Source organism: Terrapene carolina, unplaced genomic scaffold, assembly GCF_002925995.2.
Source record: "Terrapene carolina triunguis isolate 2854851 unplaced genomic scaffold, T_m_triunguis-2.0 Scaffold233, whole genome shotgun sequence".
In the NCBI taxonomy this organism is placed as follows: domain Eukaryota; kingdom Metazoa; phylum Chordata; order Testudines; family Emydidae; genus Terrapene; species Terrapene triunguis.
Window position 1 is genome coordinate 11921627 of NW_020664584.1, and position 68168 is coordinate 11989794.

The 68168-nt window shown below is 44.1% G+C and overlaps 2 protein-coding genes across 4 annotated transcripts; one reads left to right on the plus strand and one right to left on the minus strand.

Moving 5' to 3' along the window:
* Positions 1-4890: 4890 nt before the first annotated feature.
* On the minus strand, positions 4891-14600 carry ROMO1 (reactive oxygen species modulator 1). Its single transcript, XM_024209938.1, has 3 exons — positions 14518-14600; positions 6511-6641; positions 4891-5091 (listed from the first exon to the last, which is right to left on the minus strand). Exons 2-3 carry the CDS (start codon positions 6639-6641, stop codon positions 4983-4985), a joined length of 240 nt encoding a protein of 79 aa, XP_024065706.1. The 5' UTR covers positions 14518-14600; the 3' UTR covers positions 4891-4982.
* NFS1 (NFS1 cysteine desulfurase) lies at positions 14565-52320 on the plus strand. Of its 3 annotated transcripts, none has more exons than XM_024209936.2 (13): positions 14565-14749; positions 15476-15543; positions 17185-17301; positions 19084-19167; positions 20783-20935; positions 25270-25363; positions 27292-27426; positions 33189-33346; positions 37464-37569; positions 38956-39037; positions 45726-45809; positions 45946-46035; positions 46713-47484. In XM_024209936.2, exons 1-13 carry the CDS (start codon positions 14650-14652, stop codon positions 46774-46776), a joined length of 1335 nt encoding a protein of 444 aa, XP_024065704.1. In that variant the 5' UTR covers positions 14565-14649; the 3' UTR covers positions 46777-47484. The 3 variants fall into 3 exon arrangements, with proteins under 3 accessions (XP_024065704.1, XP_024065703.1, XP_024065702.1); XM_024209935.3 differs by lacking the exon at positions 14565-14749 and adding an exon at positions 51776-52320 and having other exon boundaries at positions 15172-15543; positions 46713-46783; XM_024209934.2 differs by lacking the exon at positions 14565-14749 and having other exon boundaries at positions 15172-15543.
* Positions 52321-68168: the final 15848 nt, after the last annotated feature.

The window sequence follows — 68168 nt, forward strand, 5'->3', positions numbered from 1 at the left end:
GAAAGCTTATGCTCTAATAAATTTGTTAGTCTCTAAGGTGCCACAAGTACTCCTGTTCTTTTTGTTTACAATGTCACCTGAAAGAGAGAACAGGTGTTTGCACTTTTGTAGCTGGCCTTGCAAGATATGCCAAACATTCATATACCCCCCTTCATCTGGCATGCAATGCTGGCCACAAAAGTGTGAACACCTGTTCTCACTTTCAGGTGATGTAAATAATCAAGCAGCATTATGTCCCTGTGATACAGGAGGGCCAGGGAGCAGTGGGAGAGTAGTAAAGGGGAAATATATAAGCCCTAGGCTAACTAAGGCATGTCTCCCTGTAGACTAGGGAGAGTGGCTATGGCTAATTGGAGCATGTGCAGTCAATTAAGGCCCTGTCAGGAACCTAATAAAACCCCCCTGCTTCAGGCAGTCAGGGAGGAGGACTGCAGGTGTGCTGAGAGATTTGAAAGACCAGAGAACTGAAGTAAGAGAGACCCTGCCCCAGCAGGGGAGGGAGACTCCCCCAGTGTCTAAGGACCGAAGATATCCCATCCAAGGGGGAAGAAGATAAGAAACTGCAGGGGTTGAGAGGGGCTGGGGCTCAGAGGGAGGAGCAGACCCCTCCCCTCCCCTCCCCTACTTCCCTCCTTTACCACCTTCCTAGGCTACTAGCGGGGCCCTCGGGGCCCCAAGAGCAGGGGCAAGGGGTGGTATCTTAGCCCCCACCAAGAAAAGCGCAGGATCCACCATACTATCATCGGCCATCTTGTTACAGTCCCATAAATGTAAACAAACTTGTTTGTCTTAGCAATTGGCTGAACAAGAAGTAGGACTGAGTAGACTTGTAGGTGCTAAAGTTTTACATTGGTTTGAGTGCAGGTATGTAACAAAACAAATCTACATTTGTAAGCTGCACTTTCATAATAATGAGATTGCACTACAGTACTTGTATGAGGTGAATTGAAAGACTATCTTTTATCATTTTGAGTGCAAATATTAGTAATAAAAAAATATAAAGTGAGCACTGTACACTCTATTGTGTTGTAATTGAAATAAATATATTTGAAAATGTAGAAAAACATCCAAAAATATTTAATACATTTCACTTAGTGTTCTATTGCTTAATAGTGTGATTAAAAGTGCAATTAATCATGATTAAATTTTTTAATTTTGATTTTTTTAGTTAATCGTGTGCGATAACTGCCATTAATTGACAGCCCCATTCTATATAAATCCATGGTACACTCACATCGTGTATACTGCGTGAAGATCTGGTCACCACATCTCAAAAAAGATATATTGGAAAAGGTACACAGAAGAGCAACAAAAATGAGGGTATGGAACAGCTTCTGTTGGAGGAGAGATTAAAAAGACTGGGACTATTCAGCTTGGAAAAGAGATGACTGGGGAGGGGATGTGATAGAGGTCTATTAAAATCTTGACTGGTGTGGAGAAAGTGAATAAGGAAATGTTATTTACTCTCATGTAACACAAGAACTAGGGGTCCCCCAATGAAATTAACAGGCAGAAAGTTTAAAACAAAAGAAGTACTACTTCACACCTGTGGAACTTTTTGCCAGGGGCTGTTGTGAAGGCCAAATTTATAACAGGTTCCAAAAAAGAATTAAATAAGTTCCTGGAGGATAGGTCTATTAGCCAGGATAGGCAGGGATGCAACACCATGATCTGAGTATCCCTAGACTCTGACAGAAGCTGGGACCAGATGACAGGGGATGGATCATTTGATGACTGACTGTTCTGTTCATTCCTTCTGAAGAACCTGTCATTGGCCACTGTCGAAAGTCAGGATACTGGGCTGGATGGACCATTAGTCTGACCCAGTATGGCCGTTCTTATGTAAGACTTTGATACTGTATTCCCCATGAGCCTGGGGAGAACCTATGTCATACATCATCATCTGGAGAGTACACCAGGACAACAGGTTAGAGAAAATTCTCAGCCCTTGCCCAACAGGATGTGTGACATGGTCTAAGCAGAGGTGCAGGCAATACTGAGAATGGGGGTCATCGAGGAGTCCAAGAGTGACTGGAGGAGCCCTATAGTCCTGGTCCCCAAAGCAGATGGCACATTCCAATTCTCTATCAACTTTCTTAAGGTCAGTTGACCACAGAGCTTGATGCTTACGTAATGCCACAAGTGGTTGAGCTGTTAAGAGAGGCTGGGCCTGGCTTGATAGATCTTACAAAAGGCTATTGGCAGATCCCTGTCTTCATCCCCCTCTACCTCCTTTGGCTATTTCCAACTTTAAAATCATTTGGCCTGCAAGGGGTTGAAGCAACTTTCCAGCACCTGATTAATTGAATGCTTCGACCCTAACAGCAATACACTGCAGCTTACCTTGATTACATTGTAATTTATAACCACCCAGAACAGAATATTGGGAATCATTAAGAAAGGGATATATAATGAGAAAGAAAATATATTGTCTCTATATAAATCCATGGTATGCCAACATCTTGAATACTGCGTGCGGATGTGGTCACCCCATCTCAAAAATATATATTGGAATTAGAAAAGGTTCAGAAAAGGGCAACAAAAATGATGAGGGGTATGGAACAGCTTCCATATGAGGGGAGATTAATAAGACTGGGACTTTTCAGCTTGGAAAAGAGATGACTAAGGGGGGGATATCATCGAGGTCTATAAAATCATGAGTGGTGTGGAGAAAGTAAATAAGGAAGTTTTATTTACTCATAACACATGAACTAGGGGTCACCAAATGAAATTAATAAGCAGCAAGTTTAAAACAAAGGGAAGTATTTTTTTTCACACAACACAGTCAACCTGTGGAACTCCTTGCCAGAGGATGTTGTGAAAGTCAAGACTAACAGTGTTCACAAAAGAACTAGATAAGTTCATCAATGGCTATTAGCCAGGATGGGCAGGGATGGTGGCCCTAGCCCAGGGGTCGGCAACGTTTGGCACGCGGCTCGCCAGGGTAAGCACCCTGGCGGGCCGGGCCAGTTTTATTTACCTGCTGACGCGGCAGGTTCGGCCGATCGCGGCCCCACTGGCCGCGGTTCGCCGTCCCGGGCCAATGGGGGCGGCGGAAAGCGGCGCGGGCGAGCGATGTGCTGGCCACGGCTTCCCGCCGCCCCCATTGGCCCGGGACGGCGAACCGCGGCCAGTGGGGGCCGCGATCGGCCGAACCTGCCGCGTCAGCAGGTAAATAAAACTGGCCCGGCCCGCCAGGGTGCTTACCCTGGCGAGCCGCGTGCCAAACGTTGCCGACCCCTGCCCTAGCCTCTGTTTGCCAGAAGCTGGGAATGGGCAACAGGAGATGGATCACTTGATGATTACCTGTTCTGTTCATTCTCTCTGGGGCAACTGGCATAGGCCACTGTTGGAAGACAGGATACTGGGCTAGATGGACCTTTGGTATGACCTAGTATGGCCGTTCTTACGTTCACACATGGAAAGACCACCTCAGTCACCTAAGAGTAGTATTCACTTCCCTGCCAAGGGTAAGTAGACCATGATAGAAGTGACTTATTTAGGATATTGGGTAGGAGGAAGCCTTATGAAACCACTGATAAAGTCCATATGGTAAACTCGTGCCCTACACCACAGACCAGAAGAGAGAGAGAGAGAGAGAGAGACTACTTCCTTGGCCTGGAGGGACACTATCACAGGTTCATCCCCTACTTTGCATCGACTGAACTGCTGCTAAAGGGCAAAGTCACCAAAAAGATTGGCTGGGATGACTATTGCAATGGAGCTTTAACACCCTGGAGGTGCAGCTGAGCTGGGAGCCTGTCCTTGCCAACCCAGACTTCCAAGGGGTTCATTCTCTATACAGGTGCAGCCAACGTTGGCACGGGCAGTGGTGCTCTCCCAGGACTTTGAAGGCAAAGAGCACCCCCTCCTACATTTGAGCTAAAAGTTGTGAACCCAGGGAGAAATCATATTCTATGACTGAGGAGGCGGTTCAGGCAACAAAATGTACTATGGAAGCCCTCAGGTATTATCTGTTGGGTAGTCCCTTCTCCCTAGTCACAAACCATGTACCTTACGGTGGCTACACTCTCTGAAGGACTCACACCTCCAGGTTATGTGCTGGTATCTGGCACTCCGGCCCTACAGCTTCCAGGTGCAGCACTGTGCTGGGAAGGAACATGCAAATACAGATTCTTTTCACTAGAAGACTGGGAGCTGCTTGAACAAGAAAGCTTTCTGGACTTGAGGGGGCAAGTGTGTGATGGGACGCACCCCCATTCCACTGACAGCAACCCTAAGCAGCATCCCACACTCCAGCCATGCCATTAAGCGTATGTGCAGAGCATGCTCTTTCTGGAGAAGGGAAGCTTACAAAGGTGAAGCTGGCCACGGAGCAGGGGGGAAAGCTTGCCCAAGAAGAGAGGCTACTAGAGACCGCTAGGGAGCCCAGAAGCCGGGGAACCCAGCCCTAGGCAGTGACTAGCTTTCCCTTTCCCACCCCTTGTTTAGGGCAGACACCCTGCAGCCCTGAGAAAGGCTCTAGACACCTCTCCTATCAGCGCTGGACCTGAGGAGCAGGGCCAAGGACTGGAGATAATTAGACTCAGGAAGGATCTTGGAAATAAGCCCTACTCCTGCTGGGAACAGTGAGCTTGCCCAGGAGTGGGGGTTCCAGAGGGGACCCGGAGGCAAGAGACCTAAGGATACAATGGCCAAGCCCAGGCTGAGAGCCAGCTGACTTTGGGAAAGTAACTATTCCTATAGAATTCCCTCTTCTCCACATGTGGAAAGGGGCACTGAGTTTTGTCTCTGCTGTGGGCTGTTGTTTCTTCATAAACACAGGCAGTGTGGAGTTCAGTAGAAAACACTGCAGTTCAATTTGTTGAGAGCACACTAGCAGAGTCTTATACCGCACTTTATGATCTCAGTAGGATTGAGCACTCAACATTTTAGATACCCAAAAATTTTATTATATTACATAGGTGGAATGATTGAACAGGGGCATTAGTCTTCAGGTTAAAAAAATCCCATGCTCCAGGTTAGCAGCGGATTCCCATGCCAATGGCCATGAATGTCCCAAACGTGCCACCACTTTGCATCATGGTTTTGCCAACTCCACCCATCAGTTCTCGTCCTCTCATGCCAATCCTGAAAGAGAGAAAACAGTGCAAGATTCCACACAGGCTGACCAAGGCCATTCTACTGCTGAAGAGACAATCCATCCCTGACAGATTGGAAAGCATATTGGATTTTATCATCGGACATTCTGTATCAGGTGCCTGGCAGGAGAGTTGGCTTAATTCACTTCTAGACTGTACAGACAATGTGCTTTTTAGGTTTTGGAGCAAGTGACTTCAGGGTGCATAGGATGAGTGGGAGGGGAGAATGGATGCACTCCCTTGTGTCTGTGATCCATTGGAAGGACGGGGAGGGGCAGCTTGCTTCTTTGTGTTTGTGACATGTCAGTTATACAGGCTAAGGAGGAGAATTCACCACTCTATGTATGGAGTGCCAGAGGGGAGAGACTCTGGACGCTTGCATCTGAGCCCTGTCTAGCTGCATGTGCTTGAGGCAGTGAGATTTACTACATTTAAAGGGACACTCAACTAAAAATGAAGTGGGAACTTTTGAAGCCCAACTGAATCTTTGCTACAGCTGCATTTTTTTTTTTTTCTGTTTGCAGGAGGTTGGACAATAAAAATAAGCAAAGTGATTTTCTCCCTCAGGTTCCTCCTGCTGCAATATTTGCATGGAAACACTGCATGGAAAGTTTAATTGTTTATAACCACTTGTGTGCATTTGGACTTTTAAAATGTGCTGGTTTATTTGCCATGAGTTTTATAAACATTTCGTTTTACATGAGTTAAATTTTGGGGCAAATTGAAGCAGCTAATATCCCTTTTACCAAGTCAGATAAAAAGCAATCTCTTACTGCTCCTTCAGATCATCCAGGATTGCATTTCCTGCCAATATTGTGGTGCCTATGAACAACATTCACCAGGATTTGAAGAGGATCAATGGGAGGGATATGGGGGGTTGTGTTTGTTTTTTTTTAAACACAACTTTTAGAACAACTCATGGTTCTTGTTTCTCCCATTCAGTGTAGCCATGGCCATATATCAGTGATGTTAGCTGAAGAGAATTCAAATAAGCGCATATATATTTTTGGTGTAAGATACTAAAGAGCCCATCGGTCTACCAGTTATTTATAATTTATAATATTTCATGTACAGAGAAACACTGAACACCTCAGGATAACTGCTCTCAACGAATGAGTCATTGATATGCAATGAAAACAGCACGTAAAGACAACAGAAGACCCTGCCAGATGCCACATACAACCTCCAGTGCTAAGAGAAGAGCTCTTTGTACGTTTGTACATGGCAAGCAAAGGCAGCGTGTCCAATTTCTAATTCTACACCTTGGATGCTCCAAATCTTCAGCCTGGTTTAGAGCCACAGGTAGCATTCCATCTATGTTACAAAATGGAACAAAGTCTTTAGATCCCCTCCCTCTGTCCCAGTTTCTCCTAGGACTGACATTTACAATTAACTGCGTCCAACATACCTGAGGCAGGAAAATGTGCCAAACAGTGCCCCTGCCGCCATGCCAACAGCAAAGCCCATCATGAAGCCCATTTTCACTCTGTCAAAGCAGTTGGGCTGGGACTGTCCATATGGCCCCACAGTCACAGGCATCTGGAAAAGAAGCAAGACACTTAAAACAAAAAAGAACCACCCCCCTTTTCTCCCCCCCCCCCCCCCCCCCGACCTACCACCTCCTCCTGTGGATGACAAGCTTCCTGCTGGATTGGACAGCAGCAGCTGTGAAGACACTACGTGCCTGAGGCCATGTCTACACTAGAGAGTCCACAGCGGCGCTTCTGTCGGTGTAACTTGTGTCACTCAGAGGTGGGTTTTTTTCACATCCCTGAGCGACAGAAGTTACACCGACTAAAGTGGTAGGGTAGACTTAGGCTATGTCTACACTGCACTTTCATTGAGTGACAAAAGTTTTAACGGGTGTGAAAAAAACCACACCCCTAAATGACAAAAGTTTTAATGATGAAAAGAATGGAGTGGACAGCGCTTCGTCGGTGGAGAAGCTATCGCCCCTTGTTGGGTATGGTTTTATTTTGTCATCAGGAGAGCTCTCTCCTGGCAACAAAGGGCAGCTACGCTGCGCGCCTTACAATGGCAAGGCTTTGGCGGCCTGGCTGTGCTGCTGGAAGCTGTGCAATGTAGACATAGCCATGGCCTGAGTCTCATACAATTTAGGAGAGGGCATGTGCAAACTGAGTATTTGCATGCCAATGTGACTAGCTAGTTCTCTGTGCAGTCACAGTACCTGCTCATTCAGCTACCACTTATTAGCACCTAAAAAGACTTTTCTATAGGAATTTACTAGCAAAACACTGAACAACCTGATTCCAGAGCCTCAGCTTTACTTTGTCTCTCCACCTTACAGTTCCCATTCCTAAATAGAGGACACGCTGTCAGGGAACAGAGAAGGTTTTCACACGCTTGCATCTTGGCCCAATACTGGGAACAGACAGGAGCAAAAGGAGGACTGTCCTGATGATAGACTTGTTTTGCTCCCACACAAACCTTCACACCTCCATTAACAGTCACTATGGATATGTCTACACTGGAAACTTCAAAGCGCTGCTGTGGGAACGCTCCCGTGGCAACACTTTGAAGTGCGAGTGTGGTTGCGTGCGAGTGCTGGGAGAGAGCTTTCCCAGCGCTCCTGGTAATCCACCTCCACGAGAGGATTAGCTCCGAGCGCTGGGAGCCTGTCTTCACTATCGCTTTAAAGTGCTCAGACTTGCTGCGCTCAGGTGGGTGATTTTTCAACCCCCTAGCCAGCAAGTTAGAGCGTTACAAAAAGGAAGTGTAGACAAGCCCTATATTTCTGACAAAGGACTTGAGGGGACTCCATTCAGTCTGAGAGAGAGCCTCTCCTTGATAAGCATTGCCTGGAGGGGTTGTTGAAAGCAAAAATCCTTCCCTCCCTGAACACACTGCATCCAAGGCACTCCCACACACCCTACTGGCTGATGCATGAAACAGCCGACTCCCAAATTCCTAGCCCCTAGGCTATTTGTATTATGTCGATTTCCCCCCCCCCATTCAGAGCAGGGGGAAAAAATCTGTCAGGACTTCACTTTCTGTAACAAAGATTCACATTCAAATTCCCCTGTGCTCAACGCTGTATGTGAATTTCAGTACTTGCAAAAGGTGCTGGTTGACAGCTGTGGAGATTGTGGTTCTTTTTATCCCCAGAACACACAGTTTGGGCAATTGCAGTCAGGGTGGATAAAAATCAATGCTTTTTTTTTTTAATTTAAATTGGATTTTTTTGATAAAATGCTTTTTGAGGGAAAAAACCTATCTAAAGATAATTTTAATTAAGATACATTATAGCTCAAAGATATCTCATCATAGAATAGGGATTATAAATTCTAATTTTATAGTATGAGAACATATTCATGTAATGTTTAAGAAAAGTTTTGTAAATGAGTTTCAATAGTTCATGGATTAGGGACCCAATTTTACGGGGTTCCAGGGGCTTCTGTATAGATTACTTAGGTTAATCTTTCTATCTACCCAATGAAACTCAGTGCTCAGTCTAGAAGATACCATCAGAGATGCTTAGGTTTGCAGTTCTCAAACTGGATTTGTGTCTCCAGAGATAACATGCTTCTAACAGCAAAAATGTTTTAGATAATATATAGAGGTGAGAAATAACAGACTTCAACTCTATTGTCCCTCTGCAAATTTGTATACCCAATCAATCCCTTACCTCTCTCTAAAAGTGCAAAGTTTCAAAAAGTTCAATGAATAGAAGATAGTTGGGGGCGGAATAGATCTGAAGAAGAAGAAGTCTGGAGATAAATGTGAGAAGGGAGGGACAGGCAGTAGAAACAAAAGTGAAACTGTTTGAGCAGCATATTCCATAAGTCTTGAGGACTTTCTGAGTGTAGCCTTCATTGATTTGAGATCTACCATACCATTCTCTCACTAAAAGTGAAAACCTATAATGGCAGCAGGCTGTAAGAGAGACCCAGCTTGGGAATATTTTAACGAAGTTCCTCTACCTGTGGGTAAGACAGGCATGCATGCAAAACGCAAACAGTGCAACAAAGAAATGCAAGGCCTGGTTGCCCGAACGAAACATCATCATGAGAAGTGTTCCTTCTCAGGAGGAAGGTGCCTTGAAGATGATGAAAGGAACGTCTCTGAACATGCAGGATCTTCAGGTTGGTAAACTTTTTTATTTCCTACTTCTTTCTTAAGGACTGCCTGTCTTCCTTCTGGACTATTCTTGAATTCTCATGTTTGAGCAAAAAATATAGTTGTTACTCTATGGTACTATCATTTTAGATGCAGTTGATATAAAAAAATAAATAGCTGAAATAGGCAGATCTTCCTCTTACAATTTTACCTTTAAAGTAGCACTGAGTGTCAGTGAATGCAATGAGTAATACTAAATGAGCAGTATGGTAATAATAATTAAATAACTGCATTGACTTATTTTGTTTACGAGAATCCATCCTCAACATACAGGATTCTGAAGACTATCCACCTTCAAGATCACCATCATTTTCTATAGTTTCAGAGTTATCTGTCAACGATAGTGTTTCAGTCATATCATGTATGTCACATAGCCACAGTATATCACCTGTAGCAAAAAGAAAAAAAAATCTCCATCATCCAGAAACCACCACAGATAAGTTTGTGATAAGAACCAGATTAGAAAAAGAGGTAATTGATGAAAAAATTTCCCGGTTTGTTTATGCAACAAACTCTCCTTTCCTTATGATTGAGAACCCACACATCGTTAACATGGTTCAGTCATTAAGACCAGGATACAGTCCACCCAACAGAGCAGATGTCCCAGGCAAATTGCTGGATAAAGTGTATGAAAGAAATTGAGCAGTGTGCAAAAGATCTAGAGAGTGAAGTTGTTAACCTGAGTCTTGATGGGAAGAGCAATCTCCACAATGATCATGTTGTATGTGCTTGTGTGACAACAGAAGAAGGGAATGTCTTCCTTACAGAAACAATTGATACACCAGGAAATGCACACACAGCAGAATACTTACAAGAAGTAGCAGTAAAAGCTATAACAAACGGTGAAAAAAAATTCAAATGTCTAGTATGCAGCTTGGTCACAGACAATGCTGCAAATGTATCCAAGATGAGAAGAAAGTATTTAGAAGAGAGTCCAGAGCTAATAACATACGGTTGCAGTGCTCATTTGATGCACCTCCTAGCCAAAGACTTCAGTGTACCAGAAATAAAGGCTAATGTTGAAATTGCAAAATACTTGCGTAACAACCACTTTGCAGCAGCTGCTCTGAAAAAAGTGGGAGGAACCAAGCTAACTCTCCTACAAGACGTGCGATGGAACTCAGTAGTGGACTGTTTTTAGCACTATATCAAGAACTGGCCTAATCTGATGACAGTTTGTGAACAAAATCGTGAAAAAATAGAGGGCACTGTCACAGCCAAAGTTCTCAGCATTGGGCTTAAGAGAAATGTTGAACACATGCTGAGTACCCTGAAGCCTATTTCTGTAGCCTTGAACAAAATGCAGGGCAATAGCTGTTTTATTGCTGACGCTGTTGAAATTTGGAAGGAACTGAGTAAGATCTTAAAAGAGAAATATGCAAAGTTAAATTACAAGCATTAAAAAACAAATTGGAGAAGCACTATCTGCAGCTCATTTTCTTGCAAATATTCTCAATACTCGCTACCAGGGTCAAACCTTAACTGCTGAAGAAGAGGAGTTGGCTATGACATGGAAATCCAGCAATCATCCCGCCATAATGCCAACTATAAACAAACTTCAGAGCTAAGGGTGAATCATTCAAGAAATATATGTTTGCTGATGATGTTTTAAAGAAAGTCACACCAGTGAACTGGTGGAAGTCACTTAAGCACTTGGATTCAAAGACGGTTGAAGTGATAATCTCACTTTTAACAGCAGTAGCTTCTTCTGCCAGTGTAGAAAGAATATTTTCTTCCTTTGGACTAATTCATTAGAAATTGAGAAATTCTTTGGAACCTGAAAAAGCAGGAAAGCTTGTTTTTCTGTTCCAGATTATGAACAAACAGGAAAATGAAGGTAAAGACGACTAAGTTTCTCATGTTGACCTGGCTGACATGGTCAATTTAATTTTTTTTAAATATATATTTCATTTTACTATTTTAGTTAAAACCAATTTTAACAAAAACAAACCTGATTTTAAAAAAACTTGAATGTTTAACTAAATTCAAAAAGTCTTATACTTGTTTTGTTAAATTATATGTTTGCTGTTGAAGAAAAAAATCCAGAATACATAACGTTGTTGTTTTAGTTAAATAAAGCAATTTAAATGTCTGTCTGATGATGTTCTCCTCCTAATACAGCATGGCAATAAAATCCTCCAAATACTAATGATTAACCTGTTGAATTGGAGTTCACCTCCCAAAGACTTCCTAAATATCTGCTTCAATTACCTTTGGTAAAAATGAAATAACCAAATAATCATTCATTTTCTGATATAGCTGTAAAACTAATCTGAAATGTTTTCAAAATAAATCACTTTAAAAATGTATAGTGTGTACCTTCTAAAAATGGAACCTACATCTATCTCTGAGTTGTGAAGAATATGTATTAAGGTTATAACAACCAACAAGAATGCACTTTTATGTAGAAATCCATGATTAAATCACGTCTTCCTAACTAGTGATTTAAATCATGATTTAAATCCAATTCACCGTTGCTAGATGTGTTTCCTGTTTAATTTCATTTTCTTTTCTTTTGTACTTGTTCAGTCTTGTTCACATTTAAATATGAAGTTAACATTGCTACTTTTTTTTAGCAATGATTATTTCATTTTTTAAGAACTTCATTTCATTGTTTCACATTTTCCAAGTTAAAATATTAATTAAATAACCTGTTTCTTGTAACCTGAAAAAGCAGGAAAGCTTGTTTTTCTTTTCCAGATTATGAACAAACAGGAAAATGAAGGTGAAAACGACCGAGTTAACTGCAGAAGCCAATATTTTAAGTTTCTCATGTTGACCTGGCTGACATAGTCGATTTAATTTTTTTTTTTTTTTTAATATTTCATTTAACTATTTTAGTTAAAAACAATTTTAACAGAAACAAACCTGATTTTAAAAAAATTGAATGTTTAACTAAATTCAAAAATTCAAATGCTTGTTTTGTTAAAATATTATGTTTGCTGCTGAAGAAAAAAAATCCAGTATACATAACGTTGTTGTTTTAGTTAATAAAACAATTTAAATGTCTGTCTGGTGATGTTCTCCTCCTAATACAGCATGGCAAGAAAATCCTCCAAATATTAATGATTAACCTGTTGAATTGGAGATCGTTCACCTCCCAGTGACTTCATAAATATCTGCTTCAATTACCTTTGGTAAATGAAATAACCAATCAATCATTCATTTTCTGATATAGCTGTAAAACTAATCTGAAAAGTTTTCAAAATGAATCACTTTAAAAATGTATAGTGTGTACCTTCTAAAAATGAAACCTGCATCTATCTCTGAGTTGTGAAGAATACGTATTAAGGTTATAACAACCAACAAGAACGCACTTTCATGTAGAAATCCATGATTATATAGAGTCTTCCTGACTAGGATTTAAATCAAATCCATCCTGATTGCAGTGCACCATTCTCCACACTGCCCCACTGATATGCCGCTGCCTGCTGGAGAGACCACTTTTAGGAATTAGAGCTGAGTTCAGTTGCCATGCCTGTTCAATCTGTGGTGGTGGTGCATGTCCAGTACAAACTGGACTAAGACTAATAACTCATTTCACATATGGCACTGGTCAGTCATCTGATGGTAATAACTTTCAGTTACTACCAACCTGAGGTGAAAATGAATGATGACCTTGTTATTGAAAGCCTCTGTATCCCTTTTCTAATCTGCCAGTGAGCCATACAGTCTCTCTAATACCTACATTTAATAGATACTCAATTAGACATGCATTTATTGGATTAGAGAGAATTTCTAATAGCTTGGAATTCCCCTGTCCAATACGGTGCAGACAAATGGCATTTTGAAACAATGAGCAAAGGTAAGGGAGAGATAGGAAGGATTAGATAAAAGGCAGACTTTACAATGGGTTAGGGTGTGCCAATGCACTGGAATGGTCCAACATGCCAGATGCAAAAACAAACACCTATTGCATAATTTTGGACTATTAATGATAAATAATAGTATTACTTAGTTCATATATTTAACAGGATGGTGAACAGCATAACAGATGTCTGGCATTAAAGACCTGTCCAGACAACAAATTATAGTGTTTTAAAACTCCGTTAGCTAGCATAATTTCAACCCCCCTTTTACATTTAGTAAAGATACAAATTAGCACCTTTAATTTGGCTGGTCACGTTATAACCTGGGGGGAGCCTGCACTAGATGTAAAAGGAGGTTTCAAATTATGTTAGCTAACCAGATTTGAAAAAGCATTTTCATCATCCAAATGGACACTAAGAAACTCTCCCTGCCCCCTCCAGTCCCTAGAACTCAAGCACTCACACTTTGTCAGTGAAAATCAGAATTATTATATATTCATAATCTGTTACAAACAGGGCTCAGATTGTGACAGAAGCTCATCCACACAAATGTCAGTCTAGGTTTTATACTTCTTTCTCAGTTCCTATGAAGTGTCATAAACTCTGAAGTGTCATAAACTCTGTTCTGCATTCACAGTTGGCAAATACATTTGGCCAACAGACAGAGGTTACTAGTTTTATTTTGTCCCGCCTCCCCAAAAAAAACCCCATGCTAGGTAAAACTGCCTCCTTCCAGATTATGCAGCAACCAAAACTGTTCATCTGAAGGCTGCAAAAAACTCCTTGAACTACCTGTTGCTTTTTAAACTCTGGTATTATTCTAACCAGGACAAGCATAGTCTCCTTGGCCATAAAGCATTTTGCAGCCAGACGTTTTGTGTGATGCCCAGAACACAGAGTGTCCTTCTCCAACAAGTTTCCCTCACATAAAGAAGCATATACAGAAAACGGTCAGAGACTGGACATTTCTGAGCAGCTACGTTGTGAATAGCTTAGACCAGAGCAAAGAAGAGGCTGCTTCCATTCCCCTACGTTGTCCCAAGAGGGGCATGGTCAATAATCAAGACTAGGGAAAAAAGTAATGAGCTACAGCAGCGAGGAATAACGCTTCTCTGGGGAAAGGAGACTGGCCAGTTTAGCTCAGAGAGGAAACAATCGGAACAGAACATGAGCGAGGCGCAGAGCGATGTCCCCGCCCCAGAGGGGGCCAGGTCCCTGCTCGCCCTGTCACACAGCACAGGGACTCGGAGGCTTTAGAGGAGAGGCTGCGGCGGGCAGCTGCGGAACTCACTGCCACAGGACATTAGCGAGGCCCCCACCTTGGCAGGGCTGGGGCAAGCCCTGGCGCCTGCACGGTGCGGAGCCGGGACCCTGCGGCCGCGGGAAGCTCCATGGGCCCGGCTGATTCCAGGCGCTCTGTGGCGCGCTCCCGCCCAGCCCACTCCTGGGGGCGCCCGGGGAGCCCTCACCTCGCTCCTCGCTTCGCTCCTCGCCTCCGGCCAGCACGCGCCACTCCTCCGTCACTTCCGGCGCGCTGCGATGACGACACGTGGGTCGGGGTGAAAGGGCAGGAGCTATTTCCGGGCCTGGCTGTCGCGGGGATGTTGCTGCTGCTGCGGAGGGTGGTGGCGCTGCGGGGGGCCCGTGGGCTCGGGGGTGTGCCGGCCCGGCGGCTCTCGGGGGCGGCCCGGCGCCACGAGAGTGAGTGGGGCGTGTCCGCGCGGGGGGGCTGGGCCAAGGGGCCCGAGGGCCTGGCGGGGCTCAAGGGCGGCGGTAAAGGCGCCGAGCTAGCGCGGGGAGCGGGGGGCTTGGCCCGGCCGCCGTGTGGTGCCCGGGTTGCTATGGCTGGTGGGCACGGGAGGGGGCGGGGATGGCCCATGAGAAGGGAGCCCATTGGGTATAGTGCTAACCTGGCCTCCGTTCCCCGCCCCCCACAGACACCCGGAGTGCCCTTGGGCAAGTCTCTCGGTGCCTCAGTTGTCACCTGTGACACGGGGATAATGGTCCACCCGAGTGTTGTGACTGGCTTGTCAGACACAGCAGTGATGGCGGCCCTAGAAGCACCTCAGACAGAAAAGGGTGTTAAAGGTTCAGCCCTCCTGATGTTTCTTTTCTTGTACGCCATGCTGCCTGCTCCCCTGGGCTGGCTGAAAAGGCCACTTGTCAGAATGCAGGGGGTGTCTTTGCCCCCTATCCTAGCAGTACAGGTCGTGACTGGTTCTCCTTTGGAGTGCCCAGTGTGGTGCATGTTCTCATTAGAAAGGTTCCATGCTCACTATGGGTCCCCTGATTTCTTCTCCTGCACCACTGTCTGCTCCTGTTGTTGGAAAGTTTTGCCTTTCTCCTCTCCTTCGCATTGCGTCCTTACTTGTCCCTTGTGCTTGCTGGGCAGCTATCATTGTAGTGTATATATTTTTTCCTCTCTAGAAAAAGGCCTTGGTGAAGAATCCACGCTCCGGCCGTTGTATATGGATGTCCAGGCAACTACTCCTCTGGTTGGTAAAATGATGTGAACATACACTAGTGCCCTAGAATGAACCCTATAGTTGTAACCAGATGGGGGGAGGGATAGCTCAGTGGTTTGAGCACTGGCCTGCTAAACCCAGGATTGTGAGTTCAATTCTTGAGGGGGCCACTTAGGGATCTGGGGCAAAATCAGTACTTGGTCCTGCTAGTGAAGGCAGCGGGCTGGACTCGATGAGGTCCCTTCCAGCTCTATGAGATAGGTATATTTCCATATATATATATTTTTATAAGATATCATGGATTCTGTGACTTCCAGAGATCTCCGTGACATTGTCCGCCTCAGCCCTGTGCCGAAGCTCTCGGGCAGCTCAGGGCGGGGGGCGGATGCAGACCCCTCCCACCGCAGCAGGGCTTGGGCTCTCATCTCCCACCCCTTAAGCTTCAGTCATCCCCCATCAACTCCTCACCCCTATTATTTTTAGTAAAAGTCACAGACAGGTTATGGGCCTCCATGAATTTTTTTGTTTATTGCCAGCAAACCTGTCTGTGACTTTTACTAAAAATAACTGTGACAAAATCTTAACCTTAATGATGGGGAATGCAGACTTCAATTAGCAAATCGGAGTGCTCACGAGTAACTATGGGAAGAGCTGTATTCTTGCCAGAAGAATGATCACCTTGTAATGAAGCCCAATATCTACTCTTCCTTATTTGTTCTTGATGTGTCGTTCCTTCCCACACTGAATCTCTCTATTAGCTTCCTTCTCTTACCACATCAAACTCAAGCTTCTTGTTCTCATAGTGTACATAATCTCCTATCCAATTACATCTTGGCTTTCCCCAGCACCCACTCCTTCTCACTGCACTCTTCCCAAGGAACATTGAAAACATGGAGGGATTGAGAAGAGACTGCCTTATTTGTGCTTAAAAGAAAGTCCAGTTGTTTACCCAGTTTAAGGCACTCACCATCTTTGTTGTGGTCACTGTGGTGATAAGCATCTCCATTCAGTGGTACACCAAACTAATTTTAACGATGGTCTGCAACTAAAATTCTAACCTTGTACTTTAGTAACAGTTGAGGAGCAGGTCTTTCTCCAGAAGTCTCATCTTCTCCACTCAGCATAATTTTGTTACAGCCAGAATGTCATTCATCAACACATATATTGTGAGGTTTAATAATTAGAAACCTCTTCATATTCCTGGGGGAAACTTACAATAAATGTACCTTGAGGTGGTGGCTATTATCAAGTACTGTCTTGTCATGTCATTTGAATTAAATAAATTCTGAAGTGATGAAGGGTCATCTTGGATAAAATGTAAAACTTTTCAAAATTCTCTTTTACATCATTTCCTGTGACTGTTAGGGGGTCTTGTGTTTCTTTTGCTTAGAAAGTCCTTGCTCTTCTGAGACAGATTTCTGATTTAGTTCAAGGTTTGGCTTGTAAGATTGCGTTGGATGTTGTTGCAGGATGTTATTAGCAAACGTTTGCCAGTCACCAGATAGGTTAATACAGAGTGTATGTAAAATGTTTTTGCATCCACAGTAGTTTGGAATAAGCTGGCTGCTGGTCTGGGATAAAGCAGAGCATACGTATTGCAGGGGAAAGAAAGAGGGAGGAAAAACAAAATGCTTTTTTTCTGCTTTTAAGAAAGTGTCTCTTGTCTTCTAGGACCCCAGAGTTTTGGACAGCATGCTCCCTTATCTAATGCACTACTATGGCAACCCACATTCCAGGACTCATGCCTATGGCTGGGAGAGTGAGTCTGCTATGGAACGAGCCAGGCAGGTGAGGCTTTTCAGCCCCACCACAGAACATAATTACGTTTTCCTGTTCATAAACTAGTTGCTTAAAAAAATAAAAATATCCCAACCCGCATAATTCTGGTTTAGTTCCTAGGAGGTGGGACTTGGCAACTTGATCTCTAGCAACTTAAGAATTTACTATGTTATGTATAGTTCGGCAAACTCAAAACAAAACACATACAGTAACTCCTCACTTAATGTTGTAGTTATGTTCCTGAAAAATGCGACTTTAAGTGAAATGATGTTAAGCGAATCCAATTTCCCCATAAGAATTAATGTAAATGGTGGGGGTTAGGTTCCAGGGAAATTTTTTTCCCCAGACAAAAGACTATATTTTATACACACACACACACACACACACACTATAAGTTTTAAACAAACAGTTTAATACTGTACACAGCAATGATGATTGTGCAGCTTGGTTGAGATGGTGAAGTAAGAGGGTGGGATATTTCCCAGGGAATTCCTTACTGCTAAATGGGCTGAGCCCTCAAGGGTTAACACATTGTTGTCAATGTAGCCTCACACTCTACAAGGCAGCACAAATGGAGGGAGGGGAGACAGCATGGCAGGCAGAGAGACACACCTTGTGCGTGTGTGTGTGTGAGAGAGAGAGATGCGCATTGCCTCTTTAAATACGCTGACCCCACTCTGAGTACATTGCCTTTTTAAGTAGATCAGCAAGTTGAGACAGCAGCTGCTGCCAGCATGTTCCCTCTGTCCTGAGCCCTGTCATGTGTACCCTGCTCTGTGGAGATGGGGTAAGCGGGGGGCAGGAGCAGGGGGGAGGGGGACACCCTGACATTAGTGCCCCCCCCCCCGCCTCACCCCCCGGCACAGCAAGCAGGAGGCTCCCAGGAGCAGCTCCAAGGCAGAGGGCGGGAGCAGCATATGGCAGTGGGGGGAGGGACATCTGAACTGCCAGGCAATTGATAGCCTGCTGGGCGGCTGCCGCACAGGGAACTTAGGGGAGCGGGGAGCTGATACTGGGGGGCTGCTGGTCCACCCTGGTTCCAAGCCCCCACCAGCTAGCTGCAACGGGCTGCTCTTTCTGCAAGCAGTGGACAAAGCAGGCGGCTGCCAAACAACATTATAAGGGAACATTGCGCAACTTTAAACGAGCATGTTCTCTAATTGATCAGCAACGAAATAACGTTAACCGGGACGACTTTAAGTGAGGAGTTACTGTATTTTATATTAAAACAATTTAAGTAGTGGTGACTTGGGTGTGTGTCGGGGGAGGCTTTCCAAAACTCCTCAGGGGTTTGAAAATCCATGGGAATTGTCTTGCTAAGTCCCTCTGGCACCTGTAAAAATCTCCCCCTCGGGCATGTATCTGCCCTTGCGTTAACTAGACGGTCTTCACGTTTTAATACAACAAGCTAGGTGAATGGATTTTTGCTTTGGTGAGTTTTACATAAGTTAAAGTTTGGGTGTATTTTGGTTGCATATGGGATATATTGCATATTGAATACACTGAATATTTGTTGCATATTTTGTTTTCCCATCCCTTCAGAAGGGTTTATGTTCACAACAAGTAGTAGTATTGAATGCGAATGACCTATGCAAATCCTCCTCCACATTAAAAGAGGAAGTACATGTGTGTAATGCCATTTCTAAAGATAGTATCTATAATCCTGTCCAGGTTGGGCTAGTATCGGGGTAGAGGAGATGTTCTGGGAGATGCTGTACATATTCTCCGTGTCTGATAAGCTCAATTTTCATGTTTTGAAATAGCAAATCATTTTTATTTCTTTTTAAACAGCAAGTTGCATCATTAATAGGAGCAGATCCTAGAGAGATTATTTTTACCAGTGGTGCTACAGAATCAAATAATTTAGCAATTAAGGTAAATGGCTGGTTTATAATACAACTGATATACACTAAATAACCCCAAACCATTACAGATTTCAAAGTAAAGTCCTGTTGTCAAGCTGCCAATGATCCATCTGTGACTCTGAACGGTTAATAAATTGACAGTGATTTTAGTGGAAGGCTTGGTATGCTTGTTTTGTTACAGTCCTAGTTTGACCAACTTGTTCCATGAAGGAATGGACTGCCATGCCACAGTATACCTGGAGGGAGTGGTGGGCTAGTGGGCGGGAGCAGGCTGGCCATGACCCATGGTTTGGAGCAGGTGCAGTACTTTACCTATTCCTTAAAATGAAGAAATCTTTGAACTGTATTGAAATCCCCCACAATTAACCTAGCTGTTTCAGCAAATTCCTTTGGGCCTGAAATTTTCCATCCTTGGTATTAAAGCAAAGGTGACTTTTTTTCCCTTCAGGCTTGATGAAAATTAGTTTAATTGTTTTTGATATATGCACGTGGGGATTAAAAATCCATTTGTCCCAGGTGAAGTTTTGTGCTCATGTAACTGAAATCTTGATCATAAAGAGTGGCTGAAATCCTGATTATCAATCATTTTCCAAAGTTTTTGATCCTTTAACCCACAGGTGATTATTTTCCTTGTTAATATTTAGAAGATTTTTCATTCTATGTTATCTCCCTCCAAAGAAGCAGAAAATTATAAATCCTTTCTTAATAAATACTTTCAGAATTCAAAGCTATATATTTTTGGAAGCAATTGTAAATAACCAAAAAGTCTAATTTAATGCAAGTAATATTTGTAGATTATAATTGGGAAAGGATGGTGATTGTCTCAGGAGGGACTGGGATGTTGGGTTATCTCCTCACTCCCTCTTCAGATTGAATGTTGATTTGCATATAATAAACCAGTAGGTAAATTTTACTGGAGTGTTGTGGCTAATTCTCTTCATAAGTAGAGCCCTACCAAATTCATGGTCATGAAAAATGCATCACGGACCGTGAAATCTGGTTTTTCCCATGAAATCTGGTCTTTTGTGTGCTTTTACCCCATACTATACAGATTTAATGGGGGAGACCAGTGTTTTTCAAACTGGGGGTCCTGACCCAAAAGGGGGTCTGCGCAGAAGTAAGGGTGGCAATACCATACCATGCCATCCTTCTGCGTTGCTGCTGGCAGCAGCTCTGCCTTCAGAGCTGGGTTCCCGGCCAGCAGCCACAGCTCTCCGGCCACCCAGCTCTGAAGGCAGAGCCGCTGCCACCAGCAGCGCAGAAATAAGGATAGCAGTACCGCAACCCCCCCTTCAATAACCTTGTGACGCCCCCACCCCCCAACTCCTTTTATGGTCAGGACCCCTACAATTACAACACTGACATTTCAAATTTAAATATCTGAAATCATGAAATTCATTATTTTTAAAATCCTATGACTGTGGAATTGACCAAAATGGACTGCGAATTTGGTAGGGCCCTGTTCATAAGAGACTTTCTCCCAATAGCCCTTTCAGGCTGCCATGCTGAGTGACCCTGGGAGAAACTTCCTTTTGCTTGATGTCCCGCCCCTTTGAATTTATGTAAATCGCTATCTTTTAAGCAATTTCATAGCAGTTTTATTTTTCATTTAATGTGAACGCCAGGGTGTTGCAAGATTCTATAAATCCAGAAAGAAGCATATAATTACAACTCAGACAGAACACAAGTGTGTGCTGGACTCTTGCCGTTATCTGGAGGCTGAAGGCTTTCGTGTCACATACTTGCCTGTTAAAAGAAATGGGCTCATAGATTTAAAGGTAAGTTGCTTGTTAGCAAACATGTACAAATTCTCCACATAGCACTATCACCTTAGAGGCCTCAGCATCACTTTTGCTGAAGCATTGCTGTTACGCTAAAAACAATTTTATTGATGATCTGTTCCTAATTATCAAAAGACAAAAGAATGGAAATCATACCAGCCAAGTTTTTAAGAGCAGCGTGCCACTTTGGAGAAAACTGTTTCTCTGCCTTTCTGATTTATTTCTTTAATTATGGACTTCTGGAGTAAGAGAATGAATGTCATTAAAAGACAGAGGACAGAATGATATTGTGGTGGAATGGTAGTCCCACAATAGATTTTCGTTTTAATTGGAAAGGAAACATTCTTTAAATCTTTGTTTTGATTTAAAGGATGAGTTTGAGATGCTTATTGTAGTTTATGAATTGCTTGAAATTTTTAGGGAATTTTGAAGGGAAAAAAAACCTAATGTATGAAGTTAGCTATAACTTTCAGAAAAGGACCATGTGATCAAAACATTTCCAGTGGCTAACATTTGTTTTGGATTTCTTTTAAACACATACTAGAGCAGTCTGAAATTAAATGCATGTGGCTCTTTGCTTTGAGTAGTTATGAAAATGTTAAAATAGCAACATGTTTTGTATGAATGATTATTAAGTTTTAAAATAGTAATGTTTGAGTGTTGTCATAAGAGTTCAATTGACACAAAATGTTACTAATAACATAAGCCATGGTGGCAGCATAAAAGTTATGTTGATGCAATGACAGAGGGTTTAGGATGAAGCAGGGTACAACACTGAATGCTTACTGTGGTACTAGAGGAATTCAGAAGGTGCAGTTGTAACCCATGCTAACACAATATGGCTCAGTTGCCCTCTAATGTTCTTCATGTATTGAAAGTGTGTGTGTGTGTGTGTGTGTGCTCGCGCAGTATTGGTTCCTTTTTTCTAACTGAGCATGAAGGAGTTTCTACCTTTCACATACATCATTCTTTCCTCTCAAGGTTCTGTTCTTTTGCTTTGTTTTTGCTCAAGTAACAGGGAAGCTGCCAGGAGTTTCAGAGAGAGAGAGAGCTCACCCTTTGGTGCTTGTTTTGGTCTTTTCCCTTTTGGTTTTAATTCTCTCTTTTGCTCAGGTCTTGAGCAAAACTCAGATACTCTCAGATACTTTAGACAGATATGGTTCCCTCATCTTGGAGGTTATGTGGCACCAAGGATTTTCTTGAACCTGTGTCCAAACTAATCTCTTATGTGGTATTAGAATTCCACTTGTCTCTGCTAGGAGTTGATGCATTCCCCCCAAAAACTTCTTTTCGGTAAAGTCTTGCTTCCTTGGTTTCTTCCTGAAGCTGACAAAGCATCTGGGAGTCTAGTCACAAATTGTTTTGTTTATCTCTTTTGAACAAAATACCAGGGTACAAAATATACAGGAATGACCAAGTCAGTTGTGCTGGTGGAGGAGTGGCACTACACGTGAAAGAAAGCACAGAGTCAAATATAGTAAAAATATTAAATGAATCAAACCATAACATAGACTCTCTATAGACAGAAATTCCGTGCTTGAATAATAAGAGTATAGCAGTAGGAATATACTCCTGACCAGGATGGTGACTGGCTGCGAAATGCTCGAGGAGATTAGAGAGGCTAAAAAAATTGAAAAAAATACAGAGAAGGGCAACAAAGTTATTTAGGGGTATGAGGAGCTTTATATGAGGAGAGATTAAAAAGACAGACTGTTCAGCTTAGAAAAGAGACAGCTAAGTGGGGATATGATAGAGATCTATACAATCATGAATGGTGTGGAGACAGTGAATAAGGAAGTGTTATTTACTCCTTAAAACAAACAAAAGGATTTACTTCTTTACACAGCGCAATGTCAAACTGTGGAACTCATAGCCAGGGGATGTTGTGAAGACCAAAAGTACAACTGGGTTCAAAAAAGAATGAGATGAGTTCATGGAGGATAGGTCCGTCAATGGCTATTAGCCAGGATGTTCATGGATGCAACCCCATGCTCTGGGTGTCCCTAAACCTCTGAGTGCCAGAAGCTGGGACTGGACGACAGGGAATGAATCACTCTATAAATTGCCCTGTTCTGTTCATTCCTTCTGAAGAATCGAGGCACGAGCCACTGTTGGAAGACATGATACTGGGCTAGATGGATCATTGGTCTGACCCAGTAGGGCTGTTCTTTTGTTTTTATGAACTGCCTAAAATCCTCTTGTAATGGACTCTTGGCTTGTATGGCTGCTGCTGCTTTATAACAATGGTTCCCCTCCACAGCATCAGTACAGGCAATTAAAGTTTTTGTGTTGGTTCTCCTAGGCTTCCCCCTCTGAGCCTGAATGATAAGCATCTATGCTGGGCTTTGTGTTCCACCACCCACCACCTCCCATTCAGTTGTACACACTCCAATCAGGCCATTTCCCATCTTACACAAAACCTAAGTAAATGGCATACAGTGGGGTGCAGTTGGCCTTGATGTATGAATTATTGGTGAGATTCTGTGGCCTGTGCAATGCAGGACATCAGACTAGATTATATGAATGGTTTCTTCTGGCCTTAAAAATTTATTAATCTATGAATTCATCCCTCCCAGCCTCAGGCTGCAATGCTTAGGTTTTGGGCCACCGGATACCCATTAGTCCTTGGGGTGTATTCTGCTACACAGGGTTGTCAACTTTACCTCTGGGCCAGATACCCAGCTTCGAGTGATGACTTTCATGTTCTTTTGCATGTAATGCATAATTGTTACTCCTGCTCTCAGATAATTCTGCTGACAGTGATCTTCCTTTTCCCCCCTTCTCCTTCCTTGTGTATTGCAATAATTTTCTTGAATTCAGAGGACTTGCCATTTCTTTAGACATGTTATATATGTTTTTTTTTAATTAATAAAATACACTAGAAATAAGCTGGCATGAAAGTAACCGTGACAAGCATAGCAAAGATTTCATGGCTGTGACCTAGTCATACATTGTTGTTCATGTGGATATTAAATGATATAGAAATTAAACAGTCATGCTGCTTTGATTTATGTATAACTAGTATTACTGCTAATTGTGAAAATGGGTTCTTTTTTAACTGATAGATGTGCTAGTTGGTGATTGGTGGTGTTCTGCCTGAGCCTTCTCTATCTCCTTTTAGAAAGTCTGTCAGTAAATTGAATCACGATTTATTCCAACACTTCCATAATTTTCATTTGTAGATCCAAAGAACTACAGGAACTTTTTCTTAACCGAATGTAATTTGCTATCAACACTGAAGCTAAGTGTTGGGTCTGTACAATGGGAAACGGAGTCACACATCCACCCAATTGAGGCTTTATCAGTTTTGCCTTTATTTTAATACAATTTCAGACAGAATTATTGTCAATACTTATTGTGTCTGGACATACATGGAATAGTTAAATGGGCCAAAGTTGCACATTTTTGGGGCACCAAAAAGTCCCTCCTTCCAGAATGGTCATCACCTCCCCTGATCTCTTGGTCTGGTCCTTCAGTTTCGTTCATTAGTTTCTGATATGGCGTTTCTCCAGCCTTGGGTCTATTTTTACATGTATTCTGATACATTTTCACATGCTCCATTACATAATTTTCCTCCAATCTGCATTCAACACATATCCATTGAATTGTACATAACCCATACATATTCATGTGCAAGCATTAATCACCTAATGTCTATAATTTTCTTACTGAATTTGCAGTTTTGGGATCGCGTTGCCCTCGGTCCCAGAAAAAGGGAGTTTTTGTTTATCAGTGCATGTTCGTACCTCTTACTTACGTCTTCCAGCATGATACATTACTTATCTTGCCAACAGTATCATTTTAAACAAATCAGCAAATTATATAAAAGAGAAATTAACAAAAAATACCCTTGTGCCAGGCAAAGCCTTGGCCTGTGTATTGCCTTAACTAATACTTCCTCTATATCCGTAATTACAATGTATTAAATATATAGCTAACAATTAATCTTATTTTATTATTAGCAATCCTTCATTTCAATGTTAGATCAGTATGTGTCTATCATAGTATATTATCCTCCCCCTTAATCTGTTAAAAGGGGAATTTTAGAAAGTACACTATGTGATTCTTTAGTTCAATGTCAATGTTTCTTATCTACTGTAAACACAAATTTGTCAGGGTTTTTATTTTACTCAAAGTCCAAAAACTTTGTACTTTTGGATAGCCAAATCATATCAGTGTTTTTCCTGTTAAATATTTTAGGTGTTCTGGTTTTTAGGCCTTGGGTTTTAGTCAATTTTAACAGCATCCCAACACTAAACTGTAGGCGGCTTTTGCTTGTACTTTTAATTACGTTGGGCCCTACATCTGTGTCTTTTCAATGTTTTCACCAGGAACTGGAGGATGCGCTCCAACCAGACACAAGCTTGGTGTCCATAATGACTGTGAACAATGAAATAGGTGTAAAGCAGCCAATTAGTGACATTGGTAAGTAGGCACTGGCTTCCAGCAATCTAATATAAATGACTCTGACTTGAAAAATGGTATCTTCTGCTTTGTATATACATGTGGTTCATTATGAAAAATGTTCAGGAGACCAAATAACCAAACTTACCCAGTTTTAGCAATAAAATTGGCTGACAGTACAGGAAAAAGAGTCACTACATTACCGATCATTCTGGGAAGCTGTTTCTCACAGCATGCCAAATGACCTTATATAAAAGGTATGCTCCCCAAAATATGCTCCACAAACTAGCTGTATTTATAGTTACTTGTTTACAAGTTAAAACCACTCTGTATGTCACCCAAGGCTAAAATTCACCAATCAATTAGCTTTTAGCTTCTTTTTTTGGTACCAGTGTATCCCTTATCTCTTGCTTTTGAACACAGTATTCCAAACCACTTGGGCCATGAAGGCACTCCCAACTTAGTACCAGGATAGAACACTCATGTATCTTGATTTTGTTAGGGTTTATATTCACTAATTCCAGATGCTATATTTAATTTTGCAGGGTGTTGGGGGGGGATCTCTTGATGATGTGAGTGAGCATAATACAATTTAAAGTTAAGATTATATAATGTTGATCTGATGTGTAATACATATCAATAACGTGTGCAATATATATATGAAATATACTTTGGCTAATAGTACTAAAAAGGCATATTGGTGTAATATCAGGTGTAAGGAAACTGGACCCTAAGGAAGCTACATTGTTTTGAAGGATCAGAAGCCATCCATTGGCCTGTCTTGTCTGAGACTGTTTTGATGATGGTTTTGCTGTCTCAAACTATGTTCTTAAATCGCTTAAAAATGTAAACTAAAACTGCATCTGATATTTTTAACGGGGAGTTGTTACAGTCACGTAGCCTTATAATGAGAGTGAGGTGCACTGTTTTCTGCTCCTACCTGGCTTTTGCAATTTAAAGCAAAGCTTTGCTATTGGCAGCCAAAATTACTACTTGTTCACAATAATCTGAAATAAACATATTGTGTGTTGGAGAATCCTAGGGAATAGTCGTGCAAAATGAGACCTAGAAATGAGTCAGCTGCGGATCAAATGATCTGGCAGGAAAAAAAGATCACAGTTGGTCACTCTGCCCGGAGGCCCATCATGTCATAGGGTGGTAATAGTTTCTCTCTCTGCGGATATGGTGCAGCTACAATTGGAATATTGCTCACTTCTGGGCACCAGAAAGTTACTGTCAGTCTGAAGAAAGTTCAGAGAAGAGCAACCACAGTGAGGTGGGAACTGAGAGTATTGCTTCTGTTTTTTGAGTAAATATTAAAAGCTAAATTTGCAGAAGTTGGCTAAGTGACAACACAGTGGGGAATGGATCATAAGCATACAGATACTTGATGAGTATGAACACCAATGAAGGAGAGAAATTATATTAGCCTGATAAATGGGATATTCTTAAGATAAAAGGGAATTGAGAAGTGGAAAAATCTAGGTGGACTACCAGGAGAACTTCTAAAGGCAGATCTGCCAGGTTGTGAGTAGACTTTTCCAAGGGAAGTGATAGAAGCCCCCATCGCTTAAGACAAAAGAGTAAACTCAGCCATGCACTGTAGTTCCATAGGGGACAGTCCTGCATTTGACAAGATGACATTTTTGTCTCTAACTTCTATGATAAGGAAGCAACTTGTAGCCTTTCTGTTGCCTCTAAATTTCAGCTAGTTCTAGCCTCGAGCCGTGTACAACTAAGCTTGGGTGTCCGCTGGAATAGCTGCAAAACAGTCCATAGACAACTGACTAAAAAATTAGAACAACCTAAGAGTACTCCTTTCTTCTCCCTTTTCCCCACAAAACTGCTCCTGCTCCCTGCAAGGTGACACTTTTCAGGTACGTTAATGCATTTAATGAGATAAGTAACTAACTGTCTTGTTTCTTGCTGTTGTGGTGTTCTTATCCCAGGTCAGATCTGCAGCTCTCGTAAGGTTTTCTTCCACACCGATGCTGCGCAGGCAGTTGGTAAAATCCCTATGGATGTCAATGATATGAAAATTGACCTAATGAGCATCAGTGGCCATAAAATCTATGGTCCAAAAGGTATTGATTGATTGTTTTTCTAAGGGATTGATGTTTCCAAGCTTGTCTTGGGGTCACTTTGTTTCAGCATGCATTCTGTGAATTGTTCAGATAACTTATAAACCCGTCATACTCTTCTTGAATGAATAGAGTTTTTCAGTAATCATTTAACCAATCATAGCATACTTGGATTATATATTCTAGTATTTTTTGTCTTTTTTTTTTTAATGCAAAAGAGGCAAAATTTTCCAAAGGGCCCTGTGACTAGCATGAAGTCTCTGACAGAGCACATGTGTGCTAAGGCCTGTGTGTCTCCTTTCTGCCACAGCCTTAATCCATACTCTCTTTCTGCTGTTGGGAAGCAAACAGGTTCCATCAGTGCACAGTACCTCTTCAGAGTGTTCTCTTAGCTGATAGTAGTGACTCACTCAACAGCTAGGCAGAATTAAAAGTTTGGTGCTACACCTTTCCCATAGTCTTACTGTCAGTTCTTGTGCTCTGACAATCATATTTTCCTATTTATAAAATGTTTCTCTCCCCTCACATAAATGGGAGGCTGTCTGAATATACAGGTTAAACAGTGGAACTAACTAAACACAAAGTGCCCAAAGTAAAACAAAGCAGAAACAGTTTTCTCCAACCCTACTGTTCTAGTGATCTTAGCATTACTTGGGCTGTAGAAAGTGAATTTCTCTGACAGACAGAAATGTCATGAAGGGCCCATTCAGGCTGTGCTGCCAAACCTGCAGTGGGCATCTGGATCGTGCCTGCCCACCATCAACCATGTGGACAGGCTGCAAGGCTCATGTAGTGTTAGCTGCTCATGTTCCACATGGGGCAAAAGTCCAGACAGGGCTGTGTTGAGTTGACTGAGAGCTCTAAGGTAACTGGAGCCCCCTGGAGACTCAAAATGCTTTGCTCCATCACTGTTGCCCTGGGAGGGATCTGGTTCAGGTTCTACCCCTCCTCTTGTTTCACAGGAAATATTTTGTTGCTTATTCCACAGCTTCCTCCACTAATACGTGCACTATTTCTGAACACCTTACTACTTCTCCCCCACCCCGGTGGGACTGGATTCCTGCCGCCATCATGGGGTGAATGGATTTGGGGGAGAAGGATTTTAGGGGGTGAATGGATTTGGGGGAGAAGGTCAGACACACAAATTTAGGTTTGCAGCCAGTGGCCCCACTTGAGTGGCTTAGAAGGAGACTTCAGATAGGTGTGAAGTAGCTCTGATGTTGACAGTGTTGCTGTAAAGCCACAGTGTGATAGGGCCAGTGTCAGCAATCCAAGAGAACACAAGTATGCCATTCCTTCCACTGATTTAGAAATCCTTAACTCAAATCCTTGAAATAGGGAGGGAGTGTAGAAGGTGATCATCTCTGAGAACCGTGTGTTAATTTTTCTCCTTTGGCAATTGTCCATATGGATCCCCACTCTTTGGAGTGGAACAAGCTGTATTGACCCTCCAGAAGGTGAAGCTGAGGAGCATTGGTGAAAAGTGATTACAGCATGGAACACTCAATTCAGGAGAGCAATCTAGAAGGCAAATTTAAAGGAGTAAAGCTGTGTGTAAGTGCGTGTAGAATGCTAAATACTGGCCTTGCATAGTCCAGGAATGGAGACCATGCAATTGTAGGACAGGAAGGGACCTCGAGAGGTTACTTAGTCCAGTCCCCTGCAATCATGGCAGGACTAAGTATTATCTAGACCATCCCGGACAGATGTTTGTCTAACTTGCTTTTCAAAATCCCCAATGATGGAAATTCCACAACTTCCCTAGGCAATTTATTCCAGTGCTTAACCACCCTGACAGTTAGGAAGTTTTTCCTAATGTCCAATCTTAACTACTCTTGCTGCAATTTAAGCCTATTGAGGATAGGAAAGAAGCAGAGGTTAAGAACAACAATTTTTCTCACTCCTCCTTGTAACAATCTTTTATGTACTTGAAGACTGTTATCGTGTCCCCCCAGTCTTCTCTTTCCAGACTAAACAAACCCAGTTTTTTCAATCTTCCCCCATAGATCATGTTTTCAAGACCTTTAATCATTTTTGTTGCTCTTCTCTGGACTTTCTCCAGTTTGTCCACATCTTTCCTGAAATGTGACGCCCAGAACTGACACAATACTCCCATTGAGACCTAATCAACGCAGAGTAGAGCAGAATTCCTTCTCGTGTCTTGCTTACAAGACGCCTGCTAATACATCCCAGAATGTTTGCTTTTTTTGCTACAGTGTTACACTGTTGACTCATATGTAGTTTGTGGTCCACTATGACCCCCAGTCCATTTCTGCAGTACTCCTTTCTAGGCAGTCATTTCCCATTTTGTATGTGTGCAACTGATTGTTCCTTCCTACGTGGAGTACTTTGCATTTGTCCTTATTGAACTTGATACTATTTACTTCAGACCATTTCTCCAGTTTGTCCAGATCATTTTGAATATTAATCGTATCCTCCAAAGCACTTGCAACCCCTCCCAGCTTGGTATCGTCCGCCAACTTTATAGGTGTACTCTCTATGCCATTATCTAAATCATTGATTAAGATATTGAACAGAATCGGACCCAGAACTGAGCCCTGCAGGACCCCATTCGATATGCCCTTCCAGGTAGACTGTGAACCTCTGGGAACGGTTTTTCAACAAGTTATGCACCCACCTTATAGTAGCTCCATCTATGTTGTATTTCCCTAGTTTGTTTATGAGAAGGTCATGTGAGACAGTATCAAAAGCCTTAAAGTCAAAATATACCACATCTACCGCTTCTTCCCCCCCCCCCCCCATCCACAAAGCTTGTTAACCCATCAAAGAAAGCTATTAGGTTGCTTTAACACAGTTTGTTCTTGACAAATCCATGCTGACTGTTACTTATCACCTTATTATCTTCTAGGTGTTTGCAAATTGATTGCTTAATTATTTGCTCCATAATCTTGCCGGGTACAGAAGTTAAACTGACTGGTCTGTAATTCACCGGGTTGTCCTTATTCCCCTTTTTATAGATGGGCATTTTATTTGCCCTTTTCTAGTCCTCTGGAATCTCTTTCATCTTCCATGACTTTTTGAAGAGAATCGCCAATGGCTCGGGTATCTCCTCAGTCAGCTCCTTGAGTATTCTAGGATGGATTTCATCAGGCCCTAGTGATTTGAAGACATCTAACTTGTCAGTAATTTTTAACTTGTTCTTTCCCTATTTTAGCCTCTGATCCTGCCTCTCTTTCACTGGCATTCACTACATTAGATGTCCAATCGCTACTAACCTTTTTGGGGAAAACTGAAACAAAAAAGGCATTTAGCACATCTGCCATTTCCCCCCTCATTAAGCAATGGACCTACCTTGTCCTTAGTCTTCCTCTTGCTTCTAATGTATAATTTGAGCCTCTGGATGGCTACAGGGTGGAGCCTGACCTCCCTGGGTATGAATGAAAAGTTTGAGGAAAAATTCAGATGGGCTAATAGCCTGTTTGAACAGAAACCAGAGACCATTTTAGATGGGAATTTGGGGTTAGAGTGCAGGACTATTTTATCCTTATGGAATGTGGTGTAGGGAGGATCTGCCATCAAATCTGTATCTCGATAGCTCTGGCTGGTGTTATGAGGAATGCTGTCTTCAGAGAGATGTACAAATATTTTTAAAACTGTTGTCTGTACCAACAGTCCCACAAGCTTTATGAGAACAAGATGCTGATCCCATAGCAGAGGTTGTTTGTGTGCTGGAGGAAATATATGGGGGAAGCCTTTCAGAAATTTGGGTATTGTAAGGGGAATGAAGATTGTCAATTTGTGCATTTGGAGGGGTGGGGGAAGAGAGATGAGATGTAGCCACATACACTTCAAACAGTCTGAATTTTCTTCAAGTACACTCCAAGACAAAAGCGATGGAGGACCATATCCGATCTACTCCTTCATGAGTTGCCCAGATAGAGAATGTCTTCCTCTTTATTAGTGAGTAGGTCTGTCTGGTCTAAAGGCTTCCTGCTTTCCAATAGCATCTTTTAAACACTAGCAGACCGTTATAGTGATCCCAGAAATCCAGAAGCCAAGCTGTTAGCCAGAGAGCATTTAGATTTGGGTGGAGAATATCACCAATCCTGAGACAAGAGACCTGATTGATTGGGGTCCAGGGCTTGTGATTCTGACCGCAGTCCCAGGCGGGTCAGAAAAGGAAAACTACCCAGGCTACCAGCAGCATCCTGGACCCATCCTGCCTAACTCTGTAAATGTACATAGGACTCCTGACCCCAGTCCAGAAGAAAAAGTGACTGGTGATACTGGGTCCTGTCCCTACAGCAGAACTGGAGATACCTGATGCTTTCTTGGTGGCATTGAGATCTAGGTGTGGCTTGCCCATCACCCTTGGAATGGGTGATGAAAAGTTGAATCTTTGAGGGGCCACTCATTCTGTTGATTGTAAACTCTGCTCAAGAAGTCTGCCAAGACATTGCCTTTTGATGAGCACACTTTCCTGAGGACTGAAGACACACCGTGGGGCAAATGTGGTCTATTCAGAAAAAGCTTGGGCCAGTGCATAGGGTACTAGATTAGGGGTGGGAGGCACATAAATTCTGTTCCTTGCTCGGCAATGGCCTTCCTGTGTAACCTCAAGCAACACAGAGTTGTTGTAGCTGTGTCGGTCCCAGGATATTAGCAAGACAAAGGGGATGAGGTAATATCTTTTATTGGACCAACTTCTTCAGCTCTGTGTAGCTTGAAAGCGTGTCTCTCTCACCAACAGAAGTCGGTGCAATAAAAGATAGAAACACAAGGTAGGTGAGATAATAATTGACCTTGGGCAGGGGACTTAACCTCTCTGTGCGTAGCTCCTCATCTGTAAAATGCAGATAACACTGCCCCACCTCACAGGGTGTTTGAAGGATAAATATGTTAAAGATTGTAAGGTGTTCAAACACTACAGCATTGGAGACTGGACAAGTACTTTCAATAAACAGATAGAACCAATCAGATGGCAGATGTGTATGCCACTGCCTCTGAGGAAAAATTGTCACTACCACCATGCTTTTGGTGGCAATGTTTGGTGCCATGGAAACACAATGGTGGGAAATGCACCAGTCTCCCCTGTGTGAGACTAGAAGTTAATTCAATGAGGGAAGGGTGGCTCGAGGTGCAAAAGTGTCTTTCAAAACTGTCAAATTAGCTCCTTGAAGAGCAGCTCATCTGATGAGCAGCCCCCAGAAACAGAAAGTGAGAGACCCTCTGGAAAGATTCCTGGCCTGCAATCAGAGAGTTCTGCCTCGGGACGGAAAGGATTGGATGATGGAGCTAAGGAAGTAAGAATATCTACACACAAAAATCAGCCTAGCAAGACCACTTTTGGGGAAGCAACCGAAGCAGACTGTGCCCACAACAGCATGGGCAACAAAATACTTCCAGTTAACCATATACAGGCAGTAACATCCAAAAGTGGGGAAATGATTAGAGTAGCACTGGGGATGTTGTGCTCTGAGCACACTGAACCTTTTGTTGCCAAAGCAAACTGGGGAGAGGTTGAGGCCTCTCTCTCTGACACTCAGAACCATGCAGGAGGGGACAGTTGTCCAGGGGAGGAACAGCTTCAGTGCACACTGGTTTCTGGAAGATTCTGAGTTCATGCACCTGTGGGTGCTTCTCTCTCTCTCTCTCTCTCTCCTCCCCCCGGATCCCTGACAGGGATCCAGATGAGCAGTTCTTGAAGGAGAAGGAGGTGGTCTCTTTCAGTGCTGGTATCCTTTGTGGTAAGTTCAAAAGTATATATGTCCTGAACAGGCCCAGCTTCTTTGTTTGTTTTCAAGGGGTTGGTGCCATCTATATTCGTCGTCGGCCCCGGGTGAGGTTGGAACCCTTACAGAGTGGGGGAGGCCAAGAGAGAGGAATGCGATCTGGGACTGTGCCTACACCTTTAGCAGTTGGCCTTGGGGCAGCGTGTGAAGTGTCTCAACAAGAGATGGAGGTATATGGAGATCAATTCTGTCTCATGTTCCTATATAATAGTACATGACATGTTCTTAGATTCTTTCCTGCCCATTATGCATGGGCTGTAATGAATCTTTCCATTGGCCCCTTTAATGGGACCACATTTCACTCCAAAGAAGTCCTTTTCCAGCATGTACACCTGCAATATTGGCAGGCTGGATTCTGATTCTCACTGTTGAGACTGAAGATTAAAGTGATTCTCCTGATGTAGATTTGAGTGAGCCCCTTGAAGTCTTCCCTGCAGACATTTCTGGGGGATTGGAAGGTGATCTTGAAACCACTTCTGCTTTAGACTGGTTTCAATCTATTGGTTTTCTGCAACAGTTTTGCAGACAAAAACCCCCCCACAAATCTGGAAGAGCCTTGTTTCCTTTTACATTTTTAGACAATATATATGTGAGCACAGCATCCCCAAAGGAGTGTGAATGTGTCCCATGCATGAAGTTATGTGCCTTATACTTTCACTGATAGTAAAAGGGGCTCTTTGTGCATAAACAATTCAGTATTTTATTACAGAGCAATACAAAGTAGACATAACTGTACCCTGTCATATGTGCCTAAATTCCATTACGTGTTGTAGGCACTTAAGAGTCTAAGCCTCACTGTAAGTCAATGGGACTTGTGCTCCTAAGTCACTGGGGTGCTTTTGAAAATATTACCTATCGTGTCTGCATTAAAATACGACTCCACTCTCAAATATTCACCCCACTCTGTTCATCTCGCCCCTTGGAAAAATCCTGGTTGCACTGAAGATCAACTAGTGGGAGGCCATGGGTGGCAGGGTGGGGGTTGGGGGTGTCTGTCAGCCAGTGTGGTGGTGATAGGGGGTATAAGTCTCAAAACTGTTTATACCCACTTGATATTTCACTAACTTGGGTATGTGTGTTTACTGTACTCATCTGTCTGCTCAGCCTGTCTCAGTTCTTACAATGCATGTAATATCTGAGCTTATTACAAATCAAAGTTAACACAAGAAAACCTGGTATGGGAACCAAGTCATACTGGCTTGTGTAAGCCATGCTAACAGTGTGGCCATCTGTCCCATTCTAGTGCCTAAACCATATAAAAAAGTTTGAATTGACTACAGCCTTTGAAGTAAGGATTGTGGTTCTTTAACTCAGGCAGGAAAGGCATGTTTTTAGGTTCCATGTTCAGGTCCCTGCTACTGCTGAATCATGCCAAATCATATGAGTGCCAATGCGCTCCTCATAATTGGGGAGTAAAAATCATTTTACAATTCAGAGATTATTTGTTTTATATAGACTAAGTGCATTTATATGAACATATAACATAGCCGCAGGAAACCTGTCCATGGAGCCCAAGCCCATTCCAGCCAGGCAACGATTAGTCATCTAAGCTCTGTAGTCTACGGAAGCTCTGTTGGAGGCTACGCTCCTGCAGAATTTGTATGTTCTGCAGTCTCAGCTCTGATTGCTCTTCCTACTTCTGCAGAATGTATAATCACCACACGCCCAGGGCATGCCTACCAGAACCTGCAGTCAAACCTCTCAATATTCAAGCCTGCCAATGTACAGCACAAGCCACCCAAATGTGGGACAAATGACTGAAAGTGTGGAATTACTCCCTGCTCTTGCCCTTCTCCCTGGAGGGGGTTTTCCCCAATAAGCTAAGACTGCCCCTCCTGGCACAAAGTAATGCTGTCCTCAACTAAATGAAATGAAATGTATCCTGGGCTCTACCTTTGCTGGCTCCTTTGTTGCTGCTGGTGCCATTGTGGCATCCAGAACGCTCCTAGCTGCTGCTACTTTGGTTCACCCCATTTCAAGGAGCAGAGAGAGGCCTCTGAGGGAGAGACCCAAGAGCAGCTTGAACTGATATTTTTGCAAGAGGGGAGGTGGGCATGGAGTAGCCCCCAATCCTTTGTTCTGCCTGTGAAGAGCATGGCAGCTCAGGGCCTGCTCCACTCCTTCCTCTCCCTGGGGGACATGTATAGACTCCACTCTGCTCCATCAAAAACAGTTAGCTTCTGCACCACCTGGTCCCTCCCTCTGCTCCTTTACAGGAGGGATTGGCGGGTGGTAGAGGAAGAGGGGCCAAACAAGTGCAAAGTTTGTGATTGAATTAGAACAGCAGAAGCAATCTGCCCTGAATGCAGAGGGAGCCACCTAATGTGGAGTGCTTGAGAGGTCTGCCTGTGGTGCAGATAGGCTTTGCCAGAACCAGAGTTCTCCCCCCTCCTCCCAGTGTACATCTCTGGTTCAAAATAACCAATAGGCGGCTCATGCTATCCACATCTGGTGGAAGGATCAGCTTCTTCAGAGCTTATAAACCCTATGCGAGTCATTGCCAGAGAACTTGAGAGAGTCAGTAAAATTCTCCAAGGTCTGGAAGGAAAATCCATAGTATACAACTGTCTATAATAGGGTTGTCTGATTACAGAGTTAGAGAATTTAGATTTCAGTGACAATCAGTCACATTTTCCAGAAATAATCAAAAGGCCCAGTCCTCAGTGAGGACAACAAGGTAGACTAATTTTGGAGTTTCTGTGCCAAGCCATTTTTGAGGTAGACGTTCCAAAAAAAACCTAGGAATACTTTTCAAAAATTAAACACTTAATAGTTTTCAAATTGTTTTACCTGACCAACAGCTTGTTAGATTATCCACATGCTGCTCAGAGGAAAATCTTTTCTGTCAGAGGAACACATGTAAGAAATGTTGGGTGGATTGATATCATAACAAAGCCCTGCCTAGAGCGCCCTCCTGCAGCAGGCTGCAGCATGATAGATGTGCCTGTCTCAGTTTCCCTTCTTCAGAGTCCCCAGAACTCCACGGGACATTTTCTTGACTCACTAATACCCTGCTTGGGGCAAGTTTATTATAAGCATAGTACAAAATAGCCCATAAAAAAAGTCCCCAAACGTAGTCCATTTATCACCTCCAGGCATGTAGTCCTAAGTATCTCATATCCTCTAATCCATCAACATAGCAGATACCATTCTCCAGCATCTTCTACCACACCCAGTCTCTTCTCTGGGCCTCTCCTGCCCTTTTACCAGGACAGCCACCCTAGCCCTTCCAGATGGACTGCAGCCCTGATTTTCCCAGGGGGATCCCCCAGAGCCTCTCTGTTGGGAGGTCATCCCTCACTCCTGCTGGCCCTCAGCTATCTCTCCCTCCAGTCTGGAGACTTCACAGGTAAACCCCCACTGCTCCCTGCCTTCAGCCCTCTCTGGCCCTCAGCTTCAGCTCTCTGACTTGGGGAAGATCAGCAGGCAAACCCCACTGCTGCTCTTCAGCCTTCTCCCAGGAACCACTACAGCCTCGTAGCTATGGCAGCTCCCACCTGCCTGAATTGAACCTTGGTGTGCCCCAGGTGCCAGTGCATAAACCCAATTAGGAGGCAGCCGATGAGTCAAGTGCTCTGGCCTCTTCTCTATTAAAGGGCCATTGCCATCCTGTCACAGTTAATTATGGTGAAGTTGAAAGGCAGAGGAAATCATCTTTGAGCATGTGGGATATATGCAGTTTCCTGAAATTGCAGGGGACATGCCTTGGGGGACCTTGGTCCTTCCAGTCATACTGTAGTTTCTAGACAATCAGCAATTCTCTTATTACTGAATCCAGCAGGCGTCTCTTCAGAAAGAGAACTGGGTGCACATAACTCAGTGTGGATAGCCTCCTAGTTGCCATAGTGAGGCGGACATCTCCATTATGTAATGGGCATTTCTGACCGTAGCAAAACAGGAGCGCTCTGTCATACTGCAAACTACTCTATCACTTTAACCATTATCTAAAGAGTGCTAATATTGAAACTCAAACCTTTTGTGTTTATATGAAACTTCACTTGATAGTTCTTATGGGTAAAGTTTTCTTAACTGATAATTTGGTTTGTTTTGGGCAGCAGGCTGAGCTGGCAAATACCAAACTACTAACTCAGAGTTGTTTTTAAAAGGGTACCAGAGATGAGGCTTTTTAAAAAATAAGTCTTTAATGTCTGTCTTGCCATAGTCCAACCAACTCCAAGTACTGATGTCCATGCCCAGGGTGGTAATTGTGTGTGGTTGGTAAAGGAGGGAGAGTTGAACCCATCAGCCATTTATTAGACTGATCAATCTCTCTCTTTCTTTTGTTAGTATGACTATAAGCGAATCTCTGTATTGGCGGACCGACTCGTTACAAAAATAATGACTGAAATTCCAGATGTGGTTATGAATGGAGACCCAGAGCATCACTATCCAGGTATTAGCAGAATCTCGTATTTCTCGGTTACAGAATCCACCCCTTCCTGCAAACTCTGCTTTTTCTGTTATTTTGTAAATAAAAGTTTTTAACCCTTCTGGTTGAGATGAAAACGTTCTAGAAGGTCCCTTAATGTGAACCAATACGGTGATGACTTCCTGAGATTGCAGGCAGCCTCATGCTGTATGTCTGAGAGCTACAAACTGCCCCACTCATCTCAATGATGTGTTGATGCTCAGCCCTAATAATAGCACCTTAAAAGTAAAGGTTGAAACTTTCACTGCTGCTCATTTTAACAGACATCTGGCTAGTTGTCTGGATCCGGTGGTGGCGATATGGGATGGGGTGACTGGTTGCTTTGTGAATGGTTAGTGAAGCCATGACCCTGTTCTGTCTCTCAGGTCCTTGGCTGGCTGGTTTTTGCTCACATGCTCAGGGTCTAACTCATCGCCATATGTGGGGTCAGGAAGGAATTTGTCCCTGGCCAGACTGGCCGTCACTTGGATTTTTTTCACCTTCCTCTGCAACGTGTGGGTGCGGGTCACGTGTCAAGATTATCTGAGTATATCTCACTTAATGCCCCCCTTTGGAGGGGCCTCAGGCACTGGGGCACCTCGGTCCCTCCTGTTCTCTGCCTGTGGCACATAGAAGTCTAGGCTTCTATGGGTGGGCATACTTTGGTCTCATTTTTGTTGTTGGGTTTAGTGTGGGAGTGGTGTTGGTGGCCTGTGATCTACAAGAGGTCAGACTAGCTCTGGTGATCCCTCTGGCTTTGCCAGACATCTTGTTGCCCCTGATGCTTTTATGGAAGCATTCTGTTCTCTTGTAACAGCTTCCCCTGTGCAATTACACCCTGTCAGTATAAAAGACTGAGACAGTTTGAAAATTTGGGGGCAAATAAAAAAGTTTAAATGCCACAGCTGAAGTCTGTGTTGGATTTAGTACCAGAATGAATAACCAGGGGCACAGACTTTATTTCGTTATTAATTCAGTAAAAACTCCTAGTTAATATAAACCCAGCAGCTGCTGCAGGTATGTCAGTGCACTTCAGGAATGATGGGGTTTAGTTCCAGTGAGCTGCAGAGTCCTTGGCCTGTTTCCCTTTGGTCTATAGCCTGTTCCAGGACTCAGGCCAAGTGACTGAAATAGGGATTAGGACAGTCACTATGCAGAGGCAAGGGAAGAGAAATCCTGCAGGACTCCGCAGCCTTGATGGCCAGTCCTACAGGCCCTCTGACCTCTGCCTGCCCCACCTTGAACCTGAGTCTGCATGCAGGGAGCCCAGTGGAACTTGGCTCAACCTGGTACAGTAGAATGGTGCCCCCCTCTGATGTGGGTTAGGACTTCCCCGGAGTTCAGCTGACACTCTTCTTTTAAACTATGCAGGCTGCATCAATTTATCTTTTGCGTACGTGGAAGGAGAGAGTCTGCTGATGGCTCTGAAAGACGTGGCTCTGTCTTCAGGAAGGTAAGTGTGGAAAATTGGGGCAGAAAAGGAAGCTTTTGCTAAAGCACTCTTGAGAGGGAATGCTGTCTGCTGATGGAATCGCACATCTGGGAGTAGGCACCTCTATGCCCTTTATTGGCTCTGTCAGTCTGAAATGCAGCTGTACTCTGAGATGGGACTCTCTAAAAATGGCTCCTTGGGTCACCACATCAGACCTGTTCAGTTTACAAGTAGAAAAATCCACTTTTAACTGCCAGCCTTGCAGACTCCACCTGGAATCTGAGAGTCAAGCTGGACTTTTTTTTTTTTTTTTTTTATGCGCTTCACCTCTGGTAATGATGATTCTCCAGCAAAATGCTGTCCTCAGTTGCACCTGTGTAACCTCATGGCCTTCAGTAGAATTTCACAGGAATAATGGTGATGTTACCGAAATATCGGGTCCACCTAGCTGAGAGCCAATAACAGCCAGACAGGGATAAGGAAGAGTTGCTTTATTCTGCAGAAGAAAGGAGAGCTTTGCACCTTAGTACAAAAACTCTGTCTTACACACATTTTACAGATCCTTTATACATATTCAGACCAAGGTCCTTGCAGTGTTAACACTTGATTGGTGGTGGTCAGACCCGTACTTTTGCTATCTGGTCAGTGAAAACCAGCTTGGGACCAGCTCTAACTACCTTAAGGCCTTGAAGGGAAAACAGTTGAAAAGTTCAGGCTACTGTGTCCTTAAGGTGTCTGCTTCCCCCTAATGGCCGCTGGCTGACATAACGAATGCTCGGGCTCACTAGTAACTTTCACAGTGAGCATCATTTGAAGATTGTAGGGGTGCATATGCAACCCCACTAAGGAAAGTAGTTAACAATTCCTGTGTTTGATGCACAAGCAGTAAGAGAATCCAGTGCACTTTCTCAGAGCTCTGACTCTGCAGGGCTGACAGTAGTAAAATCTTTTTATCATTATCATTAACATCAGCAGATCTGATGCACATGGAGAGCAAGTCTGCAGAATACAAAGATGCCATTTTTACTTTGCTTTTCAGAGTAATGGTCTGAGCTGCAAATTTATCAACCAGAAATGTGTTGGTTCTAATAAGCAGAGCAGTTCGAAAGGAAAAGACTTTCCGAATCCATCTGAAACTAAATACAACCCTGTCAAGAGGCCCTGCAGTTAGAGCTGTCATCTTAGTCCACATCTTTCCATTTGTGCATGTTGCAAAACTACTGAGCAGGTGATCAGCGTGGGAACTTGTTCACATGAACCCCTGCTCTACCCGTGCTGGGTGTGTTGCAGGTTAAGGGAAGAGGTGTGTTGGCTGTATCCAGGGGCTGCAGGTTAGCCAAGGAGCTGCCTGTACAGTATCTAGCTGTGGCTAACTCTAGGAGTCCTTCCCTTCCTTGAAGGACCACAAACTTCATGCGGATTTGGGTTCTCTTCCCCCCCCCCCCCCCTTTTTTTTTTTTTTAAACAGACATGGACCATTTTTACTATATTAGAATCCTTTTCATTACTTAGATTTTGCTTTGTTAGTATATAAAAAGAGCTTCCTTTTCTGTGCCTCAGGTTTCCCCTCTGTAAAATGGGGGTAATGATATTTACCCACTTTTGATGTCCTTTGTGTGATGTAAGCTGCAGCAATGCTGAGTATAGTCTCACTCAGGATTCCAGGCTGTAACGGTGTTGGGACTCACCACCCAGCGCCCCCTGCTGGTCATCCTCAGGAATTAGCTCAGTCCAATGGAGCGCCCCCTCCTGGTGGTGTCCCGTCCATTGTCTCAGCCTCAGGTTGGCGTGTGGACCCGCATTGCTCCCAACTCGTGGCGTCCTCTTCGAGCCACTGCCCTCCGGCAGTACCTGTTAGTCCAGCCTCACCCCCTTCCGGGGGGGGGGGGGGGGGATCAATCAGCTGTCCCTCTGCACCCCAGCCAATGTGGGCAACTGCATCCTCAAAGTCACCCCCCTGGCAGGGGGTTGGTGCAGCCCAAGACGGCCACTCCCATCAGCCAGGTGTAAGGCAAGGGGGGGACCCAGGGCCACCCACTACTCTAGGTCCCAACCCAGGGACCCTCTAGTGGCAGCCGTCCTGTCCTCCTTCTCTCCCTCCATCTGTCCACGTCCCTGGGCCGCTTCCCCTTCAGCCCCTCGCACCGGCTAGGCCCTTCCCCTCAGGGCCTGCAGCCTGGGAGACACCAGGTTGGAGTTCCCTTCTGCTCCCCTGGGCCTGCCCAGCACTGCGCTGTCCCAGGTGCTAGTCTTCCCACCTCTGGAGACAGACCTTCCCTTCTTAAAGGCCTGGGACAGACTGCCTGCTCCCTCAGTGAGCAGCCTTTTTATAGGGCTGAGCCTGGCCCTGATTGGCTGCCTCCAATCTGGGCTCTGATTGGCTCCCAATAAGCCCTTCTCTTATTGGCTGTGTATCTGTGCAGGCCCACTGGCCTGCTGCAGCCTAAATTCTCAGGGAGTGGGGCAGCCGCCCCACTACACAGGCCTTTACATTTGTCACTTTTCAGATTCTCTTAGTACTTGAGGGGTCAAAAGGTGGTTTTCAAAGCCATGTTTGATCTTTGGTTTATAGAAATGCGTCCCTTGGTGCATTGCCATCCTCTGTCCTGATCTGCTCTGAAGAATTCTTCTTCTGCTCTTCCTTTTCTACTCCCCCTCTGTTCTCCTAAATCTTCATTTTTCATCTGCCTCTTTCTGTGTCTCACTGCTGGCAACATCTGACCTAACACAAGGAGAGCAGGGTTATAGAATCATAGGAGTGGAAGGGACCTCAAGAGGTCATCTAGTCTAGTCCCCTGCACTGAGGCAGGGCTAAGTATTATCGAGGCCATCCCTGACAGGTGTTTATCTAACCTGATCTTAGAAACCTCCAATGACAGAAATACAGCAACCTCCTTAGTTAATTTGTTCCAGTGCTTAACTATCCTGAGGAAGTTTTTTCTAATATCTAACCTAAAATCTCCCTTTCTGCAATTTAAGCTCATTACTACTTGTCCTCTCCAAAGTGGTTAAGGAGAACAATTTAACACCCTCCTGTTTATAATACCTTTTCTTGTTCTTAAAGACTTATCATGCTTCTCTCCCCCCTTAGTCTTCTCTTCTCCAGACTAAACAAACCCAATTTTTTCAATCTTTCCTCATATGTCATGTTTTCTAGACCTTTAATTATTTTTTGTTGCTCTCCTCTGGACTTTCTATGGACTTTGTCTATATCTATCTTTCCTGGTCCCCAGAACTGGACAAAATTCTCCAGTTGAGGCCTTATCAATGCCGAGCAGAGTGGAAGAATTAGTTCTCCTCTTGCTTACAGCACTCCTAGTAATACATCCCAGAATTATGTTTGCTTTCTTTGCAACAGTATTACATTGTTGACTCATTTAGTTTGTGATCCGCTATAACTCCAGATCCTTTTCTGCAGTACTCCTTCCTAGGCAGTCATTTCCAATTTTGTATTTGTGTAATTGATTATTCCTTCCTAAGTGGAGTACTTTGCATTTGTCCATATTGAATTTCATCCTATTTAATTCAGACCATTTCTCCAGTTTTTCAAGATTCTGAATTCTAATCCTGTCCTCCAAAGCAGTCGTAACCCATCCCAGATTGGTATCGTCCACAGGCAAGTGTACTGTTGAAGATATTCAATAGAACTGGACTCAGGACAGTTTCCTGTAGGACACCACTCAATATGTCCTTCCAGCTTAATTGATATCTACTCTGAGTATGGTTTTCCAGCCAGTTATGCACCCACCTTATAATAGGTTAATCTAGGCTGTGTTTCTCTAGTTTGTTTCTGAGACGGTCATGTGAGGCTGGGTCAAAAAGCCTTACTAAAGTCTACGCTTCCACCCTATCCACAAGGCTTGTAACCGTGTCAAAGAAGGACATTATGTTGGTTTGACATGATTTGTTCTTGAAAAATCCATGTTGACTGTTGTTACTTTATTTTCTTCTAGGTGCTTACATAGTGATTGTTGGACCAAATAATCAGTTATCATTTTGGATACCAATGTTAAGATGACTAGTCTGTAATTCCCCGGGTTGTCCTTATTCCCCTTTTTATAGATGGGCAAATATAGTGCCATCTTCCAGTCCTCTGGTATCTCTCCCATTCTCCACAAGTTCTCAAAGATGATCACCAATGTCTTGGAGGTCCCTTCAGCCAGTTCCTTAAGTATTCTAGGATGTATTTCATCAGGCCCTCCTGACTTGAAGACCTGTAACTTGTCTAAGTAATTCTTAAGTTGTTCTCTTCCTATTTTAGCCTCAGATCCTACCCCATTTACACTGATGTTCACTAGATTAGTGGTCCAATCACTGCTATATTTTTTTAAAAACAAACAAAAAAAGGCATTTAACTTTGGCCATTGCTGCATTTTCTGTTGTTGTCTTTCCCCCTCATTGAGTAACAGGCCTACCCTGTCCTTGATCTTCCTCTTGCTTCTCAGTTATCTGTAAAATGCTTTGTTACCCTTTCTATAATCTAGTTTAATATAGTTTTGTGCCTTGGTCTTTCTAATTTTGTCCCTACATGCTTGTGTTGCATTTTTATATTTGTCCTTTTGTAATTTGACCTACTTTTTGCTTGTTGTGTGACTCTTACCTCACTTCCCATCTTTCCTACCCATTGAGATAGTTTGCTCTTGTGCCCTTATTAAAGTCTCTTTAAAAAACTGCCAACTCTCCTGAACTTTCTCCCTTAGACTTGCTTCCCAGGGAATCTTATCTACCACTTCTCTGAGTTTGCTGGTCTACTTTCTTGAAGTCCATTGTCTTTTTATTCTGCTGTTTTCTCTCCTACCATTCCTTAGAATCATGAACTCTGTCATTTCCTGATGACTTTCACCCAAGCTGCCTTTCACTTTCAAATTCTCATCTAGTTCCTCCTCATTTGTCAGAATCAAATCGAGAATAGCCCCTCCCCTTCTCACTTTCTCCACCTTCTGTAATAAAAGGTGGTCTCCATTGCATTCCATGAACTTGTTGGATAATCTATGCCCTGCTGTATTATTTTCCCAACCGATGTCTGGTCCACCATCACCACCAAGTCCTGTGTTTTGGATGATTTTGTTAGTTTTTTATAAAAAGCCTCAGCCACCTCTTCTTCCTGGTTTGGTGGTCTGTTGGAGACAGACACAATGACATCACCCTTGGTTTTTTTATGCCTTTTATCCTTACCTAGGCACTTAACAGGTCTGCCTCCCACTTCTATCTCAACCTGAGTGCAAACATATACATCTTGAATATACAAGGCAACACCATCTCCCCCTTTTCTCTGCCTGTCCTTCCTGAACAAGCTGTACCCTTCTATACCAGCATTCCAGTCATGGGAGTTATCCCACCAAGTCTCTGATGCCAGTTATGTCGTAATAGTGCGTATTCACTAGTATTTCTGGTTTATATTTATATTCCAGTTTATTCTCCATATTTCTTGCATTAGGATACAGACTTCTCAGATGTTCATTAGATTTCTCCTCAGTATCTCTTCTTATCTGTCCTTTGCTCCTCTACGATTGTCCATGTTTCCCCCAGATTCCAACCCTTCACCCACATCTCCATGTTCTGGACTTGCCCATGGGCTTTTGTCTCCTGCCCCTGTCGAATCTAGTTTAAAGCCCATCTACCAGGTTAGCCAGTCTGTATCCGAAGATACTCTTCCCCTTCCTGGATAGGTGAACCCCATCTGGGCTCAGCAGTCCTTCTCCGATCAGGATCCCATGCTTGAGGAAGCCGAAGCCTTCCTGGTGACACCATCCGCTCAGCCATGTATTTACCTCCAGAACATGTCTGTCTCTGCCCAGGCCCCTGCCCTTGACCAGAAGGATAGATGAGAACACCACCTGTGCCCCAAAGTCCTTCACCCTCCCTCCCTGTAATCACTCTGCATCTGCTCTGGGTCAGACCTGGCAGTATTGTTTGTGCCCACATGGATGAGCAGCTGGGGTTAGTAATCAGAGGGCCGGATGATCCTCAGCAATCCCTCTGTAATGTCTCCGGTACGGGCTCCTGGCAGGCAGCACACCTCCCGGGATGCCAGGTCAGGCCAGCAGATGGATGCCTCTGTCCCCCTTAGAAGGCAATCACTGACCATCACCACCCTTCGATGCCTCTTGGGAGTAGTGGCTGCGATCCTTGCAGCCTTGGCCTCCTTCACTTTTGTGGGGGATTCCTCATCCTTTATTGACAGGGCAGAATACTGGTTTGTCATCTCTATGGCTGGGAGCCAGAGTGGAGCACTGCCTGCTGCCGGAACTAACTAGCAGCCAGATTTCTCCCTGTGAAGGAGCCATTTCCTCCTGCCCTGGTGGTGCTACTGCAGTCCTCTCCAGCTGATTTCTTTGTCCGTCTTGGAGGTCTCCATATGCATATTTGCATTCTTCTCTTTCCTCAAACTGCTGTCTCACTAACCTTGTTCCCAGCTACTGCTTCCCCTCTGCCCATCCTTCTCTTCTGCTGCTTCTGGAATCCCCGGTCTTGCCACAGTTCCCGATTACTTTCCTGTGCCATCTTGTTTTCACTGACTCTCTCTCCCCAGGGACCTAGGGTAATTGTGTGTTTTGTAAAGAGTCATGGAGACCTATGGTGATGCTTAGAGTCTAGAAATCAGATATTCTTCAGTAGAAATTACTGATAGTACAGAATGTTAAATGTCATTAGTATAAGAGCTCTATGTGAAAAAAGGGCACAATTCTTTCTCACCCTTTTTCCTCAGTGCTTGCACATCTGCCTCTCTGGAGCCATCCTATGTGTTACGAGCAATTGGGACTGATGAAGACTTGGCTCACTCATCCATAAGGTCAGTGATATGACCCTTGCTGTCTTTTCCAAATTGTTTCCTCTCCTACACTCAGAGCAGACTCTGTTCTCCTGTTCTACCTTCCCATGTGTGCACTATGTTAGCACCTACACAGTACATCTTTGTTTTGTTTTAGGTTTGGCATTGGTCGTTTCACTACAGAAGAAGAAGTAGATTACACAGTGCAGAAGTGCATACAGCATGTCAAAAGGCTGAGGGAGATGAGGTGAGCCATTTCCTTACTGAGCTTAAAAGACAATGAATTACTGCCCATTACCTCTAAGCTTTTGTGGAATGTGTAAGGCCCTTGATTTCTGGTTTTTCTTATGTTTAAAATTGTGGGAATTGGAGTGTTTTACAGAAATTCAAAAATGGGTGAAAATCCATGCAAAAAGTTACCTTCCCAGTTCTCTGGGTAAATACCAGGGTTAATCCTGGGCCTCGTCTGGCACCCAAATGGGTTGCTATCACCTGAAGGACACTAGAGAAAACAGAGAAGACATATTACTTGACTGGAACCCCTATGCCAAAATAATAATCTCTCCTGCTGCTGAGGTGAGACACGAGGGCCTGGAGCCAGGAGAGAGCAGGGGAAATCGAGACCGAGGAAGAGCAGGAGGGTGGGAGCTGTGAGGGGAGGAGAGTGAATGTACAGGAAATAATCCTACCCCCATTGATACCCGATGTCGCTCCCACAGATCCCAGTCACTGAGTCAGCCTGGGCTGTGGGGGAGTGGAGGGGGGAAGGGAGACTTGACCTTCCTCCCCCAGTAGGGAAATTTTTTTTACTGCTCATCAGGTTCCTTGGACAGATACAGAAGCAACTTATTTGTGATTGATTATTGTCAGTGATACCATTATCCTTGGCATTCCAGCTGACATCTAATTTTTTTCTATTTACAGTCCACTGTGGGAAATGGTGCAGGATGGAGTTGACCTCAAAAGTATTAAATGGACCCAGCACTAGGAAAGCAGTTGAGTTGTAACCTTGGACTAGATGGATGTGGATTAAAGTGCATTTTCTGTACATTCCTGAGGAAAGTCATGTGGCATTTGCTTTTTTACATAGTCAGTCTGGTGGTAGGGGTCTAAACACAGAATCTAAGAAACCAGAACTGAGGTGAAGCTGAATCTCGCACACTTATTTACGCACAAGAGAACTTGCACTGTGACCTAGCTTCCTTGGAATTGCATTTTCTGATGCAAGAGTGAAACTGGGCCCTTTAACCCTGATTTCTCTTGCTGCAGAAGAGTCCCTCTGTTAGGAGGTTCGCCTTTCTTGGCATCACATACATGCTGCAGCAGTTCTGTTTGTGGTAAAGCTTTATTGCCAAGAGCCTTGTTTCACTTACTCTAGTGATTTTGATTTGATTCAGTGACATTAGTCTCAAACAGCAACCTGCTTTCTGTGTTCAGATAGTTCTACTTATATAAGGCACCTCTAAAGGAAACAGAAATCTTAGTTTATGGTTCTAGAATGGTATATACTTGTGTTAATTGTATGTTCCAGGTTCATTCATATCTGCAGTTAAGAGCCCCTTTCCCAATTTAACAAAAGAATTTTTGCCTTTTCCAGTTTGGTTTAGTTTGATTTTTGCAGTTCTACCTTCTTACATTTGTTTCTCTCCTGATCCTCATACAGGCCAATGTGTGTTAACCCAAAGCATTCTTCCACCTTTCCTAGGATAGGATGATGCACTTTGCTGTCTGTATCAGTTGTTTCTTTTCATAGATTCTAGGACTGGAAGGGACCTCGAGAGGTCATCGAGTCCAGTCCCCTGCCCGCATGGCAGGACCAAATACTGTCTAGACCATCCCTGATAGACATTTATCTAACCTAATCTTAAATATCTCCAGAGATGGAGATTCCACAACCTCCCTAGGCAATTTATTCCAGTGTTTAACCACCCTGACAGTTAGGAACTTTTTCCTGATGTCTAACCTAGACCTCCCTTGCTGCAGTTTAAGCCCATTGCTTCTTGTTCTATCCTTAGAGGCTAAGGTGAACAAGTTTTCTCCCTCCTCCTTATGACACCCTTTTAGATACCTGAAAACTGCTATCATGTCCCCTCTCAGTCTTCTCTTTTCCAAACTAAACAAACCCAATTCTTTCGGCCTTCCTTCATAGGTCATGTTCTCAAGACCTTTAATCATTCTTGTTGCTCTTCTCTGGACCCTTTCCAATTTCTCCACATCTTTCCTGAAATGCGGTGCCCAGAACTGGACGCAATACTCCAGCTGAGGCCTAACCAGAGCAGAGTAGAGCGGAAGAATGACTTCTCGTGTCTTGCTCACAACACACCTGTTAATACATCCCAGAATCATGTTTGCTTTTTTTGCAACAGCATCACACTGTTGACTCATATTTAGCTTGTGGTCCACTATAACTCCTAGATCCCTTTCTGCCGTACTCCTTCCTAGACAGTCTCTTCCCATTCTGTATGTGTGAAACTGATTTTTTCTTCCTAAGAGGAGCACTTTGCATTTGTCTTTGTTAAACTTCATCCTGTTTAACTCAGACCATTTCTCCAATTTGTCCAGATCATTTTGAATTATGACCCTGTCCTCCAAAGCAGTTGCAATCCCTCCCAGTTTGTTATCATCCGCAAACTTAATAAGCGTACTTTCTATGCCAATATCTAAGTCGTTAATGAAGATATTGAACAGAGCCGGTCCCAAAACAGACCCCTGCGGAACCCCACTCATTATGCCTTTCCAGCAGGATTGGGAACCATTAATAACAACTCTGAGTATGGTTATCCAGCCAGTTATGCACCCACCTTATAGTAGCCCCATCTAAATTGTATTTGCCTAGTTTATCGATAAGAATATCATGCGAGACCATATCAAATGCCTTACTAAAGTCTAGGTATACCACATCCACAGCTTCTCCCTTATCCACAAGACTCGTTATCCTATCGAAGAAAGCTATCAGATTGGTTTGACATGATTTGTTCTTTACAAATCCATGCTGGCTGTTCCCTATCACCTTACCACCTTCCAAGTGTTTGCAGATGATTTCCTTAATTACTTGCTCCATTATCTTCCCTGGCACAGAAGTTAAACTAACTGGTCTGTAGTTTCCTGGGTTGTTTTTATTTCCCTTTTTATAGATGGGCACTATATTTGCCCTTTCCCAGTCTTCTGGAATCTCTCCCGTCTCCCATGATTTTCCAAAGATAATAGCTAGAGGCTCAGATACCTCCTCTATTAGCTCCTTGAGTATTCTAGGATGCATTTCATCAGGCCCTGGTGACTTGCAGGCATCTAACTTTTCTAAGTGATTTTTAACTTGTTCTTTTTTTATTTTAGCTAAACCTACCCCCTTCCCATTAGCATTCACTATGTTAGGCATTCCTTCAGACTTCTCGGTGAAGACCGAAACAAAGAAGTCATTAAGCATCTCTGCCATTTCCAAGTTTCCTGTTACTGTTTCTCCCTCTTCACTAAGCAGTGGGCCTACCCTGTCTTTGGTCTTCCTCTTGCTTCTAATGTATTGATAAAAAGTCTTCTTGTTTCCCTTTATTCCCGTAGCTAGTTTGAGCTCATTTTGTGCCTTTGCCTTTCTAATCTTGCCCCTGCATTCCTGTGTTGTTTGCCTATATTCATCCTTTGTAATCTGTCCTAGTTTCCATTTTTTATATGACTCCTTTTTAGTTTTTAGATCATGCAAGATCTCGTGGTTAAGCCAAGGTGGTCTTTTGCCACATTTTCTATCCTTCCTAACCAGCGGAATAGCTTGCTTTTGGGCCCTTAATAGTGTCCCTTTGAAAAACTGCCAACTCTCCTCCGTTGTTTTTCCCCTCAGTCTTGATTCCCATGCAGGGCCGGCTCTGGCTTTTTTGCCGCCCAAGGCAAAAAAGCCTCCGGGCGGCCGGAGCCCTGGGAGGAGGGCAGCGAGCCCCGGCGGGGGCTCCTCCCTCCCCCCAGCGGCTGGGGGGAGGGCGGCGAGCCCCGGCTAGGGCTCAGCTCTCCCCCTGGCGGCCAGAGCACTGGGGGCAGGGCGGCGAGCCCCAACAGGGCCGGCCGGGGGGAGGGCGCGGGGGGGAGGGCGGCCGGAGCCCCGGGGGGAGGGTGGCGAGCCCGCTCTTCCCCCGGCGGCCAGAGCGCAGGGGGTAGGGCGGCGAGAGGGCGGCGAGCCACTCCCCCCTTCCCCCCCCCCCCCCCCGGCCGGGGGGGCGGCGCCGGGGGGAGGGCGGCCAGAGCGCCGGGGGGAGGGCGGCGAGCCCGGCCGTGGCCCCGCTCTCCCCGGGGGCCGGAGCGCCGCGCCGCCCCCCTCCAGGTGCCGCCCCAAGCACCAGCTTGGTGGGCTGGTGCCTGGAGCCGGCCCTGTTCCCATGGGACCTTACCTATCAGCTCTCTGAGCTTACCAAAATCTGCCTTCCTGAAATCCATTGTCTCTATTTTGCTGTTCTCCCTTCTACCCTTCCTTAGAATTGCAAACTCTATCATTTCATGATCACTTTCACCCAAGCTGCCTTCTACTTTCAAATTCTCAACGAGTTCCTCCCTATTTGTTAAAATCAAGTCTAGAACAGCTTCCCCCCTAGTAGCTTTTTCAACCTTCTGAAATAAAAAGTTGTCTGCAATGCAGTCCAAGAATTTGTTGGATAGTCTGTGCCCCGCTGTGTTATTTTCCCAACATATATCCGGATAGTTGAAGTCCCCCATCACCACCAAATCTTGGGCTTTGGATGATTTTGTTAGTTGTTTAAAAAAAGCCTCATCCACCTCTTCCACCTGGTTAGGTGACCTGTAGTAGACTCCTAGCATGACATCACCCTTGTTTTTTACCCCTTTTAGCCTAACCCAGAGACTCTCAACACTTCCATCTCCTATGTCCATCTCCACCTCAGTCCAAGTGTGTACATTTTTAATATATAAGGCAACACCTCCTCCCTTTTTCCCCTGTCTATCCTTCCTGAGCAAGCTGTACCCATCCACACCAACATTCCAATCATGTGTATTATCCCACCAAGTTTCAGTGATGCCAACAATGTCATAGTTGTATTTATTTATTAGCACTTCCAGTTCTTCCTGCTTATTACCCATACTTCTCGCATTTGTATATAGGCATCTAAGATACTGGTTTGATCTTTCCTCCCAGTTTTGTCCTGACCCTCCTTTCTCTCTGCCAATATAGCCCACACTCCCTCTCGTTTCCGACCCATCTCCCAGGTCTCCATGTTCCCCACTTACCTGCGGGCTTTGCTCACCTGTCCCCGTCGAACCTAGTTTAAAGCCCTCCTCACTAGGTTAGCCAGTCTGTGTCCAAATAGGGACTTTCCCCTCCTCGAAAGGTGAACGCCATCTCTGCCTAGCAGTCCTTCCTCAAATAGCATCCCGTGGTCTAGGAAGCCAAAGCCCTCCTGGCGACACCATCTTCGCAGCCAGGACTGCATCCTCCATGCAGTCTGTCTATTTGCAAGTAAAGAAAGAAAAGTTGTATGTAATAGAATGTATTTCTGGGGGTGGGAGGGGGAAGAGGGAGCAGTATACATTGGCTTCAGTGGAAGTGGAAGCTTTTAGTTTGGCAGGAGTGGTGAGACAGAAAAGACACCAGCTCTAATGCATGGAAATGCTTTAAATACTGTTTGCTCTTTTCTTGGTGATGGAACCTTTCTCCACTACCCATCAAGAATATGACCATGGGCAATAGCATCCTAATTTCTTTATGGGGCCTGTTGCCTTCCCCGTAGTCTAGTCTGCCAAACCAGTTCTGTAGGTAGGAGGTAGGAATAGATGAGCTCTGAGGAGAGTTCTTGACACTCCAGGTTTACACCCTTTTTGTTACTAGAGATGGTCATGGGAACAGCATCCATTCTATTCAGACATTGGGGAAAATGTCCATTAAAATGGGTCTGGCTAAGTTGAATTAAATTTCAGTGTTTGGTTTCTTGCCTTCTTTTAAGTTGTTCAGATAGGGAATTTAACCCTACATTATAAAGTGCCTTTGTCTTATCCAGCTTTGTATGCAGACTACTCCTCAGAAGGTAGCTGGTTCACAGATGAATGCTGTGCTAGCCCCTGGATCCTAGGCATCCTACTGACAATGCATATCTCCTGTTGGGGGCAGCAGAGGGACATCTCCTGGCTACGTCGTGGATGAACCCAGACATGAAAGCTGTCTCCTGGAACCTAAATCTCACTTTGCAAGGTGGCGTGCCTTGCAGAGCCCTGCAAACTCTGATCAGGCAGGCTTGTGTTGTATCAGTTGCACCGAAAAGAATAGATTTGCCCTTTCATAATGAGTGCAGATACTCTTGGATCACTCTTTGTTTGAAGTGGTTGGTGGCTTTAGCAGTTTTAATATTGTTGGGATGGGAAGTTGTAATGACTTCAAAAAATTTTAAAGCCTTGATGTATAAGTGGCTTTCAAAAGAGTTGTAATATATACCTTGTGCATATAGGTCTGAGTAACCATGTAGTAACACTTCCCAGCATGTTATAAAAACATTTCTCTGAAATTGTTCTGCTTCCTGCATTGTAAATATAAATAAGATTTAAACTTGATTGTTTTCAGTTATACATTTGGAGGAAAACCGATATAAAATGGGGTGTTAATTATTCTATAGGCCTGTGTTTGGGATCCAAAATTTTGGATGAACAACTTAAAACAGAGTAAGCCTATTCTGAAAGGGATGTGCTCAGATTTCTCCTCTTGGAAACTCCCTGCAAGTCTCTGAATAATCTGCATTTGTTCCATGAATGTCACTCTCTGGTGACGGGTGCCGCTCTGCATATGGTATAGACAATGGATATCTGCTGTACTTTGTCCTTAGATTTTGCAGTCAGAAACAGTACCACTCCCAATAAAATTACATACATAAAATAGCCCACATACAATATTGTGAACAGATTATGCAGGTTGAGGACTTATAAAGACGCTTAAGTTAGTAAACCACCACCTACTCTGCCATTAAGGATCTAGAATAATAAAACTCCCAAAGCTTAGTCAAAGGCTTTTGTGAGCTCTGTCTCCTTTCTAGATGTCTTAGAGTTTGATTAGACGTCAAACAGACTCCTCAAACTTAATATACCTGTTCTGATTTAATACCAGATGGTTTGGATCCTTGATCATTTGAAAAGAGCCCTGATGACTTGAACGTGAGTAACATCTGAAGTAAGAAGATTGAGACTTTAGTACTGCACGAAATGGTTTGGGCAACAAGAGACCCTCCATTCATGGATGTATGTTTCAAAGTGTTAAATAATGATAATGTTTGCAGTGTTGTTGTAGCCATGTTGGTCCCAGGATATTAGAGAGACAAGATTGGTAAAGTACTATCTTTTATTGGACCAACTTCTGTTTGAGAGAGACAAGCTTTGGAACTTACACAGAGCTCTTCTTCAGGTCCTGAAGGTGGTCCACTAAAAGACAATACATCACCCACCTTGTTGCAAATAATGACAATGTATGAGTCCAGATGGGGAAAAAAAGAAATGATGGTGATCCTTCCAGTCACACAAGTGAAAGAAGGAAGAAAATAAAGTAGTGGAGGTGAGCCATTGGCTGCTCAACTGGAGTGAAGCTGAAAGTTTTGTGGAGCATGGGGCTACAGTCAGATTGGGGGGGGGGGGGGTAGGTGAATGGTCTGTCCTGCATCTCACAGGTAGATGAGCTAACTTGCTCAGTTGGAGACTAGCTGCAGTAGCTAGGAAGGCATTAAACTAACAAGGGGCGGGGGGGGGAGGATGCTAAAAAGGTACACGCTCAAACTCCGTGTATTGTGAACAAATTGAACCAATGTGAAAAAAGGAAAACTATCAATTGCTTATAGTGCTAAGGTGTCTGGGTGCCAAGCAAGAAGAATTAGAAATTCTTACTGGCAAGAAGAAATCTGGTATAATTGGCATTACTGAAATCTAGAGGGATGATTTGCATGTTTAGAATGCTAAAATCACTAGTTATAACCTGTTTAGGAAAAGTAGGGAGCATGGCACTCTACATTAGACACCGTTACCTGTTTGAGTTATTGATAACTCAGAACCACAAACTCTTGAATGCATATGGATCAATGTACTAATTAACAAAGCCCAGATGGGGTGTGCTGGCAGGGGTCTGTTGCAGATCCCTGAATCAAACCAGAGAACAGGATCAGTTATTCCATAAGCATCTGTCTATAATGTGTGGACTTCAGTTTGGGAGACAAATGCTTAAAGCTCTCTTGCAGCCACTAGTAAATCATCGTTAGGGTTTCTAAAAATTATAGATGGTAATTTACCTCACATCAGGAGCAATAATTTTGTTAATTGTTTTGGACATCATTATGACTGATAAAGATGAATTCATCACTGGACTGGAAGCTGATGGGTGCTTAGGGACCAGTGATCATGGCCAAATAAAATACACTCCTAGCAAGTTATGTACTTGGTGCTTCAAAAGGGTTAATTTCCCAACACTGATGAAAATTGAGTATAATTGGTTGGGAGGGAAACCTTAGAAATGTAAATGAAAGTGGGAACCCCTGAAGAAGAGAGTATGTGATGGCCAAAAAGCTACTATCCCAAAATCAAGGAAGAGGACAGGTTTGGTTAAAAGCCCGTCCTGCTTTTGTGGTGAAGTGAAGGCAGCAATTAGAAATAAATAAAAGCAATATACAAGTGAAAAAGGGGTAAGCATATAACTTCACATTTATATCGATTGCTATGAAAAGCAGAAAATTTATAAGGGGAAAGACTTGAAGAGCATGATCTGTTTAGCTTATCAAAGGGAAGACTGAGAGGTGACTATCAGTGTATAAGTATCTTCAGAACATACCAACTACTAAAGGGCTCTTCAGTCTAGCAGAGAAAGGCAGAACAAGAACCAAGGGCTAGAAGCTGAGGCCAGACAAATTAAAATTAGAAATAAGGCACATGTGTTTTAAAAGTGAGGGTGATCAACCATTGGAACAAAACACCAAAGGAAGTGATGGGTTCTCCATAGCGCAGTGGTTCTCAAACAGGGGTTCACGAGGGTACCCTAGGAGGTCCTTGAGTCATGTCCGGGGCCACCAGGCCCGCTGATCAACTCCTTCCCCTCCCTCCTAGCACCTTCTGCACGCCACTCAACAACTGTTCCAGGGCATGCAGGAGGCACTGGGAAGGAGAGGGAGGAGCGGGGATGGAGGTGGGGCCTTGGGGGAAGGGATGGAGTGAGGGCAGAGCCTGCGGCTGAGCAGGGGTTGAGCACCCCCATGGAAAATTAGAAGACAGCTTGGGGGTCCATGAAAATTTTTAAATTAAAATGGGGGTCCTCGAGTTGCTAAAGTTTGGGAACTGCTGCCATAGTGTGATGTCTTCAGATCAAGATGGGGCGTCTTTCTGGAAGTTATGCTTTAGCCAAACACAGGCTATTGGGCTCAATTCAGGGGTAATGGTAAAATGTAATCATCAGTGCTATACAGGACATCATGCTAGGTGATGGAATGGTCCCTGCTTGGATCATGCAAACAGGAGGAAGATGGCTTTTCAAGAACACACTGCTTGTAATTTTAACTTTGACACTTGTTACTGAAAGAATCAGCTACGAACAATCACCTCCCCCACCCACACCAGCCAAATCTTTTGGTCCATGAGCAACTCAGTGTTTTTCTGTTAAGTTCTTCCTTCTCTCAGAACTGGCTGTCTTCTTTGTTTTACTGTAATTTGCCACCAGGTTCCACTGTAAAAATCCTATTTTATGCTTTTTAGCCATCTACCTATAGTTAGTCTTAGAAAATTCATTTGTCCTGAAAATTGCTGGATTTTCTATGAAGGCAAGGAAGAATTTTTCTGCAGTGTTTGAAGCAAATTGGTCAAACTTCTTGTTACAAGTTATTAAAAGTCATCATAGTTTTAAATTTCACTTGACATTTGTTTCATTCTAGTTGTAAAACTGCTTCAGAGTTAACAGTTGTATTTCATACAAAAATATTTGAAGAGAAAACTAAGCTGCAATTAAACAACATTAATAGTGTGTACACAGGAAGTTGACCCTCTGATAAGGGTTCTCTATTCATCTATATTTATTTATTCATTCTAGTGCAGTGGTTCCCAAACTGGGGTTCGTGAACCCCTGGGGGTTCACGAAACGTTACAGGGGGTTCTCGGGAAAAAATTCCCTAATGGCGGACAGAGCTGTCCTTAGGGACCCTGGGCAGCACGGGACCAGCAGCCCAGAGCCCCTGGACTTCCAAGAGCTAAGCAGATCAAAGCAAGCACATCTATTACACTGAGGAGATTTAAACTTCAAGACTCCTTATAAGAAATGGAAAGGGAGGTGGATATTTTTTGCCGTTTTTGAAATTAAATAGGCAGCTAGTATTGTTTTTAAAATTATTATGAAGAACAAGTTTAAGCTTCGTGGTAACGTGTATTGTTTGCTTGAACTGCTCAAGACCTGAATGCTTGTATAAGAGGAACTCTTTGAGTTGGCTTCTTAGATACCTTCATGCTGTTTCACATCTGATACTTCTTGATGAAACATAGGAGCCTTGTCTTATAACAAGCTTATTAAAAATGATACAAGCTATGAAAGTGAGATCTTGGAAGAGTGCTGCCATTTTCATAATGTAATAAAAATACTGTAATGATAAATAATAATTAATAATAAATAGTGTGTAATAAGCATGTCATAAAAACAAATTTTATATTTCCAAGATCACTGCTTTTATAATTTATACTCAGGTAAAGGAGAAATCCCTGGAAATATTCCTTTTTAGGAGGGGGTTCGCGAGACTTGACATTTTGGTGAAAGGGGTTCACAGGTTGTTAAAGTTTGGGAACCACTGTTCTAGTGTAATAGTACTTTGGGGCTCCAGCCATGGATGCAAGTTCCATTGTGCTATACACACACATAACAGAGACAGTCCTTGCCATTAGTTGCTTACAATCTTTGTATTACATGAGAGACAATAGGTTGAAGCAACAAATAGGCATGGGCTGGTACAAAGAAACCATGAGAAAACTGGTCAGCAGGGTTAAGAATCGCTACTGTGTGTGTGTAACAGGGCTCCACTCACAAAGCTGGCAGCTCCTGCTGACTGCCTTGGGGATTAGCTCTGCAGGTCATTATGCCTTCTCCTGGTGGTGCCTTGCCCCTATCACTTCTGCTTCCAGACCCACGTCACTCCTCTTCATGACCCAGCCCTCCGGCCATGTCACAGTCTGTGCTTCCCCCAGCTGAGGTGAGTGCTGCAATCCAACTGTCGCCACTGGGGAAGTGGCAGGACTGCAGCCCCAGCACCCTCTTTACTCTTGCCTCAGCCTGCAAATCCCAGAAGCTAGGCAGGAGTTCTTTCTAGCTCCCTTGGTCCCTGCTAGTAGCACTGTTCTGTCCAGGGAGCTAGCTTTTTTTCTTCCTGCTCCTCCCCTTCCCCCGCATGGCCCTCCCTCCTGCCCTGACCGGACATTGGGCCATGGTAAGAGCTACCCAGGGAGCCCGGGCTGCTGTGGGGAGCCCTGGACCCTCCACCTGTCCTGGATGGCACACCCTGGGGGGCAGGGACACGGACCGGGGGCTGCTCTTGAGCACCCCAGCACCTAACCCAGGGCAGGTGGAGGGTCTGGGGCTCCCCACAGCTCTTACTACAGTCTGGGGTGACCATACATCCTGTTTAGGCCAGGACAGTCCTCTTTTTAAGCCCTGCCCCAGACATCCTGACTTTTTTGGCAAAACTGGGCTTTTGTCCATATCAGTTGGCAAGAGCAAATGCCCAGTTTTGCCAAAAAGGGACTCAGGATGGGGGCAGTTCCGTGCGGGAGGAGAGGGGGGGGCAGGTGGAGGGGAGAGGGACTCAGGGGGTCCCGAGAAAGGAAGGTCTGTTTACAAGTACAAGGAGCAAAGGAGCAGTGTGTATATATTTAAAAGAGGGGGGAAATTTGGCTGTCTAAAAGGCCCATTCAAATAGGGAAGGAATGAATCTGAGTGAGAGTGAGAGGGGAGAAGATAAAAGCCTAGATAGCTTATAGATAATGTACTGGACTGGCTGGAAAAGTCTTTCTAAAAAAACAGCTCTGGGAGAAAACCAGCTATTTATTGAAGACAACAAAGGAACCGTGTACAGTTGCCAGGGCTGGCCTTACCATGAGGCGAACTGAGGCGGCCGCCTCAGGTGCCAGACTGGGGGGAGGGGGGGGGGGCACCACTAGGACCAGAGTAGAAAATTGTGTCTGCTGCTGGTGCATATGTATTCTCTCTGCTATAAATGCACGGAGATGGTGGAGTGCTGTGCTGGAGGAAGGAGGGCACGAGAGACATAACAGGCAGGCAGGAGAAAAGGTGAGAGGGAATAACAGAAAGCAGCAGGAGCTGCAGGGAGAGGAGGAGGAGCCTCTTATGTACCTCTCTAGCACCCCCAGGAGCCTGGACTGATTAACACCAGCTTCTCAGGGAGCTTCCTGTTTCCTGCTGCTTCCCTGAACCCACTTGAGGAGAACAGGCAGTCAACTGAAGTGGTAGGAGCCAGTTAGGTCCTTAGGACTCTGATATCTTCCCTCACTCAGGCCCTGCTACCAGCCTGCTTATTTGTCCACTTCAATTGAGTGTTGAGAGGCACTATAGCTGGCACAGAACAGCAGTCATGAGTGAAAGAAGAAAACGCCCCTCTGGGGCAGCATTCAGAAAAAGAAAGAACGCAAAGGAAGCTTTTCTATCTAAGCAGGAAGGAGCTCTCCTGAGATACATAGACACAAATGTTCACGGTGAGCCTTCCGGCCCCAGTGAGGATGTGAATTGTGAGGAGATGCCTGATCTTCCAGTTAGTCAGAGTTCGGGTGACCTGGCAGCTACTGCAGCATCCATATCTCCATCTCAAATGGATGTAACCATGCACATTCCTGAAGAAAAGTGTAGATCAGAGAAGAGTGTGGTGGAGGCGCAAGAAAGCTGCTGCTGAGTTTAGTTCCTTAAATCTACATGATCCAGGACTGTGGACCCACTTGAGCAGTAGCCTGAGGGACTTCCTTGTATTGCATGGGCCACAGCAAGTGAAAAACTTCATGTTCCCCAAAGACAATGAAAATAGAAGTTTCCATCCAACATATTACTGGCGTGAAATCCCCAATGGTGACAAAGTGGAGAGGCCCTGGCTTATGTACTCAAAAACCCAGAATGCTGCATACTGTTTTTGTTGCAAACTCTTCCAGTCTAATGTTCCAGCCACATTGGGTTCTACAGGAACAAAGGACTGGAAAAATCTGGCTAGAAATCTGGCATGCCATGAGAAGGCAGCAAATCACCAGAGAGCATTCCATAGGTGGAAAGAGCTTGAGATGAGACTAAGATTAAAGGCCACCATAGATGATCAGCATCAAGAGAAGATTGCATCAGAGTCTCTTTACTGGCAAAGTGTTCTGAAAAGGCTCATTGCCACTGTGAGAATGCTTGCTACCCAAAACCTAGCACTGCGTGGCACTTCAGATCAGCTGTATGTGCCAAACAATGGAAACTTCCTTAAAATTGTGGAGCTGATGGCTGAGTTTGATGCTGTACTACGAGAGCATCTAAGAAGAGTCACCACCAAAGAAATGTACACACACCACTACCTTGGAAAAACAATTCAAAATGAGATCATACAGTTACTGGCAACAAAAGTCAAACAGAAGATTGTGGTAGATCTGAAGTCAGCAAGATATTACTCTGTTATTCCGAACTGCACACCTGACATCAGCCATACAGAACAAATGACTTTAATGGTACGTTTTGTAACAACAACAGAACCTAGTGAAAATGTCCCTGCAATGGTGACTGTTAGAGAGCATTTTCTAGAATTTATTGAGATTGATGATACTACAGGAGCTGGTATGACAAATGTGCTTCTTAAAAAGCTGGAAGATACAGGAATTGTGATAGCTGACAGAGGTCAGGGCTACAATAATGGTGCCAACATGAGAGGAAAGAACAAAGGAGTGCAGACATGGAGCCAAGAGTTAAACCCTCAAGCTTTTTTTGTCCCATGCAGTTCTCATTCATTGAACTTGGTGGTCAATGATGCAGCATCAGCTTCTAGTGAGGCTGCTGAATTTTTTAATGTCATTCAAAGCATCTGTGTATTTTTCTCTGCATCAACTCATCGATGGCAAATTTTGAAGCAACATCTGGGAACATTCTCTCTGACACTGAAACCACTGAGTGCCACATGATGGGAAAGTCGAGTGGAGGCGATAAAGCCTATCAAACACCAAATTGGGGAGATAGATGATGCCATAGTTGCCATTATGGAGGATAATGCTATGACAGGAACTGTTTGTGGGAGAACAGTGGCAGAGGGAAATGGAATCACCAGAAACATACATAACTTCAAATTTCTGTGTGGCTTAGTGTTGTGGCATGTCATACTGTTTGAAATAAATGTTGTAAGCAAGAGACTCCAAGGTGTTGACCTTGATATATCTGGAGCAATGGACCAACTGGACAAAGCAAAGTCATACCTACAGTCTTACCGGTCAGATGAAGGATTTCAAAACGTTCTGAAGAGTGCACAGAAGTTGGCATAGGAACTTCACACTGAAGCTATTTTCCCACCCATTCAAGAATACAGGAGTCACCGAAGAAGAAGACATTTTGATATAATGAGGCACGGGATAATCCCATAAGAGACCCCAAACAACAATTCAAAGTTGAATTCTTTAGCCAGGTGCTAGATTATGCAATACAGTCAGTTGAAGAACGTTTCATGCAGCTCAAGGAACACAGCAGTATATTTGGGATGTTGTATGATATTCTAAAATTCCTCACTATATCTGAAGAAGACCAACACCAGCAATGCATGGCACTAGAGACAGTGTTGACACATGATGACATGCGCGATATTGATACGAGTGATTAGGTGATGAACTGAAAGCCCTTTCAAGATACATTTCAGCAGGATCAACTCCAAAGGCTGTTCTGGAATATATGTGCATAAATAAGATGACCACCCTCTTTCCAAATGCTTTTGTTGCTCTGCACATACTTCTAACACTTCCTGTAACCGTTGCCAGTGGAGAACGTAGCTTCTCCAAGCTGAAGTTAATAAAAACACATCTATGCTCCACAATGACACAGGAGAGGCTGGTCGGCCTTGCAACCATCTCAATAGAGCATAGCTGGCCCAGACTGTGGACCTTCAGCAGGAAGCAGTTCAAATCTTTGCAACCAAGAAGGCAAGAAAAGCACCACTTTGATTATTCAAACAGATAAAAATGCCAGTGTTTACTATGCAGACAAGAAAAGTTACATTTGCTGTTCAGGCGTTTGAAAATTAAGTGTTATTTAAAATTTTTGAACAAGGCATTTTAAGTTGTTAGTTCTCCTTTATTGGGGTAGGTAGCAGAGCAGTACCATGAAAGGAGTAGAACAGGAAGAAGGCAGAATTGAGAACTTTCAAAGTTTTGGCCCAAGCGAGGGGGCATGGGGGCGTAATTTGAGCTCCCTGCCTCAGGTGCCAAAATGTTGTGGGCCGGCCCTGACAGTTGCTGCGCTTTATTTTACTGCCTTTATTGTTTTAAGTGAGGTAGAACTGCCTATTTTATTGCAACTGGTTCAATAAAGAAAAACACGTAATAATTGAAGTATTTTAAATCACTCCTGTTTAACTGAGATACGAGATGTAAATTTTCCTTTTTAAGTGGTTTGAGAAGCTGAAGTAGACAGAGCATCTGAGCACAGGCTGTGGAGGCAGAAAAATGAGTTCTCTTCCTCGCTAGGTGATCTTTGTTTATTGCATAACTTTGTATTGTCTGAGTTTCCACCTCATAAAATGATTTTTACTTACTTACCTCCCAGCAGGGAGTGAGGATTAAATATTTAGCTTTTATAAAGCCGCTTGAACTTTAAAAACACTAAATATAAGCTACATATTTATTGGAAAGATACTAGATGGTAAGCTGCTCAGGGCAGGAACCTTGTCTCTTTACATGTCAAAGAATCAAACACATATAAAACAGGCAGCATAGAAATAAATGCGAATGAAAATAAATGGCTCGATGCACTAAACATGTGGCTATCTTAAAGTTGTCATCTTGTCGATAAATTGGTTTTGAATTAATAACCCTGCTGATACGTGACAGTAGTTTTGGAGTCTGAGTTTCAGGTGAGTGAGTGTGGACAGCTGCAGCTGTCTGTACACATAATTACAGCATTATGCCAGAGAACTCTGCCTAAATGCCAAATATTGTAAGAGCTGAGACATGAGGTTTGTATTAAAACAGTAGTGTCTATTGGTAAGTGTTGGAGATTGGCAGTCAGGACTCTCGAGTTCTCTAACTAGCAATGATACATGATTCACTTTGTGCTTGACTGTAGGCAATTCACTTAACCTCTGGGTGTTTCACTATACCCATGTGTAAAATGGGGGGCAGGAGGGAGGCTGGAGGGCAGCTCTGCTTGGAAGGGAGGGGGCAGGAGAGGGGCTGGAGGGCAGCTCCGCATGGGAGGGAGGGGGCAGAAGAGGGGCTGCAGGGAGCAGCTCTGGGTGGGAAGGAGAGGGCAGAAGAGGGGCAACTCGGTGGGAGGGAGGGGGCAGGAGAGGACTGGGGGGCAGCTCTGTAAGGGAGGGAGGGGGCATAAGAGGGGCTGGGGGGCAGCTCTTGGCGGGAGGAAGGGGGCAGGAGTGGGCCTGGGTGCTAGGACAATTTTTATAGTTCGGGTGCTGAGAACCATTGAACCGAACTGTAAACCCGATATATAATGGAAACCACTTCAAGCCAGGGGGTGCGGCAGTACCCCCAGCACCCCTAGTTCCAGTACCTATGGGTGGGGGCTCTGCACAGGGGGAATATCCTCAGTGCTCACCTACCTACAGCTCCTGCCAGGGGGCAGGGCCTCCGGGGGAAGAGCGGAGGAGCACGGCTGCAGGCTGGGAGAGGAGGAGCGGGGCCTAGCTCCCAGCTGGCTAGGGTAACCAGGTGTCCGGTTTTCGACCAGAACACCCAGTCGAAACGGGATCCTGATGACTCCAGACAGCACCGCTGACCGGGCCGTTGACTGTCCGGTTGGTGGTGCTGTGCAGCGGGGCTGGCAGGCTCCCTGCTAGCCGCCGCACAACTCCCAGGAAGCAGCCAGCATGTCCCCCTTACGGCTCCTAATGTAGGGGCAGCCAGGGGTTCTGCATGCTGCACCGCCCAATGTAGTAAGATGAGGCCCTGAAACATAAGCCCTTATCAGAGGCCCGGTATGAGGCCTAAGGCCTGAACTAAAGTAATGGTCAAGACTTTGCTAACATAAAGCAAAGTTAAGCTGTGAGCCAGAGGCAGGCCCTGCTCACAGAAGCTGGCAAGGAAAGGGGTGATGTTGCAAAAATACACATACCTAAAAGGTACCAGAACACTCGAATACTTGCACATTCCACACAGATAACAAGGAACAGGCTGATCCATCCTAAAGATGGGCAAAAGGGTAATATGGATAGCGTTGTTTTGTTCAAACCAACATGTACAAAGTGAGAGGCTGCACCTTACAGCGTAGAGGGGTTGTATCTTGCTACGTAGAGGGGTTGCACCTCAATATGTCAGGAGTGATGTGTAATTTGTTTGTACCTGTGTATAAGAATTCACCCGAGGAGTTGTCTTTGTCCGGCCTAGGGGGCAGTGGAGTGTCCCGCCACTGACTGAGCCGGTCCATTGTCAGGGGCACATATTCGTAGTACATCCTGTAGAGTCTGCTGAAAACTATTACTGTGCTTCCTTTGACAATAATCCTGGCCGGGTGCCTTCGTACCTTATCGGAGTCTGTGGTCATTGGGGGTTCTCTCGGGGTCTGCTGTGCCAGCAATCTTCACAGAGCCGGGGCAGCACATAGAGGGAACACATGCACGCAGCAGACTGTTATCAACAGTGAATAGAGCAGAGCACCACACCGGTGATGTCTGACAACACCCCTCACCCACAGGAGCAGCTCCCATTGGCTGGGGAAGGGCAGGGGACTAACAAGCGGCTGTTGAGGGGTCGTGGCACGTGCCTCTCCCATTGCTGCTGGCCCTCTTCTCGCGCTCTTCCTGTGGCTGGGCTCGAGCTGTGGCATGTGCCCTGTGGCAAACTGCGGTCTGTCGCTCCATCACAGGCACCCAGGAGTTGGAGGTATGTATCCCTGTCTCTGAGTGCTGGGAATGGGGCTGCACCCCTCCCCATTCCCCTCACTGCATCCCTCTCCCATCCCCACCTACCCATAATAATAATTAATGGAGATATCCTATCTCCTAGAACTGGAAGGGACCTTGAAAGGTCATTGAGTCCAGCCCCCTGCCTTCACTAGCAGGACCAAGTACTGATTTTGCCCCAGATCCCTAAGTGGCCCCCTCAAGGATTGAACTTACAACCCTGGGTTTAGCAGGCCAATGCTCAAACCACTGAGCTATCCCGACCCCTCCTATCCTAGCACCCCTTACAGCGCTCTCCCACCCATCCTCTCCGCCTCCCAGAGCCACCACCCCCATGTCCCTCACCCCCCACAGCCCTGCACCCCATTCATCTCCACACACTGCTGCACTCCCATTATGTCCCTATACACCCCTGTGACCGGCGTCCTAGTGGGGCCAGCTATGGTCACTCAATTAGGGTGAACTGCAAAGAATGGGGCAGCCAAACCCACAAAAGCTGGTGGATATTCCAATACTTAGATTCACCAAGCCAGCATAAAACAGCTTCTTTATTACCTTACTGGTTACTCAGAAGTCCAAACAACACAGTTCCCTTAAAGTGATCCAGCCTCAGGCCTCCATTCAGGTAACAACGTCAAATATGATGAAAATTTTTGTAAATCTTATTTCATCACATAAAAGAAAAGGTTCTACCAATCCCAAAGGATCGGACACATTACCTCCCAGGTTAACGAATGTTTCAGATCTTACCCAAATACACGCTACCACCAATTCTTAACTAACATCTAAAGGTTTATTTATGAAAAGAAAAGAAAGTATTACCGAAATATCGGGTCCACCTAGCTGAGAGCCAATAACAGCCAGACAGGGATAAGGAAGAGTTGCTTTATTCTGCAGAAGAAAGGAGAGCCTTGCACCTTGGTACAAAGATTCTGTCTTACACACATTTTACAGATCCTTTATACACATTCAGACAACGGTCTTTGCCGTGTTAACACTTGATTGGTGGTTGTCAGACCCGTGCTTTTGCTATCTGGTCAGTGAAAACCGGCTTGGGACCAGCTCTAACTACCTTAAGGCCTTGAAAGGGAAGACAGTTGAAAAGTTCAGGCTACTGTGTATTTGAAGTGTCTGCTTCCCCCTAATGGCCACTGGTTGACATAAAGGCTGCTCTGTTAAGGGGGGGTCACTAGTAACTTTCACAGTCCCCCCTTCGGGCCTGACAAATTAAAAAATTGTCAGGCCCGTTACGCAATTTGCGATCAAGCTGGAGGGACAGATACTGGGTTTTCTTATGGACAGCAGAGCTTTTGATCATAGCATTACACAGGCATTTGGCACATTGTATCATTATCCAGATAACACATAGAAAGAAAAGAAAGAAAAAAAATCCATTTAACAATTGTTCGAAAGAGCCCCGTAAACCATGACCCAAGGTCTGGAAGGAGGTCCTCAAAACTAAAGGTGTGATCAAGAGATACAGCATGGAAAACAACAGCAGCATTCTTAATGGCTTGTAAATCCTGCTCAATTAAGCCGGAATGATTAACATAGAAACAACATTTTCCCCCGATACGAGCACAAGTCCCCCCCTAACCGGTTCAAAAGCTTGGAAGGAGCATTGAGAACGTTTGCACTTCCACCCAGAAAGTTTCCAAGTATGTCTCCATGGCCACAGATCAGATAGTACTCCTGATGTGTCTGTAAGGGCAGTGGGCCAAGCCTGAACAAGCTAGATCCCACTGCAATGCCTTCCCAGCCTTAGTGATATTCAATACCATTTCTGTCAGCAACTTCTGGGTCATAGAACTAAGGGCGGAGATAACATTAACTCACCAATTCCAGCCTGTACCTGGGTTAGCTGTGCCCCCAAAATAAGGCTAGTGGCCTTTTCTAATTGCCCCAATTTCTCATCATATTCTTGGCTCTTAAAAATATTCCAAACTGCTGCTGCACTATTGGCCCCATCCCATAGGGATCCGGTCAAGTCACTTTTCTTTCTAGAGGAAATAACCCAAACCCTCTGTTGTGCTAATCTAATGGCAGCCCCCTGTGAGCAATTTGGGTATGTAGAGGTGATCTGGAAACTGGATAAGGGTAATGAAAATTTAACAGTCCCTAGTATAGTGTTAATCACAGTTCATTGATATCCTAATACATTTTTCTTTGGTGTAGTATTATACCACATTCCCAAGCATGGGTCCCACAAGTTTCTTCCTGCCAGTGTATAATTCTTTGTTTCTTCACCAGGGTCAGTTCTTAATGTCTCTTGTAGGCAGGAATCCCTGGACTTTGGTGGTTCCAATGAAGCAAGTGTTCCTTCTTCTCTTTTCCTGAAACAGTCATGGTTCAGCATCATACAGGGGAGAGGTTACTAGCACATCACCCTGTAATGGTTTTGAGTCTTCTAAAAAAAATTCAAAGGCACAGTAGGTCTGTCAGTGGACAAGGGAGAGGTTACTAGCACTTCACCTTGTCTTTTTTTCCTTTTTCCTGCTGTCCAGAAGGCACAGCAGAGTTAGAAGGAGAAATAGGCTTATCAGTCGGAGAGTCCTCCCGAGGTGGAGGGGTCTTTTTACAGTGAGAAGCATGGGTCCAGGTAGGCAGTCCTTGGCACTTCACAGCGGTGTTGGTGGTTAACAGGACTTGGAAAGGGCCTTTCCAGTATGGAGCCAAAGCAGTCTTTCGTTGGTGGATCTTTACATAGACTCAGTCTCCTTGTTTCAATGAATGGCAGGGCTGCTAGGGTCTTTGGGTAGCACTTCTTTTATCTGTGAGAAAAGAAACCTAACATATTTCATTAATGTCTGGCAGTGTTTTGCAGATCTCATAGTTGCTTGGGCACATTCAGGCCCCCCTTTTCTTGGCTGTTAGCCAAGTCTTAGCTGTGGGCAGTGTCCTTGGATGGGGCCAGCGTCTTATCTTTGGACTGAGCTTGCTAGCTATCTTTTTTTTCCCCAGTTAACTCGTTCTGTTCTTTTTCCTTCTCCTTCTTTTTGACTTCTTTTAACCTACAAAGGAAACTTCCACTCTTCACTCAATCACCTTTTCCCAACAATGAACACATACACATTGCCATTATACAGTACATTAGTCTTATTATTCAATGTATGCCATGTACACCCTTCCAGTAAAATAACTTTATTACAGAGCTTTGGAGCAACAAACCAGGACAAGCACATCCACTTTTGAGGAGTTCACTCGGTACAACCTCTGGTGTCCAATAGCTTTCCTCCCTCCCCAGCCCTCTGGCTAGAAATCTGAGGTAGCCAGAAGGATCCCATGTGCAATATGGGGAGTGGGTTAACCTTCCATGTCCTTGCTTCCAAAGACTGTTGGTATGCAAATTTTAACAACAATTTTGGCCATAGAACACAAAAATAATTCCTATTGTGCCAGTAAATGCATGGTACGTTAAATGCTATTTAGCTGGCATCCGTTTTCTCTGATGATCTGAAAGACAAAAGAACAGAGGTCTACCCCTTCTGGGTAGTCAGTCATTGCTTAAAATATTTCCTTTATATACACATACTTTTGTTGATTTCAGGCAAAACAGAAGAATTACCCATATTTCCTTGTATTTGTTTCATAGGCAGCCCAGGTTTCAGTGGCTTCTACCTTATTAGTTAGAAAATTGCATTAATACAGATGCTTTCTGGCTTGCTTCCAGATCCAAAGCTATCCACAGCTTAAAGATTCTTACTTAAAAAGGGACACAATTAACTTTCCCAGACTTTTGATTGCCTTTTACTTCTAACTTCTGCTTTCAAACACAGTGATCTGAAAAAGACAACACAACCTATATTGGTAGGTCTGCATTTCTTTTACCTCTACTACAATATACACTGCACATGTTCTGGGGAAAATGCACATCCTCTCCACAATTCAATTTCCACAACACTAGCCACAACAATTTCTACACAAGGTGTAACTATTTCTTTTTTGAACACCGGGTAAAGGCCATTTACTTAACATATAATCCAAAGGGCTATCCTCAGAGGGTTTTACCAGAGACCCACCCATCTGCCTGCTGACACTCTAACAGAGAATTACACAGAGAACAGAGGGAATTGTAGCCTAATAGGATCCTATTACAGGAATTTCTACTAATACTGACCGCTACAGGGGACGGGACAGAAGGATCCCAATTCGACCTCAGAGCTTCATCGCACGCGATGGCTTCCACTCTGAGGAATTACGAATGAGAGGCTCAGTTCCGTCCACACACCTAACGCCCAAATGTATAAGACAGAAATTGATTAACCGGTTAACAAAACCAAAACCAAACCAAACCAGAACCAGATAGTGTCTCCTTATC

Coding starts and splice junctions, on each gene's coding strand:
- ROMO1 (XM_024209938.1), bottom strand. CDS start 6,641: ATGCCTGTGACTGTGGGGCCATATGGACAGTCCCAGCCCAACTGCTTT. Junction 5,092..6,510: donor GGCACATTTTCCTGCCTCAG/GTATGTTGGACG, acceptor TCTCTCTTTCAG/GATTGGCATGAGAGGACGAG.
- NFS1 (XM_024209935.3), top strand. CDS start 15,172: ATGCTGCCTGCTCCCCTGGGCTGGCTGAAAAGGCCACTTGTCAGAATG. Junction 15,544..17,184: donor TCCAGGCAACTACTCCTCTG/GTTGGTAAAATG, acceptor CTTGTCTTCTAG/GACCCCAGAGTTTTGGACAG. Junction 45,810..45,945: donor TTGGCTCACTCATCCATAAG/GTCAGTGATATG, acceptor GTTTTGTTTTAG/GTTTGGCATTGGTCGTTTCA.